General features: G+C 38.3%; 2 long non-coding RNA genes and 2 pseudogenes across 4 annotated transcripts; 3 read left to right on the top strand and 1 right to left on the bottom strand.

Moving 5' to 3' along the window:
- Positions 1 to 13,286: 13,286 nt before the first annotated feature.
- Positions 13,287 to 36,281, top strand: LOC147571182 (uncharacterized). The gene is made up of 2 exons (XR_015247663.1): positions 13,287 to 13,404; positions 35,932 to 36,281. It is a non-coding gene; the product is annotated as an uncharacterized LOC147571182 (long non-coding RNA).
- Positions 33,272 to 39,858, bottom strand: LOC147571181 (putative G protein-coupled receptor 160; annotated as a pseudogene).
- A 732-nt stretch (positions 39,859 to 40,590) lies between these two features.
- Positions 40,591 to 47,948, top strand: LOC147571180 (uncharacterized). 2 transcript variants are annotated; one of them, XR_015247650.1, is made up of 5 exons: positions 40,591 to 42,614; positions 42,690 to 42,776; positions 43,217 to 43,370; positions 44,074 to 44,572; positions 46,426 to 47,948. It is a non-coding gene; the product is annotated as an uncharacterized LOC147571180 (long non-coding RNA). The 2 variants fall into 2 exon arrangements; XR_015247649.1 differs by having other exon boundaries at positions 42,690 to 43,370.
- Positions 47,949 to 64,796: 16,848 nt separating this feature from the next.
- Positions 64,797 to 66,749, top strand: LOC147571179 (heat shock transcription factor, Y-linked-like; annotated as a pseudogene). The gene is made up of 2 exons (XR_015247651.1): positions 64,797 to 65,482; positions 65,948 to 66,749. The product of XR_015247651.1 is annotated as a heat shock transcription factor, Y-linked-like (transcript).
- Positions 66,750 to 72,089: the final 5,340 nt, after the last annotated feature.

Genomic DNA, 72,089 nt, shown 5'->3' with positions numbered 1-72,089 from the left:
AGGAGCCAATAGTGCCTGAGGCACTGAGGATGGTATAGGAACCACTTATGCAGGCTGCACCCAAGGTGGTGCAGAAACAGGAGGGGGCAGGGAAGGCAGAAAAGGTGAGGTGCCAGTAGGAGGCAGAGAAGGAAGCTTTCTGGTTCAGAAGAGCAGATGCCCTGTTTTGTGGGGGCTTTTTTCCCTTTTTTTTCCTCCCCCAAAGTATTAATATGGAGTCCATGTCAGGCCAGAGAAGACAGGGAATTTCACCTAAACAAAGGGAGCTTCGGCAGCTGCTTAGGGATATTCCTTAAAGTCCCCTTCCTGAGTAGACCAACCCCAGTTGCCTCCAATTATAGCTGTTAACCCAGGAAATGAATGACAGAGAAGCCCCCACATCTATTAGGAGGAATAGAGTAAAAGACTCATTGTCCCCTTTGTCCTCTTTGTCAGGATGGCCTGTGTTTCCTCCAGTGACTGAGTTCTATCAGGTGGGGAGGCCTGTTGAGACATCCAGTATTTTAGGAGGGAGTTTACTAGTCAAACACATTTCTTTGGGCAAACACACTCTGCAAGAGGCCTCTTTTTTTTTTTTTTTTTTTTTTTGGTCCAGGTCTTGATTTAGAGCTGTGAAGGCCTGGACCCAGGGTACCTCTGTCCATTTGCCCTGTTTCCTGCAGAAGACATCTAACTGTTAGATCTTACTAAGGCCATGCAGTGTTACAGGAGATCAGTCCTCTCCTAAATTTTACAAGTCAGATTGTTTCCAGTAGGTTAAAAAAAGCATCCCAAAGAGAGTCCTTGAGGACCAAAGAGAAGCTCCCAGCTCCTCCTAGAGAGACAAGTAGAAAGAGAGAAGTAAAGAAGGTCCATTACCCCTAGAATCCCCCTTCCCAGACTCCTGGGTGATGTCCCACATGCAGGATATGTCAGAGGTTCCTGGTGTCAAAGTGACCAAAGGAGTCCCTCAAATGAGGCCTCTGTGAGCATTGACCAGCTGACTAAGGACCCCTGAGGAGGGATGCTAGGGTTCCCCTTCTTCCCCAATGCATTCTAGACTGCAGATGGGTGCCTAGACTATGGACTGAGTTTGCCTTCCTGAGAAAGACCAGAAATCACCATTTTTAACCTATGGAAAACATGGGAAAAGTTTTACAAGGGGTAATTACCTAATTTTGTAATTTAAGTAGTAGTTAGTAGAGAACATTGGCTGAAAACAGTAAAGACAAATCCATCATGATTTCAGTGACATTGCAACACATACAGTCTGTACAGGCAACTTCCTAGGAATTGTCCCCGGTTGCATTTTAATTCAATTGGGTACTGGTTTTGGCCGGCTGTCAGTGGAGGTCCTGGGGCTAGAAGCAGCCAGACCACAGATGTGGAGTGGATCATGTTAGACGAATGAGGAGGAAACCTCACACAGAGTCTTAAGATTGGCAGCCATCTTGGTGACTTAGGTTGCTTGTCCTGTGCCCGAGACAGACAACTTTGTATAAGGACAGGACTAGAGGGCATCAACTTTCTGGGTCTTACTACGTTTTCAGCCAGGATACTAACTTCTAGCCAAAAGGCAGGCTTTCTCCTCCCTGTAGAGTAGCTTCGGGGTAGAGGATTGCAGCTGAGCAATCAACATGAAAATGTTGCAATAAGACCGTACTCCTGAAAAAGACCCTGAAATGACAGTAAAAGAGGAAAAGAGAAAGTACTCACCAAGTTTGCACCATGGCTCAGAGTTCAGATGAAAACACTCAAAGCCCAACATTCAGATGTCAAATAACGGGGTTTTGCAGTGATGGCGATTTGGAGCTGATGGCCAAAAAAGAATTCTGTACACATCTTTGGTGCAAAAGATGATTTTTATTAAAGCATGGGGACAGGACACATGGGCAGAAAGAGCTATGCACAATGACTAGTTATATATTGTGAAGTTGGGGGAGTTAAAGGCAAAATGGAGGCTTCCAGAGGGACTTTGATGTGCTAAAGAGGACTCCTAAGATATCTGAGGCCTTGCTATTGTCAAGCTAAGGTGATTTTCCCTGTAGTAAAGCATAAACATTAGGACTGTAGGGGTTTCCTGGAGGGATGTTATACTCTGTCTACCTCAAGTATCTGTCAATGGGCTTCCGGCTATCAGGAAATTTAATTTTATTTGCCATTTCCTTCTTGCCTTTGTTCCCCACATCACTATGGAGGGGATGGTGATGTGGGGCTCCAGAAAACTGAGTCTGTAGGTTTCTGGAAATTAGGCTATTGGTAAGATTGCTTTTATTTTGTCATTTTACTAAGACATGTGCATACTGATGGAGATTGCTGTCCTGCATGACCTTGATCTCTATCAGTTAACCATTTTTTGTTTTCCTTTCCTTTGCTCTTGGGCAGTCAGGAGTGCCTGAGGAATATCATAATGTCATAATACCCAACCAAGGCAAGAGGACCGTGGTGGTGGGGGGGTCTCAGCTTGCCTTATGGTCCCAAGTCTACTTCCAGAGGGGGTGCATAGTCACTGCAGAGACTGAAGGTAGCCAAGGCCATTCAGCAAAGCACAAAAAGACGGGGTGTGTAGTTTTAAAAAGGTGCACATGTTCTCTGTCGGAGGTGACCAGTTACAGCCACTGCTGGCACTGAAGCCTTGCAGAGCAGGCATTCAAGAGATACTTGGGATACCAAGGTTGAGCTCATGGAGAGGGGCCCTACAGCAGTAGGACCTGGCTGGAGGAGGTGGTGCACAGTGTAAGGAAGTTAGGTATTGAATGCTGGTGCCTAGCCTGTTCCTGCACGTAGCTGTTTGTTTATGATGGGGGCTGGGACAGAAATGGTACCTAGCAGCTCCTATGTTCCTAGTGAAGTCCCTCAGCAAGCTCTGATATTAGTAAATAAGTCTCACTCCCTTTAGCCCCAGGCAGTTTTCAAACTGCTGCTTCTAAGCTGTATCTCTGTGGGCTCTCTCTTTATGGGCAAGGACTCGGTTTCCTGTCTCTCCCAGAGCTGGGCCTACTGATTATTAGAATTCCAGGCTGTAAGTTCTGCTGGTTGTGAGGACTCATAAAATTTGGCCCTTCTGATTTTCAAAGTCAAATGCTATGGGGATTCCTTTTTTTCTTGTAGACTCCCTGCTGCGATAGTCTGTTTCTCACCTTCGTGCCATGCCTCTGGCTCCCTCCCTCAGGTGACCAGACCTGGGGGCTTTAGCTCCCCCAACAAATCTCTTGTTTTCCTACTCTCTTCAGTGCGGTCCTTTCTACATTTAATTGAATTCTACCAATGTTGGGTCATTTTCTGGGTTATTTACGTTGATGTGGGTGTTGTCTAGGTGTAGCTATGGAATGAGGTGAGCTTAGGATCCTACTTCATCATCTTTCCTGGAATTCTCCCAGAAAAAGTAGACTTTACAACAAAGATTGATACTGTGGCTGTTGCAGATGCAGGTCTGGGTGTCTGCACATCAATGCCGCTTTGTTAGGAAGAAGATTTCAAGAAATACACTCTTCACAGGGAGGAAGCTGCTCCAGAGAATGAAAGTGCTCCAGTTTTTATAAGGGTTATATACTTTTACATCTTGTGAAAGCTCAAAAAATTGTAGATTAGCATATAATCAGGAATCATGAGTTTTGTCTTAAAGGAATGCAGGCACTAGGAGCACAAACAGATACGTCCGTATAGATGGTTTTTCTTTAGGCTGCTCATTCACAAAGTACACAATGCATGCATGGTGGGCCAAAAGTCAGGCTTTGGTTTGAACCTAGTTTACATACAGCCATGCTGACTTAGAAATCTAAAATGGCTTTCTTTATATGTTAGGAGTGGAGAGAGTTTTTCTCACAAACGTTTAATTTTAGAATAAACTCATCTCTTGAAAAAAATCTTGGCTCGGATTTTGGAAGACTTTCACTAAATATATACACCAATCAGAGAGAACTGACATCTTAATATATTGAATCTTCAAATCCATGAACAAGTATGTCTTTGTTTATCTGACACTCTTTTGATTACTTTCACCAATGTTTTGTAGTTGTCAGCATATAGATCCTATACAAGGATCCCAGTAATAATTTACATCAACATATAATATTAATGTTTATCAAAATATTTAACTTTCTTTGGATTAATTGCAAATGGTATTTTTTCAGGGGTTTGGAGGAACCTTGCTGATTCTAAGGGTAGGAATATACTGGAGACTTGATTAGCTTCGACAGCCATTATCTGTTTAGTCCCCGTAAGACCGTATAGCGATAGGTCTAGCTTTCTATGTTTGTTTTGTTATTTCATTGTTTTTTAGTGGTAAGAGGAAAGAATGCTAAGTATAGCTCCAGAAGTGGAAGTCAAAATGCAAGGAGCTGTTTTAAGTATTGTGAGATCCAAATCTCATAAAGTAAAACATGGAAAAATGCAGTTACACAAAATGGCATGTGAATTATGGATAACAAAGTAATTGTATAAAATGAAAAAGCCGTAAGTCAAATAAAACACAAGAAAATTTCATCATATAACTGTTTGTAAGATATATGTAAAAGCAATGTTTATAACATAAACAATATCTATAGGTCAGTTTTAGTCATGAGGACAAAGTTGACCGTTCTCAGAAGAGCTATAAGCAAAATGATGTCCTTTAGTTACAAACTTTCTTAACTGTGGAATGGATATAACTATAAATATAATAGTAAGAATGATATAATATCCTCATTAAGGTTTGATTCATTATCAGTAAGTAGAAATTAAGTAATAAATTAAAATAATAAATTAATAGAAACTAGCACACTAGAAATTAGGCAGTTATTTAATTCTCCTAAGCAAAGTGAATAGATGCAAAAGCACACTTAATTGTGGCTAGAGACTAAAAAGGAAAGATAAAATCCTTCTTAGGAATCAAACTAATTTAAATAAAGGCGAAACCTCTTACGTGTTTGACCCAGGCCTGAGATCAAACCCAGTGTGGTATATTGGAATAGTAAATTGGTGAGGGTTTGTATTCCTAGTAAAATAATTCACTTCTATTTATGGTGGAGCTGCCTGCCAAAATAATTGATCAAAGAAGTGCTGTTCAGAAATTTAGCTGGAATTTAGGACCACCATAGAAAATTATCCCTCATAGGTACCAAGATCAACACAGAAAGAGGTTTTCATTCAAAGCTTTGAGAAGAAAGTTTAGCTGGTGCAATATTCACATCAGGGACCAAAATAATTTCTCACATTATCTAAAAGATACAGAAATCTCCAAACCAGAAATCAACATAAAAATGCTAGTTTGAACCAACAGGTTTTGAAAAATGTTAGGAATATCAACTATGAACCCATGCCATGAGAATGACTGCACATCCCAAACAGACTGGAGCTCACTTTGCCACCTCACAGATGACATTATTATGCCCTAAAGAAAAGCCTGTACCTGAGGAGATACCCAAGAAGGCACACTTAACGCTGAATAAGATTCATTAAAAGGGTCTTGAAAATGAATACAGGTAGGGGTACGTGGGTGGCTCAGAAGATTAAGCATCCAGCTCTTGATTTTGGCTTGCATCATGATCTCACAGTTTCATAGGATCAGGCCCCACATCAGGCTCTACATTGACAGCATGAGCCTGCTTGAGATTCTCACTCTTTGTCTCTCTCCACTCACCCACTCATATGTGTGCATGTACATGTGCGTTGTCTCTCTTTCTCTCTCAAAATAAATGAAAACTTAAAAAGAAAGTGGAGTTGAGACAACTGGATGTTCACAATCAAGAGAATGAAGTAGGATTTCTATCTCAAATTTTATACAAAAAAAAAAAATCTCAAAATAGATTAATGATCTAAAGCTAAGACTTAAACTATAAATCTGTTAGAAAGAAATATAGACATGTATATTTGTGACCATGGATTAAGCAGTGGTTTCTTAGATGTCACAAAAGGTAAAAACCGTGAAAAAAAAATTAATTAAATTGAACTTCATCAAAATCAAACTTTTGTGCTTCAAAGGAAACCATCCAGAAAATGAAAAGACAATTCACACTGTGGTAGAAAAATATTTGTACATCACATATTTGATGAGACTTTTATCTGGAATAAATAAGGAACTCTTATAACTCAGTAATAAAAAAAATATATATCAAACAAAATATGAGCGAAGGTGGTAAGTCCCATGTGTCCAAAGATAATCTTATGAAAAATGTCAATATCATTTGACATTAGAGAAGGAGATCAAAACCAACAATTCACACTGTATAGGTCAGATAAAATAATAATTTTTAAAATAATAGCAAATGTTGGTAAATACATGGGAAAACTGCAACCCTCATACATTGCTAGTGGGAATGTAAATGGAGGAGGTTCTTTGAAAACAGTCTGGTAGTTCCTCCAAAAGTTAAACAGAATTACCACATGCACCATAATTCTACTCTTAAACAAATGCAAACATGTATAGATGCAAAATTTATGTATGATTGTTTATAGCAGCATTAATCACCATAATCAAAAGTAGGAAAAAAAAACAAATGTCCGTTAACTGATGAACAAACAAACAAATAGTATGCCCCTACAATAGTATACTCCTAACAATAGACAGTTAGTTGGCCATTAAAAACAGATAGTAAAAGGGCAACTTGGTGGCTCGATTTTTAAGGGTCCTACTGTTGATTTTGGTTCAGGTGATGATCTCATGGTTTTTGACATTGAACTCCATGGTGGGCTCTGGGCTGATAACACAGAGCCTGCTTGCTATTCTCTCTCCCTCTCTCTAGGCCCCTCCCCACACTCATGTGCAGGTGCATGCTCTCTTTCTCTCTCAAAATAAATAAATCAACTTTAAAAAAGAAAGAATGGTATGCTGATACAGGATACGATATGGATGAGCCTTGAAGAGATTATGCTGTTTGAAAGAAGTGAGTTATGCAAGACCACATATTATGTTATTCTATTTAAATGAAGTATTCAGAATAAGTCATTGAATAGAAATAGAAATTGCATTTGTAGTTGCATAGGGCTAGGAGGGTTGGGGGGAAAGTGGGATGATTGCTAATGGGTAAAGGGTTTCTTTCTGGTGTGGTGAGTTCTTGAAAGTGACTGTGTTGAAGGTTGCATAACTGAATATGCTAAAACCACTAACTTCTACAACTTTCATCAGGTGAATATATGGTATGCGAATTTTATCTCAGTAAAGGTATTACCAAAAACATTGCGGACATATAGAGAAATAAAAACATTGGTTGTATTCAATAATTGTGGTGAGAAGAAAACATCACTTTCAGATTCATTAAATTCTATAATAGTAGGTAAAAAATGCATGAATTTTCTGACAAAAATTTTATTTTTGAAAAGAAATATTTTAAATATAAATTTGAGCCTTGATCACCTCTGGTTTAAAACGTTAACATGCCTACTATGCTATGTAAAATATATAAGAGAAAGTCAAGCTTCTTTAAATTCACATTGAGTGTACATATCTTCCTCTTGTTTTTTCAGTGTTATTTTTCTCCCAAGGATTAATTTCAGTGATCTTCTCCAATTCTTTGTTTACATCATCCTTTTGCAGTGTGTTTTGCCAACAAATATTTGAGAGCTAGATGATTTTATAGAGCACATTACTTTTGAAAAGGAGTTGTGAAAGGAAGTAAAAAATTTAATAAGAATTCTCATTTTTAGGTTTGAGTGGAAGTTTTAAATTACTTGTGGTAAGAAAAGTGAAGGTAATAGAATTTTCTAGTTGGATTAAATGTTCATCTAATATTCATAGCTGTTGGTTTATAGTGCTATCATTGATTTTGGTAATTTTCTGGAGACTGTATAAACAGTTGAGATATAATTGTTATGAAATTAAGAATTCAAGAGACAGAAGAATTGTGGTTGATGTGTACCAAGCGCTTTGAAGGATTTAATACAGCACAGTCAGGAGCTTAAGATTCATGTTTCTATCAGGAGCCCTTGTGGGGCACCTGGGTGGCTCAGTCAGTTAAGCTTCCAGCTTCAGCTCAGGTCATGAATCTCACAGTTCATGAGTTCGAGCCCCATGTTGGACTCTGTGCTGACAGCTCAGAGCCTGGAGTCTGCTTCAGATTCTGTGCCCCCCTTGCTCTCTGCCCCTCCCTGCTTGTTTTCTCTCTTTCTCTCTCTCAAAAGTAAGTAAATAAACATTAAGAAAAATACAAGAGCACTTGGGAGCAATCTCTGTGTGGGTGTAAGCAGACATTGCATGTACACTGGACTTGTATTGCTGTTGAGCAATCCCAAGCTTAGGAAAACTGGTATTTTATTTATTTATTTTTTACAATTTCATTATGAATTTTTTTTAATGTTTTACTTATTTTTAAGACAGAGAGAGACAGAGCATGAGTGCAGATGGGGCAGAGAGAGAGGGGGGACACAGAATCTGAAGCAGGCTCCAGGCTCTGAGCTGTCAGCACAGAGCCCCGCGTGGGGCTCAAAATCACGAACCGTGAGATCATGACCTGAGCCGAAGTCGGTTGCTCAACTGACCGAGCCCCGTGGGCTCCCCGGAAAACTGGTCTTTTAAAGGCAGCTAAGGACAAATCTGCTCAACTTCTGCCCCAGAAGAATATATTCTTTAACTTTCATGGCTGTTTGTTGTACGAATCATCTTTTAAAATAATCCAGAAGAGGGACGGACGCCTGGGTGGCTCCTTGAGTTAAGCGGCCGACTTTATGGCTCAGGCCGTGATCGCACAGTTTGGGAGTTTGAGCCCTGCATCAGGCTCTGGGCTGACAGCTTAGAGCCTGCTTCAGATTCTGTGTCTCCCTCTTCTCTCTGCCCTCCCCTGCTCTCTATCTTTCCTCTCTCTCTCAACAGTAAGCATTAAAATAAGCAATAAAGTAAAATAATCCAAAAGAAAAGGCTATCAACAATGTGCTACTTATTGTATGTTTCTGTTTATAGAAATATACAGAAATATAGAAAACACCAAATAGATTGGTGGTTGCCAAGATCTGGGAAAAAGGGAGATGGAGATTGACTGCTGTTGGGCACAGAGTTTCTTTTTGAGAACAGCAAGAATGTTTTATGTTTATAGTGATGGTGATTATACAAGTTTGTAGATATCCTGAAAATCAGGAAATATACACTTCCAAACGGTGAACCTTATAGTATGTGAATTTTACCTGATTAAGAAACAATATCTTTGTTGAAGTTCTGATACCTATAAGCAGTAAAGGAGTATATATGCACGTTGAACACAAAAAGAGTATTTAATAGGTCACACCTACATAAATTGGCAGGGAATTGTATAGCTGAAAAAGAATGTGAACTAAATTCAAAATTGACATTCAGGATGAAGGAATGTTCTTCGGGTTAGGTAGAAAAAATTGGGGAGATGATAAGATGGTCAGGTAATATTCCATTTACAACAAATATATATATATATATATACATATATATATACACACACATATATATATATACATATATATACACATATATATATGCCCCAAATATTATGACATTTAAATAATAAATAGATGTTGAGAATCTAGAATTAAGTTGATACTTTATAAATCATTCAGTTTATACATGAAGAATTTAAATTATTTTTTAGTTCATAATTATTCATAACTATAAATAAAGAGAATTATATATTATATAACAATATAATATATATAATATAATTATATATTGTATATGCATAATAAAATATGCATGTAAAAAATGTTGACAAATCACTTAACCTTGTCTTGCCTTGGTGACCTTAGCTTGATAACAGCTTAATAACAGGATAAATAGATTGTTATCAAGGTAAGTGAAGCATGCTTCCAGGATAATTTAAACATCACAGTGGAGCTTCATTCATAAGCTTTATGAAGCGCATTTTTACCTAGAAAGTGTTTATTTATTTGTGGAGGATAGGTTTAGGAAAAAAAATGAAATCAAGAAAAATAAATTTTGTTTCTTTTCGTTTTTTAATTAATTCAGGATTTTTATTAAGATATTACAACATAACGGGTGTTATTTTTGGCAATTCAGAGAAGAAAACAAATTCACGTGTGTAGAACTTGCATTCTAGCTGTCATGAGGAATACTGTGAACTTTTTAAAATAAGAATGATCATGGTTGTGGATTGGAGTATATAGAGGGTGCTTAGTGTAAACTTAAATGACTCACAGTTTGAGCAAACCTTTCAAAGAATCACTGTAGCAAAACATGTAAGGTTGGAGTGTGTCTGGAATACTAAATATCTTTCTGCAAGAAAGAAAATGATAGGAATAAAGGTCTCAAGGACAAGTGGAATATGATACGTGGCCCTGTATATGTTAAGGACCTCGGCTTTAGCTTAATGAGAGAGGAAGGAAGGAGATCACTGAAGAAACCGTTTTTGAAAGGCTGATTTTAATTTTCTTTATTTATTATTAAATATTTTTTAATTTAAATTTCAGGTAGTAAACATTCAGTGCAATATTGGTTTCAGGAGTAGAACCAGTGATTCATCACTTACATACAACACCCAGTGCTCATCACGAGTGCTCTCTTTAACGACCCATTACCCACCTAGCGCCTTTCCCACCCACCCTCCCTCCTATTAAATACGCACACAGAGATAAGCAATAGTGTCTTCAATATAAGATTTGTGTTTTGGAGAGCTGGGCTAGAGATAAAAATTTGGGAGTCATTCTGTTTATAAAGCCTTTGGATAGGAAGAGACAGCCAGAGGTTTCAGAGTATTTGGATCAGGCAGAATTTAAGTAAGATAAAGAAGATTAAGAAATAATTATTGAATTTGGCAAAAAATACATTGATAATATTGAATAGAGAACTTTTGGGACTGTTGGGAAGAAAGCCATATGATCAATAGTGTAAAATTTTCAAATGAATAGAAAGAAGTTAGATAGAAGAATATTTCAAACCTAGGAATTAATCGCTGGAAGCCTTTGAGAAAGAAGCGTAATAAGTATTTTGGGAATAAATCTTAGGAAGAAACAAGAATTGATGCAATGCATATAATAAGAACAAAGTGTAGAAATCTTGCAACTAAAGGAGAGGACAAGGCCAATATCTTAAGATACAAGTTTGCCTTTGGATCGTGCCTTTTCTTAAATGATTTACAGGCCAATAAAAGCAATGAGAAGAGGAATGAAGTAAATAATACAAGACAGGAAAAGAGTACTTAAATTGACTGGTTGTATCCTAGAGGACAAAGGAAAAGAAATAGTCATAAAGGAATAAATAAGTATAAATAAAGGTTTGATTTAGATCAGAGTAACAAAGAAGAGAAACCAGGGAATTATGTATTCTATAGCATAATCTGAAGGATTGGAGTGAAATGTATTTGTAATAATTTATGGGAATAAGGGCAATGCAAAAAAGTTTAAGAAATGGCAACAATTCCAAATAATTTTTCATAAAGATATTTAAAAAAACATAGTATGATACTACTGAATACTTGGAAGAATATCTAGATTCCAAAGAGAAAAGTATACTAAACTTCGTGTTGAAGATCTGAAGAAGGAATAATTTACTCGTCTTACAATTAAAAGGTAAGGAGAACAGGCTAATGTAACAGCAAACTAATATTTGCTACGGAAAATAATATTAGAAGACAAAAGCCATATTATAATAGTTTCTCTTAGGGAAAGTTCCTTGTATAATTTAATTGTAAACACATTCTAGGACAAAATTCTGAGAATTTTCCTTCTAAGTTTTTTTTTTAATGTTTATTTATTCTCGAGAGAGAGACAGACAGAGAAAGAATGTAAAGTGGGGGAGGGTCAGAATGAGAGGGAGACATAGAATCTGAAGCAGGCTCCAGGCTCTGAGCTGTCAGCACAGAGCCTGACATGGGGCTCAAACTCACAAACTGTGAGGTCATGACCTGAGCCAAAGTTGGACATTTAACCACCTAGGTTAAGTGAGCCATCTAGGCACCCTGTGAACTTTCTTTCTAAAGGATAATAAAAGTTTTGCCAAGTTAAAGTAAAATAGATAACACTTCTTTTCTTCCCATTTCTCTTATTAATACTTTCAGTTTTCTTTTGTTTTCTTCTTCCAGCTTCAGTTTTCTTATTATTTATTTTAACAAACAAGCAACAGCCTCTATGTGATAAAAATCGTCTCTGTAGAGACTTGCACTGAGTTTTAAAATTCAATCTGTGGGTTCTCATTTCATTAGTAATAATTTTTAATTAGAAACAATGTTCCATTATAAAATGTCTCTTCTAATATTTACTTTGATTTATTACCTTTCATTTTATTCTTTTTCACTTTTTTATATCTCTTCTGAAAGAGTTGATGTTAATTCTCCTTCACAGTATATCAGTATTATTTCTCTTAGAATTTGTTCAAATACAATTTAAAATAAACTTTTCACTTTCCAGAAAGAGAGTTGAGACTTAGTATTGCCGTGAAAGCTCTGGGTTTTACTATTTTAAATTGTAACATGAATTGATAATTTTCCAAATATTTAATTAATCTTAAAATACCAATTATTATATAAATCTTAGGGTTAATTTTAAAATTAAAATTCTTGATTTCCATAGAGTTGAACCAAACAAAGAAATAGGATTTCAAGTGGAAAATGACCAAAGTCTAAAGTAAATGAACTAAAAGGGCTTACCATTTTGTGTCTCCTTGATCAGGAATATCTGTTGGATAGTTTTCTTAGTGTTATTATGAGTGGATTCAGGATAGATCTGTGCCGTTTATTTTGGGGGGATGTCTTCAGTTTTAGGCATTGGCTGAAAGGCACAAAAAAGAAAAAAAGTCATGAGAAATGAATTGCTCTTGCATACTTCTTAGAGGTAAGAGTATCATACGGATGTTAACAGGTGATTTTATGACTCATAGAAGTGTGATTGACTATTTGTGTATACATTGTTTTCTGAAGAATAATATTCTGAATAATATTCTGAATAATAATAAATAATAATAATAATAATAATAATAAATTCAACTCAGTTCAACATTTCTTAAACCAAATAAATAATTCTCTTATGATCAGTGATGCGTTTACATCTTGCACATTTTCTGTGAATATTGAATTGTACAGCATCTATTTGGATTGGATACTAAACTATACTGGATTAACTTAGAGGAAGAGTTTTGACTGCCAGAACCTTCAGAATGGAGACAGTGTTTGAAAGGCCTGATGAAGAAAGAGCAGGTGAAATTCCATCTTTGGGAGAAGGAATGGTCCTTGGCCACAGCCCTCATATAAACTTTGCATTTGGCATTCTCTTCTCAACTGTTCTGTACTGTGGTGAGGCTGCTTCTGCCTTGTATATGTGTGATATTTATTGAAAGAATAATGACAAATTCGGGATGTCATTTACCATTGGCTTCATTATTGTGGGAGCAGTTTTGGATCAAGTTACCCTTATGTTTGGCTTCATTATTGTGGGAGCAGTTTTGGATCAAGTTACCCTTATGTTTTTCAAGAAGGATTTGACCAGGAATATGGCTGCATTACTTTTGGGGCATCTTCCGCTTTTAGGACCTATAGTGAGGTAAGTGATAGTAAATATTTTTTGTCCACTGTTTCAGATAAGCAAATTGAATGTGAATATTATATAAACAAGTTTAAGGATGTATTAATTATTATTCCTTTAGTGAGAATTTTCCCCTTTTAGTTTTGCTTAGTTTTCATACACTTGAAATTATTAGTATGTGGTAGCCATCAATTTTAAGTTAATGATAGTTTTGAAAAAATACAGATAGGAACAAGTCAGTTGTTTCTTCTGTTTTTTAAATGCACTTAATCACATTTTGGTCTTTATCATTTTTTTAAAAGTCATCCATTAGGATTTTTATTTTAAATAATTATGAGTAAATATAACCTTACCTAACGGATAGAATAATGGAATGAGAAATGGTGACAGAGCACACAGAAACATCATGAAAAACAACATTGTAAATTCGCCACGTATTTTGATGACATCTAATATTTAATTGTAGATTCTTAAGACATCTTTGAAATGTAGCTGAAACTGGCATACTAATATACAATTAGGCAGTCAATTTCCAAATCACTTTTGTTTACTATGATGATTTGCATGAAAATTATCATTTTTATGGAATTAATTTTAGCCAGCTTTACAGTTTGGGTTTTCAAATGTACTAAAAAAGACCCCATTGTCAAGATGTTAATCAGGCAACAATACTAAGTGATGTGGGGGCATTCATTTATTTGAGCTGATTTAGGTTTGGTTGACCATATCACTTAAAAAAAAAAGGGCCATGCATAAACAACAAAAAATAAAAACATATTCACCATAAAACTCTACAAACATTGAAAAACTATAGTAACAATAAAAGGTAGCATCTATTAGGGGCTTAATATATATTTCATAAACATATCTCATTTTTCTCAAATTTTTCTTTAAATTTATTTTTTTATTTAAATTCTTGTTAGTTAATCTATAGTACAACACAATAATACGATGTAATATTGGTTTAAGGAGTAGAATTTAGTGATTCATCACTAAACTCAGTGCTCATCACAACAGATGCCCTCCGTAATAGTCATCATCCAGCTAGCCCACCCCACCGCCTCCCTCCATCAACCCTCAGGTTGTTCTCTATCTTTAGGAGTCACTTATGGTTTGCTTCCCCGCCTCTCTCTTTCCTGCCTCTTCCCATACGGTCATTGGTTTTGTTTCCTAAATTCCACGTATGGATGAAATCACGTGGTATTTGTCTTTCTCTGAATGACTTATTTTGCTTAGCCTAATATACTCTGGCTCCATCCACATCATTGCAAATCCAAGATTTCATTCATTCTAAAAAATTTTTTTCAACATTTTATTTTTCAGAGACAGAGGGCAACAGAGTGTGAGCATGGGAGGGGCAGAGAATGAGGGAGACACAGAATCCAAAGTAGGCCCCAGGCTCTTAGCTGTTAGCACAGAGCCTGATGCAGGGTTCGAACCCACGAACCCTGAGATCATGACCTGACCAGAGTCGGATGCTCAACTGACTGAGCCACCCAGGTGCCCCTAAGATTTCATTCTTTCTGATACAGACTTCTTTATCCGTTTCTTTATTCTTTATCCACTTCTTTATCTTCTTTATCCATTCATCAGTCGATAGACACTTGGGCTCTCTCCATAGTTTGGCTAATGTTGATAATGCTATAGACAATGGGAGCATGTACCCGTTCGAATCAGCATTTTGTATCCTTTGGGTAAATACCTAGTAGTGCAATTGCTGGATTGTAGGGTAATTCTATTTTTAACTTTTTGTGGACCCTGATACTATTGTCTAGAGTGGCTGTAGCAATTTGCTTTTCTACCAACAGCGTAAGGAGGGTTCTCCCTTTCTTTGAAACCTTGTCACATCTATTGTTTCCTCTGTTGTTCATTTTAGCCACTCGAACAGGTGTGAAGAGGTATCTCATTGTGGTTTTGACTTGTATTTTCCTATGATGAGTGATGTTGAGCATCTTTTCATGTGTCTGTTGCGCATCTGGATGTCTTCGTTGGAAAAGTGTCTACTCATGTCTTTTTCCCATTTCTTAACCGGATTATTTGTTTGTTGACTTTACTAAAGTTCTTTATAGATTCAATAAAGTTCTTTATAGATTTTGGATACCAACTCTTTATCCAACATCTTCTCCCATTTGTAAATATCTTCTCCCATTCCATCAGTTGCCTTTTAGTTTTGTTGACTGTTTCCTTCGCTGTGCAGAAACTTTTTATGTTGATCAGGTAACAATAGTTCATTTTTGCTTTTGTTTCCCTTGCCTCTGGCAATGTGTCTAATAAGAACTTGCTTAGGTTGAGATCAAAGAGGTTGCTGCTTGTGTACTCCACTAGGATTTTTAAATTATTATTATTTAAAAAACAATTTTTTTAGTGTTTATTTATTTTTGAGGCGGGGAGGTGGGGGGTGCAGAGAGAGAAGGAGACACAGAATCCGAAGCAGGCTCGAGACTCTGAGCTGTCAGCACAGAGCCTGACGTGGGGCCCGAACTCATGAACCACGAGACAATGACCTCAGCCAAAGTCAGACTCCCAACTGACTGAGCCACCCAGGCGCCCCTCCACTAGGATTTTAATAGTTTCCTGAATTTATCTTTATAGATGGTGTAAGAAAGTTGGTCTAGTTTTGCTCTTCATGTCACTGTCCAATTTTGCCAGCGCCATTTCCTAAAGAGATTGTGTTTTTGGCACTGGATATGTTTTATCGAAGATGCACTGACCATTAAGTTGTGGGTCCACTTCTGGGTTTTCTATTTTATGCCCGTATCATAGTGTCTTGATGACTACAACTTTGTAATATATCTTGAAATCCAGACTTGTATGCCTCCCACTTTGTCTGTCTTTTCCAGGATTGCTTTGGCTGTTTGGGGCTTTTTGTGGTAACATTTTTTTTGTTCTAACTCTGTGAAAAATGCTGCTGGTGTTTTGATAGAGTTCGCATGAAATTTCTAGATTTCTGTGTGTAGTATAGACATATGAACAATGTTTGTTTTTCCACATCACCAACCATAGAATTTCCCCCCATTTCCTTGGGTCCTCTTCACTTCTTTCAGAGGTGTTCTGTAACTTTACCCTTTGGTTAGGTTTACTCCTAGGTATCTTATTGTTTTGGTGAAATTATAAATGGGATAGATTCTTTTATTTCTTTTTCTGCTGTTTCATTATTGTATAGAAATGCAGCTGCAGAGTCTGGGGGGCTCAGTTAATTAAGTGCTGGACTTCAACTCAGGTCATGATCTCACTATTGGTGAGTTCAAGCTCCGCATTGGGCTGTGCACTGACAGGGCGGAGACTGCTTGGGATTCTCTCCCTCTCCCTCTCTCTCTATTACCAGAACACACTGGAAATCTTCCTAAAGCATAATTTTACATAAAGTCTAGAGAAAAGTCAATTAAGTGAATAAAAATAAGCAGCTGATAATTTACCATCACTTCTGGACTCAGACTGGGTATTTTTCATTTAAGAGGGTATGGTATTCATTAAGAAATGGACTGCCATAGAAAAATGAGGAAACATACTAAATGTGACCTTTATTAAGATACTCCCAATGATCAGCCATAGTATATGGCATAGTATATTCTTTCTATAAAGGCAAAGCTTGTAAGCTGTTGCTAATAAAATTGATTTTTCTTCTGTGACTCTATAGTACTTTGAATGCTATCGGTATGTTCAAGGAAGTACAAATGTTTATCTTCTCAACTCTACTTACAGAATTAGCACACCAAAGTAAAAAATCCTACTATGTCCGAGACATAGTAGGGCAAATAAACATCTGTTTTCATCTACTATGTCTTTAGAACATGTGTCTTTAATTAGGGCAAGAGTGTTTACAACCTAGCAAATTGTTCTTTGTGAACATTAACCCTTCAAAACTGGTATTAAAACAGGTTTCACTTTGTATTGTTTTTAAGATAAGAACAACCAGAAAGAGACACCTTATTTGTGAGGATATTACTTATATTAGTTCAAGGTAGCTAGCTGATGGTCTTCAGCTATACCAAAAAGAACTTTATCAAAAGAGCAGTACTATATTGAATGTCTTAAAACATGAAAAGAAAAGGTCGTGTCCGAATGAATTAAGATAAAAATAGGCTTGCCGTAATGTACATTGAACATTAGTGAAACTTATATATCCTTTTGACTGCTTTGTTTCCTTTATTCTTGGGAAAGCAATAGCTTTTGGGATCAAGAACTCTAAAGATTAATGTGATTTGAAAATCCAGTAATTTATATGTTCTCTACCAAAAAATGGAGACAATAAGCTCTTTTTCTTCTCTATTTTAATTTTTCCTGGCTTTACCGAAATACACATATAACATTGTGTGACTTTAAAGTATTAAAAGTGATGATTGGATACACCTGTATGTTACAAAATGATTAGCATGGTTAGGTTATTTAATACCTTCACCACCTCAGATAATCACAGTTTTTGCAATATGTGCTGTAAGATCTACTCTTTTAATAACTTCCAAGTATATGATACAGCATTGTCAACTATGGACATGCTGAATGTTAGATCCCCAGAACTTACTCCTCTATAACTAGATGAATATCTTTGATGAATATCTCCTCACTTCTCTCAGCCCTCAGCCAGTGGCAACCAAATTCTGTTCTGCAGCTGTGTATCTGCTGTTTTTCTTTTTTAGATTGCACATAAATATGAGGTCACCCAATGTTTATTTTTACCTGTATGACTTATTTTACCTAATATGATGCCCTCAAGTTTCATCTGTGTTGCAAATGGCAGGATTGTCTTCTCTCTTATGACTGACTCACATACAATTTTTTTTTATCCATTCATCCATCAGTGAAAATGGAGGTCCAAATACCTTTTAGAGTCTGTTTTTGTTTCCTTCAGATAAATAGCCAAAGGAGATTTTCTGGATCATACAATAGTTCCACTCAAAAATATCTGAGGAACTTCTATACTGTTTTCTCACCAATTTACATTCCCACCCACAGCGCATAAGTGTTCTGTTTTCCTTGCCAACACTTGTTAGCTCTTGTGTTTTTGATAATGGCCAGTCAAACCAGTATGATGTAATAGCTCATTGTGGCTTTGATTTATATTTCCCTGATGACTAATAATGTTGAGCAGTTTTCCCTGTATCCATTGGCTAAATTTTTCTTTGGAGAAATGTCTACTCAGTTCCTTTGACCATTTCTTTATTGGGTTATTGGCATTTTTGCTGTTGAGTTTTTGGAGTTCCTTATATACTGGGTGTTAGCCTTTTATCACCTATATGCCTTGCAAATATATCATCCTGTAGGTTGCCTTTTCATTTTGTTAATTGTGCCATTTACTATGCAGAAGATTGTCAGTTTAACTTCAACTTATTTTTTATTTTGTTACGTGATCTTTTGATATCATAATTAAGAAATCATTCCCAAGGTGAATATCAAGCAGCTTGTTCCCTGTTTTCTCAAGGAGTTTGACAGTTTCAGTTCTTACACCAAAGTCTCTAATGCATTTCCCCATTTTTATTAAGATATAATTGACATATAACATTGTGTAGGTTTAAGGTGCACAATGTAATGATTTTATATACATATATATTAAGATGATTACCACTGGTTAGTTAATATGTCCATTACCTCTCATAATTACCAATTTTGTGTGTGTACAGTGAAAACATAGAAGATTTCCTGTCTGAGCAACTTCGAAGTATGCAACACATACTGCTAACTGTATTATTAAGTTATGTTACACTAGACTGTTATGTCGCTATTCTGTACATTAGATCCCTGGAATTCATACATCCTATAATGGGAAGTTTGCACTCTTTCACCAACATTTACACCCTTTTCCCATCCCCTACACTTGTCAACCATGAATCTAATTTCTTTTCTATGGCATTTTTAGATTTCGTGTATAAATGAAATCATACATTATCTTTCTCTCTCCGACTTACTGCGCTTAATGTAATGCCCACAAGCTTATTCCATGTTGTCACAAATTGCAGGAATACCTTTTTTATGACTCAGTAATATCCATTGTCTGTGTATATATATATCACATTTCTTACTCTGTTTAACCACGAATGAACTTAGGTAGTTTCATTCATTGCCTATTGAGAATAATAATGGAATGAACATGGTGGGGGTGGGGCAGATATCCCTTTAAGATAGTGATTTAATTGCCTTTATATATATGTCCTGAAGTGGGACTCGTAGATTATATGATTTTTTTTTTTTTTTTTTTTTTTTTGAGAAATCTCTATGACGTTTTCCCACAATGGGAAACAGTTCTACCAAGCTACATTCCCACCAGCAGTCCTCATGGGTTCCTTTTTATCCACATTGTTTGTCAAGACTTGTTATCTCTTTTTGGTAACTGATATTCTAACATGTGCAAGGTAATATCTCCCTGTGGTTTTGACTTGTATTTGATGATTAGCTGTATTGAATATCTGTTCATGTACCTGCTGGCCATTTATCTATCTTCTACAGAAAAAAAATCTAATAAGGTCTTTGGCCCACTTTTTAATCAGATTAATTGATTTTTTTGCTGTTGAGTTGTGTAGGTTCTTTGTATGTTTGGGATATTAACCCTGGATCTGATATATGGTTGGCTACCATTTTCTCTCATTCTCATTATTTTTCACTCTGTTGAAGTCTGTGTGCAGAAGCTTTTTAGTGTGATATAGCCTCACCTGTTCATGTTTGCTTTTGTTGCTTGTGTTTCTGGTATCATATCCAAAAAAAAAAAAAAAATAGTTGCCAAATCTGTAAACCTTTTTTGAAGAATAATTAACACACAGGGCTCATCAGAAAGTTTGATCTGTCAAACAAACACTTCTGCATTCCACTTGTGTGTGTGTCAATTTTATGCATTTATAATATTAAACTGCCTTTGCATTCCAAGGAGCTGTCCCATTTGATTACTGTGTATGATCCCTTTAATGTGCTGTTGAGTTAGGTTTGGTTAAATTTGTTGAGAATCATTGTGTCTGTATTTTCAGGGTAATTATTAGCCTGTAGTTTTCTTTTCTGGTTGTATCTTTACCTGACTTTGGTATCAGGTTATGCTGGCCTTATAACACTTGGAAGCGTTCACTCCTCTTCACTTTTTTGAGAAGAGTTTATTAAAGATTGGTGGTAATTCTTTTTTCAGGGTTTGATAGAGTTCACCAGTGAAACCATCTGTTTTAGGACTTTTTTAAAGGGAAGGTTTTGAGTACTGCTTCAGTCTCTTAAGGTGGTATTGATCTTCTCATGTATTTTGTTTCTTCATGACTTGGTCTTGGTTGGTTATGTATTTGGGGGGATTTTTTTAGTTTCTTAAGTCACACAATTTGTTAGGGTATAATTATTCATAGTTGTCTCTATATGATAACTTGTGTTGGCCTGGTTTCAGTTGCGGTTTTTCTTCTTTAACTTAAAATCTTATGTGTTGAATTTATTTTTTTCATGGTTGTCTAGCTATATGTTTGTCAATTTTATTATTTTTCCCCCAAACAAACTCTTGGACCTGTATTTTGTAATTGTTTTTGTAGTCTCTATTTAATTGTTACTGCTCTAATCATTCTTTTCTTCCTTCTACTCTGTGGGCTTAAAAATTTCCCCCTGGTCTTTGAGGTATAAAGATATGTTGTTTATTTGACATTTTTTTTTCTTTATATAGGCATTTATTGCCCCCCAAATTCTCTTTTGGAGCTACTTTTGCTATATTCTAAAAATTGTGACATGTTCTATTTTCATTTCTGTTTATCCAAGGATACTTTCAGATGGCTCTTTGGACTTCTTTGATCCACTGTTCAGTGGTATGTTTAATTTTATGTATTAGGACATTTTCAGTTTTACTCATTATTGATTTCAAGTTTCAGAACATTGTGGTTAGTAAAGGTAGTACATGCAATTTACTCTTGTAAATTTGTTACGGCTTGCACTGCGGCCCAACATGTGATCTATCCTGGGAATGTTCTGTAAGCACTTGAGGAGAATATTAGCTCATCTTTATTTCTGAAGGACAGTTTTGCTGAGTAGATTATTTTTGTTTGTCAGTGTTAATTCTTTTAGCACTTTGAGTGTCTCCCACTTTGGCCTGGCCTACTATTTTGTTCCAGACAAAACCCACTGATAGTCTGATCAGTATGTAATGACTCGTGTTTTCCTTGCTGCTTTCAAAATTACTTCCCATGAGTCAATATTTTGATAATTATGTGTTCAACAGTAATCTTCTTTAGGGTCCTTCGAGCTTCCTATATCTATTTCAAGATTTGGGAAATTTTCAGGTATTGTCTTGAAGTGAGTTTCCATCCCTTTCTTATCGTCTTCTCCTTCTGAATCCCATGATGTGATGGGTTTGTTTACTCTACGGCGTCCCATAATTCAAGTAGGTTTTCTTCACTCTTTTAACTTGTTTCCACTTTTGAGATTTTTCACACAGTCTTTGTTTCATTTTGCTGATTTCTTCCGCATGTTCTACTCTTCTGTGAAGCCCTAATGAATTTTTCAGTTTTGTGATTGTATTGTTCAGTTCCAGGATTTCTGTGGGCTGCTTTTTAAAAAATGGTTTCTATTTATTAAGAAACAAGGGCTTTTAATGATCTTTATAATAATTTTATTATAAAATACAATACTTCTCATTTTTTTATGTATTGTTTTCCTGATTTCATTTAGTTTTCTGCCTGTTGGATTTCATTCTGTTTCTTAAAAGTTGATTATTTGAATTATTTGACAGGAAAGTATATACCTCCATTTCTTTGAGTTCAGTAAATGGAGATTTATTACTTTCTTTTGTCTTATGTGACTGGGATATTTGTGATCCATGTAGCCTTTTACTGGTATGTATACATGTGAAAGAGTAGATACCTCTTACAACCTTCCTAGACTGGTATTAGGAGGTAAGAACTTTTGCCTGTCCTGTCCCCAACTGATGGGATTTCTTCTGAAATTGTAGTTGTTCTGCACTGGAGCCAGTTAAGGCTATTGCAAGGTCAGCACTGGGTTCATGGTTGGCAGGCTTGCTGTGAGGGGTTAAGATGAGCTTGGACCCATTATGATGCATGAGTGGATGACATACATCAAGTATGTTGTTCAGTGGCATGGTGCTGGGAAAGGGTCCACTCAGGGTCCACAGTTAGGACTTCAAACAGTGGGCCTACAACCAGGTATGCAGATGAGTATGGCTCTCACCAGGCTTCTGGGAGGTCTGCTCCCTGGTTAGTGCATGTTCTTGGCAGGACGGGATTGGTTTTAGACCATGGCTGGGAGGGACTGGATCTGAACCAAAGGGCTATCTCAAGTTCTACAGCACAGCTTGCAGTGTGTAGATCTTTGCTGGAAGGACAGATGGTGTGTCCTCTGCCATGTCACTGGGTGGGCTGAAGTAATCCCTGACCAAGATTAGAGGGTCTGGAGCTGCAAGTAGTGTCCTTTCAGGATCTCTAGGGATGCAGATGGGAATGTCTCTTTCTAGGTTCCTGTAACAGCAAGAGTGTTTACAGACTGACTGGGACATGCTTTAACCCAGCCATTGGACCCTTTCACAAAAACAGTCTGACTGAGTTGGGTGGACGTAGCTCCAGTACGTCCCAGACATGGCCAACATGGCCTGGCGCTGGTTCATAGGCTATTTCTATGTCTACAACCAGGACCAAAGTCTGTATGTCAATTACCTGATGCATAGGTGGGCTGACTCCTCTTGGAACCCTTGGCATAAGGTGTTGGTGACAGGACCAGAACAAAACACAATTGTAACTGAATCCTCCAGGGAAGAGAGCTTCTGGGGGTCATAGCCAGGACAGCAATCAGCAAATCAGCCATCCAGATGCAAACCTGCTTTCTCAAAAATGCTTTTCCCATCCTTGGGCTCTTCTCAGTCACTCCTTCGGTGTAATAATTTCTTACTTGAATCCAGAAGTTCTTATGAGGATGTTTTTGTCTGTGGATGGACGCCAAATTGTTAACGTTGAGGGCTTTCTTATTTGGCATATTGCTGACATCACTGACAACTTCCTAATTCATAATTCTTTTGTTTCTGTTTTCCTGAGAAATCACCACCAAAACTGTACGTCTTCTGCATTTGTAAATAGTCTTTCTACTTCTGTCTAAAGCTTATTCCCTTCAGGTTTGCTTCAAATTTAATAGCTTAAGATCTTTATTTGCTTACTTATTATTTGCTCGCTGCATCAGTTTTTTTTTCTACCTACGGGATTATTTTCTCTATTTTTTTTATGCATGCTTACTCAGTCCTAGATATCCCACTTGCACTTATTTCTTCATTTGCCTGAATAACACGATTTCAATGCATTGAGCCTTTTAAGGTATTTTCTTTCTTTTTTTTTTTCTTTGTAACTCTTCCTTATTCAAGCTTTTGCCCTATTGGTTGGTACCTGATGTCATACCTCCTTGTTGCTAAATTTCGTTTTCACTTGCCACACATTGCCAAACCTATTAGGTGCATTTTGTAAAACTGACTCCATCATCCATTCTGAAATATTATTTAACTTTGGGTTATGCCATTCCACTTTTATTTGATTTTTCTACTAACATATCAGTATCGTTTGTTCTTATCCTATAGACCTCTAGTTGTTAGAGTACTCAGTGATTCAGACAGAGGTCCCTTTTCTTTCTTCATGTATCATTCCAAAGTGATCAGTCAAATCTATTCACCATTAGGTCCCTGAACTACATATCAAATGTCTGCTATCCTTTTTTTCCTCTTGAGTTTCTTTTTCTTTTTTTTTTTTTTTTTTTAAATGAGATGTAGTTGGCATACAACATTATATTAGATTCAGGTGTACATATAATGATTACATATTTGTATATACTGCAAAATATATTAAATTTATATAACAAGCACAATAAATTTAGTTAACATCTGTGAGTACTCACCTCATGAGCTTCTTAAGATACAGAGAAAGTAGGAAGTTCCAATGAACATCACTATACTCCTCAAATTCATCCCTTTGCTACCATTCTCCTATAAGTTCTTATATTATCTATCTAAAACATTCTTTCCTCATTTCTTTTACGTTTCGGCTGTTACCAATTTGTGTTATTAATTTTTCTCCATTTCTGTTTCTCCATTTTAGTTGATGCCATTATCCCATGCTTCTGAATGAAACTATCAACATTTTAATTATTTTCTACTTCTGTGTTACCTTTTTAAATTCTGAAAGTGCCCAGGATTTTTTTTTTTTTTAAATAATCTAAGACATTTTTGCTTTGTTAATTTCTCTCCTTAACTATAGCTTTGTTAAAAGAGGAACAATTTGAATCTTAGTTACTGGTATATACACAATTTATAACTAAGCTTCTAAGAGACAGTAAGTTTTCAATAAATATTTAACAAAAAGTATAATTTTGGCATTGCGTTTCTAACTACTAATTTTGTAGAATATTTATAAAAAAAGATTTTGGTTGAGTTTCAGATGAATTCATATTAGATGTTTATTTAATCCTGCAGTTTTTTATTCAAGCTTCTTGTAAGATATTTAAGGGTGTATTCTTATCCCTTCTAAACTTGAGTTGGGTGAAATAGTATAAAAACTAATATTAATAATGATTTTTAGGAATAATTCTTTTTTTACGTAGTGCGGAAATTTTTAAAGTTTGCAAGTGTTTGTTATGATCTTTTAATTGATATAATAACTTAATTCTATTATTTACCAATAATAGTGGTGGAATAGAAATATATTTTTTCGCTGCACTAATGGTCGTTAGTACTAATTTCCATTTTGAGACTGCAAGACAGATTAGTCTCTAATGAAATTGTAGTTGAGAGCCACATATATGTCTCAAAATGTTTGTGTATATAAAACATGAATATTTTATATCTTATATATATATTGAAATCTGTGTGTGTATATATTTTAAAGTATAAAAGGCAATTTGGGAGGATATGATATTCAGTTTGCAGAATCTACTGTAACTAGGAATTTATCTTTGTATATTTTAAACACTATTTCTATAAAGTGCAGAAATACTGGATTTTATTTGCAGACAGCAAATGAAATGTTATAACTATCTTATAAATATCCTACCCAATAAGCAAGTAGACTGATTGTACTTCTTTTTTTTTTTTTTTTTTTTTTTTTTTTTTTTTAGTAAAAGGAAAAATACAACCAGGGTATTTCAGATTTCTATTTTCCTGTATGTCCCCTGTATTAAGTGACTGAGTTTTAAATAATGAAAAAAATCTGTCCAATATATATTAGACTTTGGGTTAAAATTACTAATTTCTATGCTATAAAAATTTTGAATTAAATTTATAGTTATCAGCATTTTAATATAAAATCTGCAATTCAAGAGGGGACATAATAATTAATTTGTTACAAAAACTACATCTTGTATTCTACTTTCCACCAGTGTAATATGAAAATTCCTCAAGGTCATTAACATTTCTTTGAAAATAAGTAAAGTTCATTGGCATACCCTAATAATATTTTTAAAGTAAAACCATAATAAGTAAGGAGGACTAACTTCATAAATCTGTATTCCTTATGTTTCTATAGAAGGGATTTCTGCTGCATTCTCTTGAGTTCTGTTGCAGGAAAACTTTTGGTCTATCTCTTAGACACTCCTCTCCAAGGCTTAGGAATAGTTACTATAATTGTAAAGAGCCTAATATCCATTTGGCTGGCTAACATTAATTCTAGATGGACTTTTTTTTGCTGCAGAAATAGAAACTACCTAGTATTTCCCCTTAATCTACCACCTTTACCATAAGAATGGCTTTTTGGGTTCTCTGTTCTCATCTGTAATTAAGAAAGCAGTTCCTAGGGGCGCCTGGGTGGCGCAGTCGGTTAAGCGTCCGACTTCAGCCAGGTCACGATCTCGCGGTCCGTGAGTCCGAGCCCCGCGTCGGGCTCTGGGCTGATGGCTCAGAGCCTGGAGCCTGTTTCCGATTCCGTGTCTCCCTCTCTCTGCCCCTCCGCCGCTCATGCTCTGTCTCTCTCTGTCCCAAAAATAAATAAACGTTGAAAAAAAAATTTTTTTTTTAAATAAAAAAAAAAAAAAGAAAGAAAGCAGTTCCTAGTCGTCTTTGTAATCCTCACAGCATGTACATTTATAGTCAATTATTTTGATAAAATAGTGCAGAATAAGATAAAAAACAGTGTAGAATAAAACCTTGCTAGACAAAAATAAATTTCAAAAAGTGTCTGTAACATCAGTAAAATTCACTGACTAGGTTAAATAAAAAATTCATTAGGTTGTTAAGGAGACATATAACCAAATAGCATGGGGTAGGGCATTCCCAAATTCCACACTTCCAATAAAGCAGTAATTGAACTGGAAAAGAAAAACCATCAGAATTGGGTTTTATGTAGCCTGAATCTAATAAAAACCCCAAAATACCATAGAACTTTAAATGAATAAAAGAGCAATTGATTTTTGGTAAGAAAGCACGTGACTTTTTAACTTACCTGTCTACAGTCATCCAATCTACAGTGTAGTGGCAGCAATGGAGATAAAATTCCTGTTGCAAGTTCTGGTGCAAACGAGAAATATGGGTCTTAGTGTTAAAGAACTGTCCTTTCATGTTTTGACTTGTTTGTGGATCCCCTTAGGGATCAGCTCAAGGGTCTCCTTACCTTTGTTTTGCCCATCTAAGAGTAGGGCAGGGTACACTGTGAGGTGGCATTTGTTGAAAGCACCTAAAGACAAAGATACTCGCAACCTGCATCTCAGGCAAAAGATAGTAGAGCATAGAACAACAACAACAAAATAACTAGGAAAACCTGGAAAGTGAAATCTAATGCAGAGTCATGGGCAGCCTGGCGAAGCAGTTCCTCAAAGAATCAACAACCCTGAATAAGCAGCAACAACAACAAAAAAAAACCCTGCAGAGGGCAGAGAATCTGTTTCTATTACATTCACATTATCATATTTACAATATCCAGTTTTTAACAAAAAATAAACCTGCTGTACAAAGAAACAAAAATTATGTCATACAAAAAAGGGATGCAAACTACAGGAAGCTCAGACACTGGAATTTCTAGAGAAAGATTTTAAGTCAACTATGTTCTCAAAGAGATAAATGAAAATAGCAAAACAATACTATGATAAATTACGAATGCCAGTAAAGATACATAAATTACAAAAAGAAACCAAAAAGATGTCACGCTGGTAAAAAGGGCATAAACTGAAAAGTACACGTAAGCAGCTTGTTATCACATTTGAATAAGCAGTATAGAGAATCAGTGAACTTGGAGGTAGGTCCCTTGCTATTAGCTAGTCTGAAAAATGGAAGAAAATAAAAAATGAACTAAAGTAAAGTAGCCAAGGGACTACATCAATATGCAAAATAGAAGTCCCAGAAGAAGAGGAAAGAGAAAGAGACAGAAACAATATTTGAATAAATAATAGCTGAGAACTTTTAATAAAATATATGGATGTGTACAGCTGCATATTTTCTTTCAGTACAATTTTGAAACTCCAAACACATCTCTTCACTTTGTACTTCTTTTCCTTTCAGTGCTTGCTGGTGATATGTCTCCTATAGTACACTTTTCAAAATGCCATTTAAGTAGACATGTAAATAAGTAAAATCAGAAATGTTATTTTGCAAAATGAAGTGTGAACGAAAATGAAACATGCTCTGTTGACAGGTTGTATTAGTCTACTCTGGCTGTGATAACAAAATAACAGACTAGATGGCTTAAATAACAGACATTTATTTTCTCACAGGGCAGGAGGCTGCAAGTAAGTCCATGACCATGGTGTCAGCTGTATTGTTTTGTGGTGAGGCCTCTCTAGCTTGTAGATGACTGCCTTTTCACTATGATCTCACATGGCTTTTCATTGGTATATGAAGAAGCAGAGAGAGTGAGTGAGCTCTCTGGTGCATCTTTTTTCTTTTGGGTTTACTGAGCGATAACTGATAAATAAGCCTAAGGTATACAATATGGTGTTTTCATATACATACACATTGTGAAATAATTACCACATTCAAGCTAATTAACACCACCCACATAGTTAATTAACTTTTGTGTGTGTTAAAGAGAGAACAACTAAGATCTACACTCAGCAAATTTTAGGTATACAAACCAATACATAGCATATCAAGTATGAAATACGGTATTATCTGTAGTCATCCTGTTGCACATTAGATATCCCGAACTTATTTATCCTGTGAAGACAGAATCTTGTATCCTTTCACCAACATGTTTTCCTTTCCCCTGTCCCCTGTTTCCTGGTAAAAACAATTATACTCTCTGCCTGTTAACATTTGGTTTTTAGAATTTCACTTATAAATGAGATCACACAGCATTTATTTTTCAGTCTTTGACATATCACTTGCATAATGTCCTCCAGTTTCATCCATGTTGTCTCAAAGGATAACACTGCCTTCTTTTCTAAGGCTGACTAATATTCCAAATATATATATACCACATTTTCTTTATCTACTTATTCATCGGTAGATACTTAGGTTGTGTTCGTTGTGTGACTATTGTGAATAATACTGCAGTGATATAGGAGTCAGGTATCTCCTCCAGGAGTGCAGATGATGATTTCATTTCCTCTAGAAATATACTCAGAAGAAATTTCTGAGTGTTTCCTACGATAGTTGCTTTTTGAGTTACCTTCAGTGTTTTCATAGTGGCTGTACAAATCTACATTGCCATTAATAGTGCACAAAGGTACTCTTTGCCTTACATCTTTGTCAATAGTTACCTTTTTCACAGTGGCCCAATCTAACAATGGTAGGTGAAAATATGTTGATTTCATGCTTTGTCAAAGATTAGTTGACCATACATTTGTGGGCCCAGTTCTGGGGTCTCTCTTCCATTCCATTGGTTTATGTGTCTGTTTCTGTACGGAAACCAATTTGACAATAAATTATGTTTAAAATATTGTTTTTATTTGCATTTCCATGATGGTTGGTGATGTTGAAAACCTTTTCACATTATTGTTGGCCATTGTGTGTCTTTGGAAAATGTCTATTCAGATCCTTTATCCATTATTTCTACTTGGGTTATTTTCTTGCTGATGAGTTGTTTGAGTTCTTTCTATATTTTGGATATTAACTCCTTACCACATATATGCTTAGCATGTATTTTCCCATTCTGAAGGCTGTCTCTTTGTTTCCTTTACTAAGGAGAGTTTTTAGTTTGAGAAAATCCTTTTTTTTTTTTTTTTTAATTTATTTTGCTTTCGTTGCTTTTGCTATTTTGTCATATCCAAAAAAAACCACTGCCGGTCTTAAGAAGCATTTTTCTGTTACAGTTTCAAATAATTTTTAAATTCCTTAAAATTTAATGTTTAAATTGCAGTCAGTTAACATACAGTGTTATATTCGTTTCAGGTATACTATCTAATGATTCAACAATTCTACACACAACTCAGTGCTCATCACACCAAGTGCACTCCTTAATCCCCATCATCTTTTTCACTCATTCCCCACACTCCTCCCGTCTGGTAATCATCAGTTTGTTCTTTAGAGTTAAGAGTCTGATTCTTGGTTTGCCTCTCTCTTTCAGTCTCTTCCTTGCTGTGTTCATTTGTTTTGTTTCTCAAATTCCACATAGGACTGACACCATACAGTATTCGTTTTTCTCTGACTGACTTATTTTGCTTAGCATAATAGTCTATAGCTCTATTCACATTGTTACAAGTGGCAAGATTCATTCTTTTTTTAATGACTGAGTAATATTTCATTGTATATGTATACCATATCTTCTTTATCCATTTATCAGTCAATGGACATTGGGCTCTTTCCATAATTTAGTTATTGTAGATAATGTTGCTATAAATTTCAGGTTGCATGTGTCCCTTCAAATCAGTATTTTTGTATTCTTTGGATAAATACCTAGTAGTGCAGTTTCTAGGTCATAGGGTCATTCTATTTTTAACTTTTTGAGGAACCTTGATACTATTTTCCAGAGTGTCTACACCAGTTTGCGTTCCCACCAGCAGTGCAAGAGGGTTCCCCTTTCTCCACATGCTCACCAGCATCTGTTTCCTGGATTGTTAACTTTAATGGTGATATGTCATCATGGTTTTGAGTTGAAGTTCCCTGATGATGAGTGATGTTGAGCATCTTCACATATTTCTATATATTGCCATCTATAATGTAGTCTTCACAAAAATTTCTATTTAGATTCCTTGCCTATTTTTAATTGGACTGTTACTTTTTCTGAGGTCATATTTATAAGTCCTTTATATGTTTGGATATTAACCTTTTATTGCATATGTTTTGTTAAATATATTCTCCCATTCAGTAGGTTACCTTTTTCTTCATGGACACTTTCTTTAACTGTGTAAAACATTTTTACTTTGGTGTAATCCCAATAGCTTAATTTTGCTTTTGTTTCCCTTGCTAAAGGAGACATACCTCGAAAAAAATATTTCTATGGCTAATGTCAAAGACATTACTACCTATGTTTTCTTATAGGAACTTTACGGTTTCAGATCTCACATTTAGATCTTAATTCATTTAGAGTTTTGTTTTTTTCTGTATGGTATAAGAAAGTGGTCTAGTTTCTTCTTTCTTTTTTGTGCATGTTCCTATCCACTGTATCCAACCCCATTTAAAAAAAAAAAAAGAGAGAAAGAAAGAAAGAAAGAAAGAAAGAAAGAAAGAAAGAAAGAAAGAAAGAAAGAAAGAAAGAAAGAAAGAAAGAAAGAAAGAAAGAAAGAAAGAAAGAAAGAAGAAAGAAAGAAAGAAAAGATTTTATTTTTAAGTAATCTCTGCACCCAAAGTTGCATGCTGTATCAACTGAGCCAGCAAGGTGCACCCCCCAACACCACTTGTTGAAGAGACTGTCCTTTTCCTATTGTATATTCTTGCCTCCTTTGTCATAGGTTACATTGGCCCTAAAAGCATGGATTTATTTCCCGAGTTTCTATTCTTTTCCATTGATCTATGCATCTGTTTTGTGCCATTACCACACTATTTTGATTACTGTAACTTTGTAGTGTATCTTGAAATCTAGGATTCCGATACCTTCAGTTTATTCTTCTTTTCAAGACTGTTTTGGTTATTTGGGTCTTTTGTGGTTCAGTACAAACTTTAGGGTTAGTTGCTTTAGTTCTGTTGGTACTTTGATAGGGATTGTTTTAGATCTGTAGATTGCTTTGGATAGCATAGACCTTTTAACCACATTGGTTTTCTACTCTGTAAACATGGAATATCTTTACATTTGTTTGTGATTCCTTCAGTTTCTTTTCACCAATACGTTATAGTTTTGGGAGTACTGGTCTTTTACCTCTTCTTTATTCCTAGATATTTTATTATTCTTGGTGCCTTGTAGATGTGACTGTTTTCTTATTTTCTTTTTCCACTGCTTCATTATTAGTGTATAGTATGCAACAGATGTCTGTATATCAATTTGTATTCTGTGACTTTGCTGAATTCATTTACCAGTTTTAATGGGGTTTTTTTTTGGGGGGGGGGGAATATTTAGGGTTTTCTGTGTCATCACATCGTGTCATCTGCAAATAGGGAAAGTTACTTCTTCCTTACCAACTTACATGCCTTTATCTCATTTTCTTGCCCAATTGCTTTGGTTAGTATTTTCAGTACTTTGTTGGATAAAAGTGGTGAGATTGGACATCCTGATCTTTTTACTGACTTTACAAAATGACGACAACAACAATAACAACAGCAGCAACAACAAAAACAACAAAACCCTCAGTGTCTCCTGGCTGAGTATGATGTTAGCTTTTGAGTATGACTCAGGATTTCTGTTTCCTTCAGTTTTATGTTCCCTTTCTCTCTCTTTTCCTTCTGGGATCCCATACGGCAAATGTTGTTATGTGTGATGGTGTCCCTGAGTTCCCTTAGCCTATTCTTCTTCTTCCTGTCTTTGATTTGTGTCCAGCTTGGTTGCTTTCTGTGTTGCTTTACTGTCTTTCAGCTTGTGAATCCATCTTCTGCCTCCTGTAATTTGCCATCGATTTCCTCTAGTTTATTTATTTTTCTTTATTTCACTGAGTTCTTATCTCTGATGGGTTATTTTTTTTCTATGTTCTCTGTCTTTGTTGGAGCTCTGACTAGTGTCCTCCACTCTTTTCTCAAATCCATTGGGTATCTTTCTTACCATTACTTTGAATTCTCTGTGAGGCATATTCTCATTTCTGGGCCAGCTAGCACTTTTACTATGGTTTTGTCCTATTGTTTCATTTGGATCGTATTCCTCTGTCTCCTCATTTTGTCTCACTCTTTGTGTCTGTTTCTCTGTGTTAGGAAAGTCAGCTCCGTCTCCTACTCTTGAAAGTAGGGGTCTTATGAAGAACAGGTCCTGTAGTGCCCTGCAGTTTGATGCGCCCTGATCACCCTGGCACTACAGGGGGTGCCTTCTGTGTTTGTTGCATGCACCCTACTCCTGTAGCTGAGCTGTATTTGCCTTCGGCCTACTCATATGCAGTGGCTCCCTTTGTGGCAGTCAGACCAGATGTCTGCCTGTGAGTCCTCTATTGGGGCTGTCATAGAACCGAACCATGCCTGGTTAGCTTTACCTCTCCCCAAGGCAGGAGTGACTTTGGAGTAGTGGTCACTCTTGGAGCTGCCTGCTGTCAGGCACCACTGTGAAGGGCCTCATGTGGAATGGGGCATGTTCTGAGATTAGCAAACAAATTTTCCCACGTACCCCAGGAACTTTTGAAACTGCTGCTTCTATGCTGTGTCTCAACAGTGTTGTTTGTTTTGCTGTCTTTTTCTGGGTAGGGATTCCAGTCACCCTCCAGTTCTCTAAGAGCCAAGTGCACTGAGTTTTAAAGTATCTGGAGTTAAGTCACCGTGCTTGTAAAAACTCAAGCAGTTAAGCCCTACTGGTTTTCAAAGCCAAATATTATGTACTGGTCTTCTGACTGCAGGTTACTCAAGTCTTGGGGGCTTTGAGTGAGGTCCCTTCCTTTCCCGTCTCTGTGCTTCTGTTATCCTTATTTGCAATTAGTCTTGACAGAGATTTGGTTCCTAATGAGGTATCTGACCCTCCTACTGTTTTCTGATATGGCCTCCTCTGCAATTAACTGGAAAGACTGTTCTGGGGCTTTGAGTCATTTTCTGGGTTAGATGTATGAGGGGGATGAGGTGAGCTTAGGATCCTCACACTCTGCCATTGTCTCAGGCTCCCAGCGGCACAGCTTTACTCTAAATACTGCTTTTGCCGTATCCAATAAATTTTGGTTTCTTGTGTTTTCATTTTCATTTGCTCAAGACATTTTTTTTGTTTGTTTGTTTTCCCCATTGATTTCTTACTGACTCATTGATTGTTTAGGAATCCGTTGCTTACTTTCCACATGTTTATGAATTTTCCGGTTTTATTATGATGGATTTCCAGTTTCATACCATTGCAGTCAAAAAGATATTGGATATGGGCTTTAATTTTCTTAAATTTTCAAAATTTGCTTTATGTCCTAACATATGACCTGTTTTGTGTATGATTGAGAAGAATATGTATTCTGCTACTATTTTTTAAATGTTTATTTTTGAGCGATAAAGAGTGTGAACCAGGGAGGGGCAGAGAAAGAGGAAGACACAGAATCCAAAGCAGGCTCCAGGCTCTGAGCTGTCAGCACAGAGCCCCACACGGGGCTCAAACCCACAAACGTTGAGATCATGACCTGAGCCAAAGTCAGACGCTTAACCAACTGAGCCACCCAGTCACCCCTGCATTCTGCTACTACTTGACAGACTCTTTGGCATATGTCTTTTGGGTCCATTTGGTCTATTGTGTTTTTCAAGTCCAGTCTTTATTTTCTGTCTGGAGGATCTATCCATTGTTAAAAAGTGGCTACTAACATACCTACTACTATTACATTGCTTTCTAATTCTTCCTTCAGATATATTATTTGCTTTACATATTTCGTTGCTCCAGTGTTGGAAATATACATATTTATAGTTATAATCTCACAAGGAATCAATCCCCTTATCATTTTTAATGACCTTTTTTCTCTTTACAAATTTTTACGTATTTTATGTAAGAATGGTCACTCCTGCTCTTTTTCGGTTATATTTTTGTGGACTATTATTTTCCACCACTTTACTTTCAGATGTGTTTGTTTAAAGCTAAAATCAGTCTCTTGTTGACAGCAGATAGTTGAATATTAGTATTGATTTTTTTTTCTTGCTTTGAATTTAATAAGAATGTTTAAGTTTATATATTATTGGCAATGAATCTCAGACTTAAGTAACAATCTGCATCCAGTAGTTTTTTGGGTAACATGGAATTGGTATAGCCAGATCTTAAGTCATTTTAATTTTGTGTTAAATTAATATTTATAACACATGGTGTTCCTGAATGCACATAAAACATTTTCCTGGAATTATTTTGTTTTTAATACCATCACCCCTTTTAACAAATTTTGAAAAGGTATGAAAGTTGGGCCTAGGGAGGGGAACTTCAGTTCAGTTCAATCTTTATATGTCATGAGTCGTCATTCTTTCTCATTTGATAATTATGATTCTGACTGTAGTTGTCATTTTTAGTTAGTTTTAACATGACAAAATTAACAAATTACTATTGATATAGGCTTCTCACCGTGCACAGATTATGAATTGTAAGTGAAATGAAGGAGCATTTCTAGTTGGCAAACGGATCCACAGGTAATACAATGTCTTTAAATTAAACTTGTGACAATTAAACCAATAAACATAGCAATGAATACAAAGTACAATGTCTACATTGTACAATGTAGCATTGTACAATGCTACATTTGTAGCAATGTCTACAAAGTACAACCATGGAATGTTCATTCAATATATGCTGGAATCTGTCCTTTAAGGAAAAGAGTAAAATTACTTGAAGTAGAACAAATGGTAACCAGTTATCAAGAAAACAGGTAACAGACTTGGGCAAGAGGGATTTTTTTAGAGTGCTTAGTATAACTGGAGTGGATGAAAACGGAAAATATAAGATAGTCTCATTTATATAGGAAGTCATCCTAACAGCTTGTACCAACGTAGTCACTTCTGACCAAAGCTTATAAAAGCCATAAATAAAATAATCACCATGGAAGATGACAGCCAGTAACTCTGAATACCAATAAATAAAGGACATTGACTAAAATAAACACTCAGTTCTGGTAGATGGCTGGGTCTCCCAAACATAAGCAAGGACTGAAATCCAAATTAAAATTACTGTGAAGAAGTAAAATAGAATGGTTTTGGCATGTAAATACAAGCTTGGTGGGTTTAGAGAAATTCAGATAATAATCTGTACAAGCTATCAGGAAAACTGGATAAAGCAAAAAGCCATAAGTCAAAGAAATAATTGGAGTAAATAGGCAGATGTGATATTTAGTAAATGTAATACCCAAAAGTACAAAAGCCCTGAAGTAGGAAGGATATAATTGGAAATGTTTAGTAAAAGATCAGTGAATGCTGATGAAATGCAAAAATACTTCATAAAATTTTGATAGGTGTTTTTTCTTCTCATCCCTAGTGTGAGGATATTTAGTAATATTTTCCCAAGTGTAATCAAGGATAGAAGACACTTACCGTATAGGGGATGACTTCCTTGATTTAACTGATACTGCATGACCAATTCTCTGTAGAAAGAGCAATTAATGTTTTTTTAGTCGAATATCAGAAGGCCTGCCGAAATACATATGATAAAACACTGCTTCATTTTATCTACTATCCTGTGCTTTCTCCAATAGGTCTTTCGTGGCTGATGACCTTCCAGTTTCAATTCTACTGCCTTGAGTTATCTTACTTTTGGTACCAGGCATACTCAACTGCTATGTGACTAAATTCTGAGGCACCAGACTCTCGGCTTACCCACTAAGACCCTGGCACTGGGTGCCAGACCAGACACCTGCTGTGCCCAGCCCCACGGGACCACAGAGAGACGGGCAACTCCCTAAGCACTTTTTGTTTTGTTTTTTTTTTAATCTGACTTACCACACTATGTCTTTTGTTTGAGGATTTAATCCACTTACATCAAGGTAACGTTTGATATTAAGGTAACTTTTGATATTAAGATAATATAGTAATGTTATTAATTATAGTATTCTTTATCAGTACTCTGGGTATAACATTCAACTTCACTGGCAGAGAAATCCTCTGACAGTCTTTTGGGGGCTGCTTTGTTATGTCATAGTTGCTTTTCCCTTGGTAATTTAAAAAATTGGGGTGGTGTTTTGTTTGCTTGTTTTGCTTTGTTTTGTTTTGGTCTTTGGCTTTTGATAATTTCATTATAAGATGTCTCAATGTAGATTTTTTACACTCAATCTACTTGGGGTTCTTTGGACTTCACAGTTATGCACCCCCAGATTTGAGAACTTCCCCCCATTATTTATTTAGATAGATATTCTGCCCCTTCTCATCTCCCTCCTTCTGGGACTTTAGGGACTCCAGAATACTGGTTAGTGTATCTTGCTTAGCTTGGTGGGATCCTCAGGTCCGTTTGGTTTCCCTTCCTCCCTCCCTCTCTCCTCTCCCTCTCTCACTCCCTCTCTCCTTCTGTCTCCCCTTCCTTCCTCCCTCCTTTCTTTCCTTCCTCCCTCCTGCTCCCCCTCCCTCCCTTCTCCTTTTCCTCCCCCCTCCCTCCCTCCCCCTCTTCCTCCCCCTTCCGTCCCTCCCTCCCTCCCTCCCTCTCTCCCTCCCTCTCTCCCTCCCTCCGTCCGTCCCTTCCTTCCTTCCTCTTCTTCCTCTTTCTCTTCCCCTTTCCCTTTCTCTTTGTCTTCTTTCCTGCCTTCCTTTCTTCCTTCCTTTCTTTTCTTGTCAGTCATCCGACTGGATAAATTCAAGTGAGCTGTTCTCAAGCTCACTGATTGTTTCTTTTGCTTGACCAATCTAGTTTTGAACCTCTCTAGTGAAATTTTCACTTACTGTTACATTCTTCTTGTCCAGCATTTCTGTTTTTGTTTGTTTGTTTTTTTGTGTGCTTGTTTGTGTGTTTGTTTTGTTTTGTTTTGTTTTGCTGAGCTTCTCATTTTGTTTATATATTATCTTCATTTAGTTGTCTATGTTTTCTTATAATACACTGAGCTACTTAATATAATTATTTTGAATTCTTTATCAGGCAGTTAGCACATTTCTGCTTCTCTTGTGTTAGATATTGGAAATGTGTTTTCTTCCCTTAGCTGTGTCATTTCTTTTTATTCTTCACATTCCTTGTAGATTTCTTTTTCTTTTTTTTTTTTTCTTTTTTTTTTTTTTTTTTTTTTTGGCCTATATACTGGCTTTGTTCTTTGAGGAATCCGTTACCATTTCTTCTGGTCTTTACAAATTGGTTTTAAATGGCAGAGTCTTTCCTGGTTATCTGTGTTCAATATGAAATGAGATGGACCCTAGGAGAGTGTGCTGTAAGGGTGGGTAAAGCCTTTACTATAAAGTTCTTTATAGATTTTGGATGCTCACCCTTTGTCTGATATGTCATTTGCAAATATCTTTTCCCATTCTGTCTGTTGCGTTTTAGTTTTTGTTTTTTCCTTTGCAATGCAGCAGATTTTAATCCTGATGAGGTCCCAAAAATTCATTTTTGCTTTCAGTTCTCTTGCCTTTGTAGATGTGTTGAGCAAGCTGTTACTGTGGCTGAGGTCAAAGAGGTTGTTGCCTGCTTTCTCCTCTAGGGTTTTGATGGTTTCCTGTCTCACATTTAGATCTTTCATCCATTTTGAGTTTATTTTTGTGTAGGTGTAGGAAAGTGGTCTAGTTTCATTCTCCTGTGCACTGCTGTCCAGTTCTCCCAGCACCATTTGCTGAAGAGACTGTCTTTTTTCCATTGGATGTTGTTTCCTGCTTTTTCAAAGATTAGTTGGCCATACATTTGTGGGTCCAATTCTGGGTTCTCTATTCTATTACATTGGTCTGTGTGTGTCTGTTGCTGTGCCAGTACCATGCTGTCTTGATGATTCCAGCTTTGTAGTAGAAGCTAAAGTGTGGGATTAAGATGCCCCCCATTTGGGTTTTCTTCTTCAATATTACTTTGGCTATTTGGGGTCTTTTGTGTTTCCACACAAATTTTAGGATTGTTGTTCTAGCTTTGAGAAGAATGCCAGTGCAATTTTGAGTGGGATTGCATTGAATGCGTAGATTGCTTTGGGTAGTATTGACATTTTTAACAATATTTATTCTTCCTATCCATAAGCACTTCACACCAGTGAGAGTGGCTAAAATGAACAAATCAGGAAACTACAGATCCTGGTGAGGATGTGGAGAAATGGGAACCTTATTGCACTGTTGATGGGAACGCAAACTGGTGCAGCCACTCTGGAAAACAGTGTGGAGTTTCCACAAAAAATTAAAAATAGAACTATCCTATGACCCAGCAATAGCACTGCTAGGAACCTACCCAAGGGATACAGGAGTGGTGATGCATAGGGGCATAGGATGCATGGGGAACAAAACTTGTACCCCAATGTTTATAGCAGCACCTTCAACAATAGCCAAATTATGGTAAGAGTCTAAATGTACATCAACTGATGAATGGATAAAGAAGATGTGGTGTGTGTGTGTGTGTGTGTGTGTGTGTGTGTGTGTGTGTGTGTCTGTGTGTGTGTGTATACACAATGGCAAAGAGAGAATGGAATCATGCCATGTGCAACAACATGGATGGAACTGGAAGGTATTATGCTGAGTGAAATAAGTCAGTCAGAGAAAGACAGATATCATATGTTTTCACTCATACGTGGATGTTGAGAAACTTAACAGGAGACCGTGGGGGAAGGAAAGGGGAAAAAATAGTTGCAAACAGAGAGGGAGGGAGGCACACCATAAGAGACAAATACAGGGTTGATGGGAGGATGGGGAAGAGGGGGAAATGGGTGATGGGCACTGAGGAATGCACTTGTTGGGATGAGCACTGGGTGTTTTCTGTAAGCCAATTTGACAATAAATTTATTTAAAAAATAAAACGTTTTGATGAGGCTTATTTAGATTTCTAGCAAATATATAAGAAGTAGAGAAGTCAAAGTTTGTCTATAAGATGGTAGATGAAAATTTAAGACATTTATCCAAACGGATAACAACATATATTTTAACTGTATTTTCTGAGAATTTAGATGATGAAGGCTAATAAATAAAATCTCCAACTTTTAATGATTGTGGGCCCTGTTCATGGGCTCTCAACGAATCCGTACTTCAACGTTTACCATGTTCAGAATGACTTGGCCAAACTTCAAAGCATGGGCTTTGTTTCTGCGTCGAGTATAAATTATACATCTGCCTCATGGACAAATAACCTAAAAAAAAAAAAAAATGTTTTTTCAAACATGAAATAAACCTCCCTAAATTCCTATGAAACTAAAGCCATACAGGCTTGCACATAGTAAAAGCTTAAGATAAAGTCTGTAACTTTCTGGAATGTCTTCCATCATGATGATCTGTAACTGTTTGTGTAAAACACATATAGAACGTTACACAAAATCTTCCTTCGCTGGAGAACTCTCTTTGTGAAAATTATATATCCTGAGGAGCTGTCTTGTGCACATATGGGAAAGTAACCTTAATCTTAAGAGATAAGGTGTTGTCTCTATATAATAATTTAGGAATTTTCTAAAGACTCTGCACACAATAATTATATAGTTATACATTGAGTTAACCCAGAGACAGCAAGATATGCACAATGGTTGAATTTAGAGATAGAGTATATCTATTTTTTAATTATATTTTATTTTTTCATAATTGATAACATTTCACCAACTAAGTCATTTTAAGAACAGTGACTTTAAACACTACTACATTAAAAATCATTTATATGGGGCGCCTGGGTGGCGCAGTCGGTTGAGCGTCCGACTTCAGCCAGGTCACGATCTCGCGGTCCGTGAGTTCGAGCCCCGCGTCGGGCTCTGGGCTGATGGCTCGGAGCCTGGAGCCTGTTTCCGATTCTGTGTCTCCCTCTCTCTCTGCCCCTCCCCCGTTCATGCTCTGTCTCTCTCTGTCCCCAAAAGAAATAAACGTTGAAAAAAAAATAAATAAAAATAAAAATCGTTTATATACCAACTCTGAGTAATAAACATTTTTTTCAGTTTTCATTTTTGTTGCTGTTAATAAACTGAAATTACCACTCTTGAATTTTCAGCTGAAGATATGCAAAAGGAAATGTAAGGGACAAGATTAGTAAATCTGTATTTTTGTCTCAGATATCAGACGTATATAACTTAAATCTACGTAAGGTAAGATATCAAATGTAAACATTCTAGGGTTTTCAAAGATTAAGTACTTGGCATTAATGTCTGCTAAATGCCACCTCTTCATATTTACCAAGAGAGAAGGGAAGACAACTCATATGGTACTTTTTAGAGTTGAGATTCTTTAGAATGGAATTTTAATGATTTGGCCTAGGAACATTTTTTTAGAAATTGATACTTTTAATATGAAATCTCAGGCACCTGGATGCCTCGATTGTTCAAGCATCTGACTTTGACTCAGGTATGATCTCACGGTTTGTGAGTTTGAGTCCCTCATTGGATGAGGTCTATTCCCACTTTGCGTGAGCATGAACCCTGCTCCAGGTTAGCATGAGCCTGCTCTGTGTGAGTACCAGCCCTTGAGCTACACTCTGGGTGACTTCAAACCTGCTCTGGGTGAACTCGAGCCCTGATCTGGGGTGAGCTTCAGTCTTGCTCTGAATGATCTCTAGCTCACTCCTGGTAAACACAAGCCCTGCTCTATGTGATCTTGTGCCCTGCTGCATGTGACCTCGTGCCCTGCTCCTAGTGACCTCGAGCCCCGCTCTGGGTGAACACAAGTTCTGCTGCAGGTAAGTTCCTGTCCTGTTCTCAGTGACCTTGTGCCCTGCTCCAGGTGACCTCAAGCCCAGCTCCAGGTGAGCTGAAGCACTATTCCAAATAACTGAAGTCCCATATCTAATGGGCTTGTGTCCTAATTCAGGTGAGCTCATAACCTGCTCTGTATGAGCTCAGACTCCATTAAGGTAAGTTTCTGCTCTACTCCGGTTGAGTCATGCCCCACTGCTTGTGACGTCACGCCCTACATTGTGTGACCTTGTGCCCTGCTCTGGGTCACTGATAAACCTGCTCTGGGTGACTTCTATCCTGGTCCAGTTAAACTTGTGACCTGCTCAGGGTGAGCACAAACCCCTCTCAGGGTAAGCACAAGCCCAGTTATGGGTGGGCATGAGCCCCACACTGAGTTAGAGTGGGCCTACAAAAGCTAAATATGAGCCCTGGTTCAGGTGACCTCATGCCCTGGTATGTTTGAACTCATGTCCTTTGATTCATTGTCTTTTGAGCTCAAGTCCCGCTCCCAGTGAGCATGAGTCCTGCTCCTGGTGGGCTTGAGTCCTGCTCTGGATGAGCTCAATCCCCATTCTGAGTGAGCGCCAGCAGCCCTCCGGCTAAATACAGACCGTGCTCCGTGTGACCTCATACCACCCTCAGGGTGGCCATGAGCTCCACTTAGGGTGAGTTCATGCTCCACTCCAGGTGAGCACCAGCCCCGCTCGGCGTGTCAACATGCTCCACTCTGGGCAATCTCAAGCCCCTTTTTGCTTAAGCATGGATACTTTTCCCAGTGAGCTGGAGCCCCTCTCCAGTTGAGCACGAGAACTTCTCTGGTGACTTTGTCTTGCTCCAGGTGACCTCAGGCCCTGCTCAGATTTTGCACCAGTCCCACTTCTCGTGAGCACGTGCCCTCTTCTGTGTGACCTTGTGCCCCACTCAGCAGAACCTCCAGACCAATACTAGGTGATCTCTAGCTCAGCTCCTAATGAATGATCTTGTGTCCCACTGCAGTTGAGCAAAGCCTAGTTTGGGGTGACCTTGAATCCCGCTCCCAGTGAACTTGTTTTTAGCTCCACATGACCTCGTGCTTCACTCCAGGTGCACTCGAGCCATGCTTGAGTTCAGCCCATGTTCTGGGTGACCTTGTGCCTGTCTCCAATTGAAATGAGCCCTGCTTGATATGCCTTCTTCCCTGCTCTGGGTGACCTTGACCCCCACACCTGGTGAGCTCATGCCACACTTTGGGTGTACTAAAGCCTTTCTCAGAGTGAGAGGTAGCCATCCCCAGGTGAGTGTGAGCCCAGTTTTGATGAGCCTGTGTTATGCTCTGGGTGACCTCATGCCAGGTGATCTCAAGACTCTGTCTTGGTGAGCTTGTCTCACTCTCTATGTGGCCTCAGACCCCACTCGGGTTTTGCCCCAGCCCCACTTCTGCTGAGCACGTGTCCCTTTCTGTGTGAGCTAGAGCCACTGTCCAGGTGAGCTCCAGGTGCCCTGCAAGTGAGCTTGAGTCTTCTTCACATTACCAAGGGCCCCTCTCTTTATGATTCTGTGCTCTGCTGCAGGGACCTTCAAGTGCCGCTTCCTGTGACCTCGTGTCCCTCTGCAGGTAGCTCAAGTCATGTTCCAAAGGACATGGAGTCCTGCTCCTGGTGAGTTCAAGCCCTGCTCCAGGGGATCGGTAAGCCCACTCCAGCTAACCCCGTGCCCCTCTCTTCCCTTCTCAGTGAGACCTTGCCCCACACCAGGGGGAACTCAAGTCCTGATACACATGGCTGGTGCCCCACTTCTAGTGAATGCCTCTGAAGCTCTGGGTGAGTTCGTGCCAACTGTTGTGTGTCCTTGTGCCCCTCTGCTGGGGTGATCTGGGGCCCCAGTCAGTTTGACCTGGAGCTCTGCTCTGGAGGACCTGTTCCCTGCTCTGTATGAGGTTCTGACCAGCTCCAGATGACTTCCGGCCCCACTGAGTATGAACTGGAGCTGCAGTCCAGGGGACCTGAGGCCCTGCTCCAAGTGGCCTGGAGCCCAGCTGCTGATACGCTCATGCCACATGAGCCCTTTGATATGTCTTCAAAGTGTACACACTGGTGCACTTGAGAGCCACGTCCGGTGGGCGTGGGGGTGCACGTCTAGTCATGCCCCAGGTCAGCACCTGCCCTGTTGTGTGTGAGCTAGTGCCACACTCCAGGTGTGCTCAAGCCCTGATTCGGGTGACATGAGCCCTTGTTCCTTAGGATTTTGTGCTCCACTCCAGGTGTCTAGAAGCCTGACTCCCTGTGACCTGGTGACCCAGCCCAGAGGAGCGCAAACTCTCCTGAGGGTGAGCTCGAGCTCCTCTCCAGTTGAGAAGAAGCCTTTGTCTCATTGAGGACACGGCTTGATCCTGATGACCTCGAGTCCCACTCCAGGTTAGCAGTGTCCCACTTTGAGTGACCTCAAGTCCCGCTCCTAGTGAACCTGTGCCCTGCTAAGGTGACCTTGAGCCCCATTCCTGGTGAGCTTTGCTCTGATTCATGTGTACATAGTTGTGCAGGTGACCTTGAGACCCACATCTGGTTGGGGGGGAGTCAATGAGCCCCCCTCCGGTGTCATCTGAGCTGGTGACCTGCTTCATGACCTCATGACCTGCCCCAAGTGACCTCCAGCCCGGCTCCAGCGCTCCAGAGTCATGTTCTGGGTTAGCCCCAGCCCCTATGCAGTTGAGCTCTGCTCCCTGTGACTTCCTGCTTAGCTCCAGGTGACATCGAGCCCCACTCAGGTGGGTTGGTGCCTAGCTCCATGCGAGCTCGAGGCTCGCTCCACTTGACCTCAAGACCTGTTCTGTATGAGATCAAGCCCTGCTCCAGGTGGCCAGAGCCCAGCTCCTAGAGGGCTCAGGCCCTGATTCAAGTGTACACAGTTGTGAGTGTGGCCTTGAGATCCGCCCCTGCTGTGGTGACTTCGAGCCGTGCTTCAGTGACCTGATGCTCCATTCTGTGTGAGCTAGTGCCACACTCTAGGCGAACTGAAGCCCTGACCAGGGCAAACACGGGCCCTCCCTCCCTGTTGTTTTGTGCTCCACTCCCGATGCACGAAGCCTCACTCCCTGTGACCTGGTGACCCTCCCTGTAGGAACTCCAGTCATGCCAAGGGTGACCTGGAGCCCCTCTCCAGTGGAGCATGAGATTTGCTTTGGGTGAGCACGTGCCCTGATCTGGGTGACCTCGAGTCCTGCTCCAGTTGAACAGATCCACACTTTGGGTGACCTTGAGTCCTGCTCCAAGTGAACTCACACTCTCTCTCCATGACTGCGCGTCCTGCTTCAGATCACCTGAAGACCCGCTCGCTAGAACCTCCAGACCCTCACTGGGTGAACTCATGCCTGCCCCTTGGGGACCTCCTGACCCACTCAGCCGTACAGCCTGACCCACCGCTGACCCTGAGAGGAACTGACAATGAATTTGGGTCCTGCTCCAACGGACCTGGAACCTTGCTCCCAGTGAGCTCCTGGAACCCTCTGGGTGACCTCAATCCCTGCTCAGGGTGACCTTGACCCGTCTCCAGGTGGAGCAGGAACCCCGCTCCATAAGATTTGGTGCTCTACTCCAGGTGACCTGGATCCCCACTCCAGGTGAGCTGGATTTACTCTTTGTGGTAATCCCCCACCCTTTCTGCACAAGCTCATGCCTTGCTCCCCGTGACCTAGAGTGCCTCACCTGCACAGTTCCCTTCCCAGCTGACGTGGACCAGGACCTTTATTGCGGCATCTCCAGTCATGCACTAGGTAAACTCCTGCCCTGCTCTAGGTGACCTTCTAGCTCAGGTCGTGGGGAACTGGTGTTCCTCTGGACTTTGGCAAGACTTTTCCAGATGACCTCGAATCCACCTCCTGGTGACCTTAAGCCTTGCTCCTGAGGACCTCAAACTGCCCCTCATGATGTGTTCTGTGCTGTGGGACCTAGATCCCCACTCAGCTTAGTCCTAAAACTGTGTCCATGTAAAAAGGACACCCTTGCAAATACTGATTAATTTACCAAGGCTTTAGCTGGAATGTCATAACGGAGAGACAGACATAGACACAGATATGACCACACACACTAAGGACCTAAGGTTGACTTAACGAAACATGGAGCCATAAAGCCCCTTAGAAATGTTGGCCTGATACCTTGCTTACAGAGTTCCCAGAACCCTTACCAGGTAAGTAAAAAATGTCACTTCCTGGCAGATGCAGGAACCTCAGGGTATCTTGGGGAACTCTTGAAGAGGAATACACCCAAATCTAAACGTATTGCAGGCATGTCTGATGTAAGTGCTTGGTTTGGCTTTTGGCCTGCAGAGGCTACTAAAACTTCAGTCTGGAGATTCCTTATAAAAGGTTCCAGCAAAGCAAATTACAAGAGATCTACATGATCAATCACTATTCTTTTTTTTTTTTTTTTTTTGCTTTGTTATGAAGTCTGTACCTTGCGGGGGGGGGGGGGGTGTGAGCAAAGACTAGTTGGCATAGGGTCTCTTTTTTAAATTTTTAAATATTTGTTTATTTTTGAGGGGGGGGAGGTGCAGAGAGAGAGAATCCCGAGCAGGCTGTATACTGACAGCACAGGCACAGGGCTTGAACCCGCAAACCGTGAGATCATGATCTGATCCAAAGTCGGTTGCTTAACCAACTGAGCCTCAGAATCACCCCTGATCAGTCACTATTCTTGCTGAGCTTATGTAAATAATTAGGCTCAGTTTGTTAAAACTGGACTTGTTTTATAAACGAATTAGTCTCGATTTGGCTACCTCTGGAAATCAGGGTTATTAGAGTAAAAAACTATGTTTCAATAACACATCCTTACGGATGTTAAATTCTAGTTCTGACTGTCTTTAAATGTTGTTTTCCTAAACTAGGCAACATGAGGTAAACTTCAGAAGAACTGTCACAGAAACACAGCTATGGACATTCACTGTGCTTGTTTTTCTATGGGGATAATGACAGGATACTATGGACATAAGATTATTTAAATAACTGGAAAAATGGGATGGATTCCGCCAACAATTGTATATAAAAAGTCTTTTCTCACTGCAAACCTATCAACAGATAAAGACTATGGTGTTTTATTAAATTATTCACTTGAGGCTAGATTAATTTATAAATCTCTAAGTGAATATGCAAACCATATCCTCCCTAATCCTGATCTGATAGTTACTGAAAACACACCCCATATAAGCCCAGGAGACCTAGCTGAAAGTGTAATACAGCAGGAGAGTTAACTCCAAAGTGGAAGGGCCCTTACCACGTCATATTACGTATTCCCACTGAAGTGAAGTTAGAGGAGCACTCTTCATAGGCTCCTATATGTAAAATAAAATATGGACCCCCTTCACAGGAAGACACTAATGTGTCTTCTCATTGCTGTTAACCTGTGGAAGACCTGCAACTTCTCTTATGATGGTTTTACCTTTCTTTTTCATTCTCCTTTCCCCAATTTCTACTAACAGTTCCTTCTGACAATGCTTATTCCAAAGGATCACCATAGACATCTGAATTACAAACCAGAAAAGCCCATCTGATTCCTGCTGCCTGTTACCGCTCCAGCTGAGGATTTTTCAAGCCTGACATCTAAAAAACTTCTCACTGGCAGCGCAGGCAGACAATGGATTTGTAATTTGCTCTAACCATTAACCCACATTTTTCTTGCTTCATAAAAGTGTCTTATTTATTACCTACTTGCTTACTAAAAAAAAAAAAAAAAAAAAAAGGGAATCTATATAATGGCTAAATACCACCTGTTACACACTTAGGGCCTTCTATGACTCTCAATAACATTATATTATTAAATACTAAAACAAATACATAAGACAGTACTACAAAATAGAATGGCATTAGATGTTTTAAATGCTGGAACTTGTGGTCTTGTAAAAACAAAATGCAGTGTGTACTTCCCAGATTACCCCAAAAATTTCTCACACGAATACTCAAATTGGCGCTTTCAACAATCCCTCTCTTTCCTTTAATGGTTGATTAAACATCTAGACTGGAGGATTTTGTCAACTATCTTTTATTTGGGCTTCTCTTTCTTATCATTCTAATTATGTTTTGCTGTTTTCTCCCATGTCTCTCTGCCTGATGCCAAGACTCCAAAAGTACAATACCTTTAAGACAATAAATAATCCTTTCTATTCATGGAGGTTCACACATGTCCACACAGGATTCAGCTGCCTCCAGTCTTTGTAACTCCCCTATAAGTTCCCCAACAGACCAATATGGACCCATAGCTAGGGACATCTCTACACCCCTACTCAGCTGGAAGAGGCTACCAAAGATAAGGCCTTCCACATCAACAACCTTAATGATTTAATGGTCAAAACTGTACACGGGGGTTATGATGAGGAAACATAAGGCAGGCTGAGGGCAAGGCACAAGCTAGCATAACTTCACCCCCACACCCGGTAGAATATGTGTGATATTCCTCAGGCACTCCTGACTGCCCAAGAACAAAGCAAAGGGAAAAAAACCAAATGATTAACTGACAGAGATCACTGTCATGCAGGACAGGAATCTCCATAAGTTTACAAATGTCTTAGTAAATTCAAGGAAAAAGGCAACCTTATCAATAGCCTAGACTCGAGTCACCTGGAGCTCAAACTTCACCGTCCCCTCCATACTGATGTGGAGAACAAATCCAAGCAGGAAATGACCGGTAAAATTAAATTTCTCTATAACCTGCAGCCCATCAACAAACGTTCCAGGCCAATACAGAGTAGAGCACCCCTCCAGGAACCCCCTACAGTCCTAATGTTAATGCCTTACTAGAGGGAAAACCACCTTAGCTTGACAACAGAAAGACGTCTGGTATCTTAGGAATCCTCTTTAGCACATTAAAGTTTTCTGGAGGTCTCCGTTTGCCTTTACTTCCCCAACTTCGTAGTATATAACCAGTCACTCTTCACAACCCCAGTGCAGCTCTCCCTGCCCACAGGTCCTGTCCCTCTGCTTTAATAAAATCACTTTTTACACCAAAGATGTCTCAAGAATTCTTTCTTGGCCATCAGCTCCAGACCCCCACCACTTCAAAACCTCATGAGGCTGGCACACACAACTTGTTTGACAGCTTACGCTACCTGCACATGATTTTCCAAGGGTCTCAGCACAGCCCAGATCCCCACAGCAGCTCTAAGTCCACTATAGAGGACCGCTGCCACCTTCAGTGTGTGCCCTGCACAGTACTTCCCAAGAGGAAGAAAAGTAGACTTTCCTAACACACAGAAACAGACACAGAGAAGTAGACAAAGCAAAGAGACAGAGAAATATCTCCCAAATGAAAGAATAGAAGAAAATAATAGAAAAAAAAAAATGAAATGAAAGTGATATGAGTAATATGCCTCATATAGAACTTAAAGTAACGGTCATAAAGATACTAGATAGACCTGAGAGAAAAGTGGAACACGTCGGTGAGACCCTTATCACAGAAATAAAAAAGAACCACTTAGAGATGAAAAACACAATAAGTTGAAATTAGAAACAAACTAGATGAAATAAATAGCAAGCTAGAAGAAATAGAATGAGTCAGTGCCCAGGAGGACAAGAAAGGAAAAGAAATCAAGCTGAGCAAGTGAGAGAGAAAAAAGCCTATACAAAACAAAATGGAGAACTCAGTGATTCCATCAAGCGTAATTAATATTTGCATTATAAGGTGCTCTAAAGAAGAAAAGAGAGGAAAAGACGCAGAAAATTTACTTGAAGAAATAATAGCTGAAAATTTCCCTAATATTTGCAAAGAAAAAAAGACATCCAGATGAAAGAGACACAAAAATCCTCCAACAAAGTCATGTCTACACCCCCCAATGATGTCTACACCAAAACACACAGTAACTAAAATGAATTCCAAATGCAGCAAGACAAAAGAAAACAGTTACATAACAAAGGAAACCCCATAAGGTTTTCAGTGGGTTGTTCAGCAGAAACCTTGCAGACAAGAAGGGAGTGCCATGATATATTCAAAGTGCTGAAGGGGAAAAATCTGCAGCCAAAAATACTTTATCCACCAGACTATCATTCAGAATAGTAGGAGAGATAAGAAGGAGTTTCCCAAGCAAAATCCAAAGGAGTTCATGACCAACAATGAGCCCTACAAGAAACGTCACAGGGTAAAAGACACAGGGTAATGTCTTTAAGGGTAAAAGCAAGATCATGAGTAACATGAAGCACAAAGGGAGTAAAAATAAATATGTGTAAATATCAGTGTGACACCATATACCTAGCACATGGGGAGAAGAGGAGTAAAGTGTGAGCTCAAACTTAAGCAACCATCAACTTAATACACACTGCTATATGCAGAAGATGTTATATAGAAACCGAAAGGGAAGCACAAATTAAAAACCAGTAATAAAGGGGTGCCTGGGTGACTCAAATGGTTAAGTGCCGACGTTGGCTCAGACTATGATCTCACAGTTTGTGCGTTCAAGCCGCCCATCATGCTCTGAGCTGACAGCTCAGAGGCTGGAACTTGTTTAGGATTCTGTGCCCTCCTTTTTCTCTGCCTCTTCCCCTCTCATGCAGCCTCTCTCTCTCTCTCACTCTCTCTTTCTTTCTTTCTCTCAAAACTAAACACTAATTTTTGTTTTAAACCCAGGGATATAAAAAAAATAAATAAATAAAGAGTAAAGAATCCAAGCATATCATTACAGAAAACAAACATCACTAGAGAAGACTGCAAGGAAAGAAACAGATCCAAAAAAACAAACAAAACAAATAGCAAAACAGCAATAACTAAATATCTCTCAATGATTTCCTTGAATGTAAATTGACTAAATGCTACAATCAAAAGATACAACATGACAAAATGTGTTAAAAAATAATAAGACCAACCTACATGTTGCCTACTAGAGACATACTTCAGACGTAAAGACATCTGCAGACTGAGAGTGAGGGGTGGAGAAATATTTATCATATAGACGGATGTCAAGAGAAAGCTTGGATAGCAATAATTATATCAAACAAAACTGACCTTAAAATGAAGACTGGGGGAAAGACCAAGATGGTGGGACAGCATGGGAGGTTTTTTTTTTTTTTGCTTCTCTCGTACCCAAAATGCAGTCAGATCAACACTAAACCATCCTGCACATCTAGAAAACTGACTTGAGGATTAACACATCAATCTGCACAACCTGAACCACAAAACTCAGCAGGTACGTGGCATGGAGAGGTGAACTGGGAGGGAGAGAAGCCACGGAGTGCAGGGAGCTGATTCTGCTTGAGGAGAGAGGGTGGAGATGGGGGGCGGGGGGCGGGGGAGTATGGTAAAAGCACCACCCTGCAAAAGCAGCAGGACAAAAAAAAAAAAAAAAAGGAAGAGTGGACACAGCCACAGGGACTGAACAAAAAAGGGAGAAAAGAGAAAGGAGAGGGTTTCATTTCCATTAGGACTCTGTAAACAGGGGGAGCACAGAGTCTGAACCTCCACAGCTCAATACCTGACGGAGCTCCGGTGGGAAAGGCGAACCCCTGGGAGCAGAGAGTGGAGCCCTGAGAGGCCACAGGGGGAAAGGCATTTCCCTGTTGGGAGGACATTTCATAGAGGCCTCCCCACAGGTAAAGGTCCCAGTGGATCTCAGAGAATGGCCACATTCACTGGTACTGGAGCAAGGATTTTAAGGGTGAAGCCTGGTGCCAGATGTGTGCTCTGATCTGCCACAATCCCTGAAATGCTGCTGCTACAATGATCACAGAACTTCTTCTGGGACGGGCTGGTGCCCAGCTGCAGTCTCTGGGCATCAGCAGCAGCACAGTCTCCCAAACATTCCTGGGGGCAGAGGGGCACCCACCATTGCTCAGCGAGACCCTCCACAGAAAGTCCAAACAGGTCAAAGCCACAGGCCCTCAGAAGTGACAATGGGGAAACATCCCCATCTGAGATACAACTCAGGAGGGAGGTGCTGCTTGACAGCATGACCGCGTGGTCATGGAGAGTGTAGGAGTGGGGAATGGATGGAAACTGGAGACAAAGGAGGGGTGCATGATTGCCAGTTGGGGAGAGCACAGAGTTCTGATACTAGAGACTGGGTAGCTGGGTGAGGCCATTTTCACTCCTCCCACACATTGCGCATACATGCCTATACATGCCACAACAATCCACCCCAGTAAGCTAAGCAGCACCGTCTAGTGGAGAACAAACCGTCACACTAAGCCCTGCCCAACCACGCCAACCAAGCTCTTGAGGAACACCACCGGTCTCTCGCCTGCTTAGTTTGCAGACTATAAAGTGGTTCATGGTTTGACTTCTAGGGGAAACCGAATGTAATCTCAGTCATATTTGATTCTGTTCACTGGTCCACCTACTCATTTCTTTTTCTTTTCATTTTCTTTTCTTATTCTTGAATACAGAAAGAGAAAAAAAATATTTTTATATTCCGTTTTTATTAAAATGATTTTTCTTTAATTTTTTTCTGCTACATTTTTACTTTTGTTGTGAATTTTTTATATTGTATTTTACTTCAATCATTTCATTTAATCTATTTTATTGTATGCATTTTTTAATTGTTCAAACGTCTCCTTCCCCCGGCCCCTCCCGCCTTTTTTTCTTTTCTTATCTTCCCTTTTTAATCTCTCAAGTGTCTTTCAACAAACAGACCAAAACACACGTAGGATCTAGTATCCTTTATCTGATTTTTTAGGTTTTTTAAAAATGGGTTAATTTCTATTTTTGGAACTTTATTAATTCCTTTTCTTCCTTCAAAAAGACAAAAGAGAGAAATTCACCCCAAAGAAAGAACAGGAAAAAAATGACAGCCAGTGATTTCAGCAACATTCATACAAGCAAGATGACTGAACAGAATTTAGAATCATAATGAAAAGAATAGTAGTGGGGGTTGAATAGATTAGAATTCCTTTCTGTGGAGATAAAAGAAGTAAAAGCTAATCAGGATGAAATAAAAAAAATGCTCTAACTGAGCTGCAGTCTTGAAAGGATGCCACAGTGGCAAAGATGAATAAAGCAGAGCAGCGAGTCAGCTATACAGAGAAGAAATTTATGGAGGACAATGAAGCAGAAAAAAAGAGGGAGACTAAGGCAAAAGAGCATGATATAAGAATAAGAGAACTCAGTGACTCATTAAAAAGGAAGAACATAAGAATCATAGGATTCCCAGAAGATGAAGAGAGAAAAAGGGGTAGAAGGTTTATGTGAGCAAGTCATAGTGGAAAACTTCCTTAACCTGGGGAAAGACACAGACATCAAAATTCAGGAAGCACAGAGAACTCCCATTAGATTCCACAAAAACTGACCATCAACAAAGCCTAACATAACCAAATTCACAAAACACTCTGGCAAGGAAACAACCATGAAAGCAGTAAAGGGGAATAAAAGTCCTTGACATACAAGGGAAGTCAGACCAAGTTCACAGCAGACCTATCCACAGAAATTTGGCAGGCCAGAAAGGAGAGGCAGGATATATTCAATGTGCTGAACCAGAAAAACATGCAGCCAAAAATTCTTTATCCATCAAGGCTGTCGTTCAAAATAGAAGAGAGATAAAAAGCTTCCCAGACACACAAAAATTAAAGGATTTTGTGACCACTAAACCAGCAGTGCAAGAAATTTTAAGGGGTCTTTCTAAGGAGTGAAAGGATGGAAAAAAGAAAAAAAAAAAAAAAAAAAAAAAAAAGACCGAAAGCAGCAAAGACTACAAAGGAACAGAGAACACCACCAGAAATGCCAACTCTACAAGCAACATAATGGCAATAAATTCAAATCTTTCAGTACTCACTCAAAATGTCAATGGACTAAATGCTCCAATCGAAAGACAATGGGTAAGAAAGGAATGGGTAAGAAAAGAAGATCCATCTATGCTGTTTACAAGAGACCCACTTTAGACCTAAAGACACCTTCAGATTGCAAATAAGGGGATGGAGACTCCTCTATCATGCTAATGGTTGACAAAAGAAAGCTGGAGTAGCCATACTTATATCAGACAGTCTAGACTTTGAAATAAAGACTGTAACAAGAGATGAAGAAGGGCATCATATCATAATTAGGGGGTCTATCCACCAAGAAGACCTAACAATTGTAAACACTTATGCTCCAAATGTGGAAGAACCTACATATCAATTAATCAATTAATCAAAAACATAAAGAAACTCATTGATAGTATACCATAATAGTAGGGGACTTCAACATCCACTTACAGCAATGGACAGATCATCTAAACAGAAAATCCGTAAGGAAACTGGCTTTGAATGACACATTGGACCAGAAACACTTAACAGATATATGCAGAACATTTCATCCTAAAGCAACGGAATACACATTCTCCTCCAGTGGACATGGAACATTCTCCAGAGCAGACCACATACTGGGACACAAATCAGCCCTCAAGAAGTACAAAAAGATCAAGATCATGCCGTGTATATTTTCAGACCACAACACCACGACACTTGAAATCAACGATAAGAAAAAATATGGAAAGACAACGAATACTTGGAGACTAAAGAACATCCTACTAAAGGATGAATGGGTAATCAAGAAGTTAAAGAGGAAATTAAAAAGTACACGGAAGCCAATGAAAATGATAACATCACAGCCCCTAACCTCTGGACACAGCAAAGGCAGTCATAAGAGGGAAGTATACAGCAATCCAGGCCTTCATAAAGAAGAAAGGTCTCGGATACAAAACGTAACCTTACACCTGATGGAGTTGGAAGAAGAACAGCAACTAAATCCCCCACACAAGCGGAAGACAGGAAATAAGAAAGATTAGAGCAGACATCAATGCTCTGGAAACTGAAAGCACAGTAGAATAGATCAGTGAAACCAGAAGCTGGTTCTTTGAAAGAATTAACAAAATTGGTAAACACCTAACCAGTTTGATCAAAAAGAAAAAGCAAGGGACCCAAATGAAATCAAGAATGAAAGACGAGAGATCACAACCAACACAGCAGAAATACAAACAATAATAAGAGAATATTATGAGCAATTATACGCCAATAAAATGGGCAATCTCAAAACAATGGACAAATTCCTAGAAATGTATAACCTACCAAAATTGAAACAGGAAGAAATAGAAAATTTGAACAGACCCATAACCACTAAAGACATTGAATTAGTAATAAAAAAAAAAATGCCCCAAAACACAAGAGTCGAGGGCCAGATGGCTTTCAGGGGAATTCTAGCAAACATTAAGGAAGAATTAACACCTATTCTTTTGAAGCTGTTCCAAAAAATAGAAATGGAGGGAAAACTTCCAAATTCATACCATGGAGCCAGTATTGCCTTGATTCCAAAACGAGACAAAGACCTCACTATAGAGGAGAACAACAGACCAATTTCCCTGATGAACATGGATGCAGAAATCCTCAACGAGATTTAGCCAACTGGATCCAACCGTACATTAACAGAATTATTCACCACGACCAAGTGGGATTTAAACCTGGAATGCAGGGCTGGTTCAACATCTGCAAAACACTCAATGTGATTCATCTTTGCACATGACATGATACCTTATAAGGAAAACCCAAAAGATCCCACCGAAAAGCTTCTAGTACTATCCATGAATTCAGCAAAGTCACAGGATATAAAATCAATGCACAGAAATTGGTTGCATTCGTATACACCAACAATGAAGCAACACAAAGAGAACTCAAGGAATCGATACCATTTATAATTGCACCAGAAACCGAATACCTAGGAATAAATCTAACCAAAGAGGTGAAAAGTCTATACACTGAAAACTATAGGAAGCTTATGAAAGAAATTGAAAAACACACACACAAAAATATGGAAAAACATCCCATGCTCCTGGATAGGAAGAACAAATATTGTTAAAATGTCAATAAAACCCAAAGCAATCTGTAATTCAGTGCAATCCCTATCAAAATAGCACCAGAGTTCTTCATAGAACTACAATAAACAATCCTAAAATTTGTATGGAACCAGAAAAGGCCCCAAATATCCAAAGAATATTGAAAAAGAAAACCAAAGCTGAAGGCATCACAATCCCGGGCTTCAAGAGCATTACAAAGCTGTAATCATCAAGATTGTATGAGATTGGCACAAAAACTGAGCATAGAACAATGGAACAGAATACAGATCTCAGAAGCGGACCCAATCTTATGGCCAACTAATCTTGGTCAAAGAAGGAGAGAAATCCAATGGAATAAAGACACTCTCTTCACCAAGCGGTGCTGGGAAAACTGGAGGGTGACATGCAGAAAAATGAGCCTGGACCACTTTCTTACACCATACATAAAGATAAAATCAAAATAGATGAAAGACCAAAATAGATGTAAGACGGGAAGCCATCAAAATCCTCAAGGAGAAAGTAGGTAAAAACCTCTTTGACCTCGGCTGCAGCAACTTCTTACTCAACACCTCTCCAGAGGCAAGGGAAACAAAAGCAAAAATGAACTAATGGGACCTCATCAAAATAAAAACCTTCTGCACAGCAAAAGAAACAATAAAAAAACAACAACACTAAAAGGCAACTGATGGAATGGGAGAAGATATTTGGCACATGGCATATTGGATAAAGGGTTAGTATCCAAAATCTATAAAGAACTTATCAAAGTCAACATCCAAACAACAAATTATCCAGTGAAGAAATGAGCAAAAGACACGAATAGACCCTTCTCCAAAGAAGACAACCGATTGTGGTTGAAAAAATACTCAACATCACTCATCATCAGGGAAATACAAATCAAAACCACAATGAGATACCACGTCACACCTGTCAGAATGGCTAACATTAACAACTCAGGCAACAATAGATGATGGCGAGGATGTGGAGAAAGAGGATCTCTTTTGTACTGCTGATAGTAATGCAAACTCGTGCAGCCAGTCTGGAAAAAATTAAAAATAGAACCACCCTACGACCCAGCACCAGTGCACTACCAGGTATTTATCCAAGGGATACAGGTGTGCTGGTTCAAAGGGGCACATGCACCCCAATGTTCATAGCAGTGCTGTCAACAATAGCCAAAGTGTGGAAAGAGCATAAATGTCCATTGGATGAATGTCCGATGGATTGGATGAATGGATACAGAAGATGTGGTATATATATTCAATGGAGTATTACCCGGCAATCAAAAAGAATGAAACCTTGCCGTTTGCAACTACGTGGATGGAACTAGAGGGTATTATGCTAAGTGAAATTAGTCTGTCAGAGAAAGACAAATATCATATGACTTCATTCATAGCCTGCTTGGGATTTCTTTCACCCCTCTCTCTCTGCCCCTCCCCGACATGTGCTCTTTCTCTCTCTCTCTCTCTCTCTCTCTCTCTCTCTCTCTCTTTTTCAAAACAAATAAATAAACATTAAAAAATAATAATAAAGTGTAAAGCTAAAGAAAAGAGTCACAGAGCAGGAGTTAGGTATGATAAGTACACTTGTTTATTTTCACATAGTCTGTGCCCCCAGAACATCTGAATAACAAAATACAGTTCATTTGTGCTACTCTGGTTGAGATTTAGCTTTAAAAATTAAACAGTTCATCCTTCTACTAACTGTTAACTCCAGTGCTGTTTAACCATTTCCAACCCCAGTGCTCACTACCATTTCTTCTTTTCTCGATTTCAAAATAAGCTCTAGCCTCAAGTCTCCAGAAAACCAAACCCGGAAGCCACCAGATTTATGGCAGATGTCGTTATTACAAAATATTTGGGTTTAGGCAGAGAATGGGAGAAGTAGAAACAGCTGAAAAGCAGTGTTGGAGCTGCTCCTAATTTGCTGCTCTATGGTTTTAGATTATGTTCAAAGTAACTGATTTTATTTTCAACCTGAAATCTCTAAGCACTCTTACTGAAATAAGGGACTTTAACTCACCTACCTTGAACTAGACCATTACCGTCTCTTATTTCATTTTGCAAGCTTACTCTTCTCTCATCTTCTGTTCCTTTTCATTTAGTCTGCAGGTTAAACATAACACATAATAGAGGAACATAATTAAAAACAAAATCTCCAATCTAGGAAACCTCTTCCCAAGACAAAAGAAAAGAACAATAAACATTAACTAGGCAGATATAAGGTACATGATATGCTATCCAAAATAAAGCGTTTGCGGCGGCGAAGTAGGGGGGCCTAAAATTCCCTCATTCCTTAAACACACCAGTGTTGAGGCCAGAGGACTTTGAATCTTTGAATTCCAAGAGCCTGGACTACAGAGTGAGAGAGACGTTCCCACAGGGACACCCTGGCGGGCCATAGGTGCGTGATTGTGAACTCGGAGAGAAAAGAGGTGGTGTAGGCACGGAGGGGAAGGATCCCGTTCTGTGGAGAGACAAAGGGAAGAGAAAGAGAGGCTGTGGAAATGTAGGATTGAATTTGGACAAGAGAAAACCCCAAATGGGAATCAGACAAAACCAGAAAAAATCAAATTTCTAACTGCGGGGCTTTCTCCACACTGGGGCTGGTTGCCCTGTTTGTGCACCCACGGAGCCAGCCCTGGGCTCAGTAACTAGCTCAGAGGTGCAGTCCGTAGTCAGAGAAAGCCGTCTCCTCCCTGAGAGCTGTGGAAAGAAGGTCTACAGCCATTGCAAGGACAAAGATCCCTGCCTGCACCCGCTGGCCAGAGGCCCCTTATCAGCAGGGCGGAGCAGCACCTCCCCATTACTGGGGAGCACAGAGGCGGATGCTTTAAGACATCAGGGTTTGAATCCCAGCCAAGCACCCAGGAGGCAGAGGAGTCAGTAGAGCGGGACAAACAACCTCATTCATGCCCACACGGCACTGTCAGGAACCAGATCACTGAGCAGGATCCTTTAAGACATCGGGGTTTGAATCCCGGACAAGGGTCTGGGATGCGCAGGAGACTGGAGCAAAAAAAAAAAAAATAATAAAAATAAAAAAATAATAATAATAATGGTCCTCTCATGCCTGTGCAGCACATTGAGGACACCATGATCACAGTGGTTTGGGATACCTGGTCCAGAGAGGAGACGGGTGTCACCATTTTTCTCCCCGTCACGAACAAAGTGGGGCTTCATGGAAGGGACAAAGGGCCACAGCGGAGGCGGGACCCACCTACCCCAAATCAGGCCCCTCTGCACCTGGTAACTGCCTATGTAACAGAGCAAGATTGACACTGACTGAGCCAGACAGTCGCTCCCCCAGACTAGCACTGGTTCCAAGGCACCCAGTGGTTTTGCATTTTCTGATTTAATTTTTGGACAATTCTTATTTTATGTGTATATATACACATACATAAATATATATATATATAATATATATATATATTATATATATATACACACACACACACACACATATGCACACACACACACACACACACACACACACATGTATATATATGTATATGTTTTTTCTTCCTTTCTTCTTCTTATTTCTTCCCTTCTCTAGTCTGGTTATTCTGGTTATTGGCTTGTTTATGCAAACATATTTAATCTGTTCTCTTTACGCCTGTTTTATCTCCTTCTTTTTTATTTTCCTCTCTATGGTCCCTAGATAGGCCATATAGTTCTCTGCCTAGTCAATTTTATTTTCTTTCCTTTTCCTCTGCCCCTGTCATTGCTTTGTATGGGACAAGACCTCTTCCACCATCACTGTGCCCTTTCTGCCTCCTTTTCCCCCCAGGGCGACTTCAGTGAAGAAGTCAAAGCACACCTGATGTAGGGTCCAAACCTTCATTCTGCGTAGGGAGACAAAGCAACCAGAGTCACAACAACAGAGAGCACATAGCACACACCAAAACACCTCCTGAAGGGCCAGGCCCTGGACAGTGTATGACCCCTTTTTAACATAATAGTTAGTGCTCAAGGGTGCAAGACACATAACAAGCTTCTAAAACACATTAGAGGCAGAAAACTAGCCAAAATGATGAAATGGAAGAATTCTCCTCAAAGAAATTCCAGGGAGATATGACAGCTAAAGAACTGATCAAAACAGATAAAAACAATATATCTAATCAATAGTTTAGAATAACAGTCACAAGATTCATTGCTGGACTTGAAAAAGGCACAGAAGACAGCAGAGAATCTATTACTGCAGAGACCAAGGAACTAAGAAACAGTCATGAAGAATTTAAAAATGCTGTAAATGAGGTGAAACATTATCTAGATACAGTGAGAGTGAGGATTGAAGGGGCAGAGGGGAGATTAAGTGAAGTGTAAGATAAGTTAGGGAAAAAGATGAAGCTGAGGAAAATAGAGCTAAAAAAATACTAGACCATGAAGGGAGCGTTAGAGAATTAGAGAACTAACTAACTAACTAACTAACTAACTGACTGACTGACTGACTGACTGACTGACTGACTAACTAACTAACTAACTAAGTGATTCAATGAAATGTAATAATATCTGTGTCATAGGAGTTCCAGAAAAAGAACAGAAAGACAAAGGGGCAGAAGGTTTACTTGAACAAACCATAGCTCAGAACTTCACCAATCTGGGGAAGGAAACATTGAAATCCAGGAGGCACAGAGAACTCCCTTCGGCCCTAAAAGGGATCGATCTTCTCCATGACATACCATAGTGAGGCTGGCAAAATACAAAGACAAAGAGAGAATTCGGAAAGCAGCTAGCGACAAATGGGTCTTAACCTACAAGGGTAGAACATAACAGTAGTAGCAGACCTATCTACTGAAACTTGGCAAGCCAGAGGGAATGGCAGGAAATATTCAATGTGCTGAATAGGAAAAATATGCAGCCAAGAATCCTTTATCCAGCAAGCCTCTCACTCAGAATAGAAGGAGAGATAAAGGTTTCCTAGACAAACAAAAACTGAAGGAATTCATCACCACCTAACCAGCCCTGCAGGCGATCCTAAGGGGGACTCTGTGAGTGGAATGTTGCAAAGATCACAAAGGACCAGAGACATCACTATAAGCATGAAATCTCCAGGCATCACAATGACACTAAATCCGTATCTTTGAGTAATAATGCTGAATGTAAATGGACTAAATGCTCCAATCAAAAGATACAGGATATCAGAATGGATTAAAAAAAATCCATCTATAAACTGTCTACAAGAGACCATTTTAGACCTGAGGACACTTTCAGATTGAAAGCAAGGGGATGGAGAACAATCTATCATGCTACTCGATGTCAAAGGAAAGCTAGAGGAACCATACATATATCAGACAAATTAGATTTTAAACTAAAGGCTGTAATAAGAGATGAAGAAGGGCATTATATAATAATTATGGGGTCTACCCATCAAGAAGAGCTAACAATTATAAATGTTTATGCACGTAATTTGAAAACACCCAAATATATAAATTAATAAATCACAAACATAAGCAATCTTATTGACAAGAATATGGTAATTGCAGGTGACTTTAATACTCCGCTTACAACAATGGACAGATCATCTAGGCAGAAAACCACTAAAGAACGATAACCCTGAATGGTACACTGGACCTGATGGACTTGACAGATTTAGTCAGGACTTTTCACCCTAGAGCAGCAGAATATACATTCTTCTCGAGTGCACGTGAACATTTTCTAAGATAGATCACATATTGGGTCACAAAGCAGCCCTCCATAAGTATAAAAGAATTGAGATCATACCATGCACATTTTCAGATCGTAATGCTCTGAAACTTGAAATCAACCACAGGAAAAGGTTTGGAAAACCTCCAAATGCATGGGGTAAAAGAATATTCTACTCAAAAAATGAATGGGCCAACCAGGTAATTGGAGAAAAAATTTTAAAATATATGGAAGCAAATGAAAATGAAAACACCACACTCCAAACCCTTTGGGGTGCAACGAAGTCAGTCCTAAGAGGAAAATACATTGCAACCCAGGCCCCCAGGCCTATCTCAAGGAACAGGAAAAATCCCAAATACAAACTCCAAGAGCACTAGAAGCAGAACAACAAAGAAACTCCAAGGCCAGCAGAAGAGGAGAAATAATAAAGATTAGAGCAGAAATAAATGATCTAGAATCAAACAAGACAAAAACAGAAACAAAAACAAAACAGTAGAACATATCGGTGAAACTAACAGCTGGTTTTTTGAGAAGATAAAGAAAATTGTTAAAACCCTAGCCAGATTTCTCAAAACAAAAACAAAAACAAACAAACAAAGAAACAAACAAACACCAGAGGACCCTAATAGATAAAATCACAAATGATAATGGACATACCACAACCAATAAAAGCAATTATCACAGAATACTATGAAAAATTATATGCTAACATACTTGACAACCTGAAAGAAATGGACAAATTCCACCCTTGACACACACACTACCAAAACTCAAATGGGAAGAAATAGAAAACTTGAACAGACCCACAACTAGTGAAGAAATTGAATCAGTTATCAAAAATCTCCCAACAAATAAGAGTCATGGGTCAGATGGTTTCCCAGGGGAATTCTACCAGACATTTAAAGCAAAGCTAATACCTATCCTTCTCTACCTGTTCCAAAAAATAGAAATGGAAGGAAAGCTTCCAGACTCATTTATGAGACCAGCATTACCTTGATTCCAAAACTAGACAAAGACCCACTAAAAAAAAAAAAAAAAGAAAAAAAAAAAAGAAACGGAGAATTACAGGCCAATATCCCTGATGAACATGATGCAAAAAATTCTCAACAAGATACTAGCAAATCCAATTCAACAGCATATAAAAGGAATTGTTCACCATGATGAAATGGGATTCATTCCTGGGCTGCAGGACTGGTTCAATATTCAAAAATCAATCACTGTGGCACATCCTATAAATAAAAGAAATGATAAGACCCATAGGATCCTGACAATAGACGCAGAAAAAGGATCTGACGAAATATAGCATCTTTCTTAATAAAAATCCTCAAGAAAGTCGGGTTAGAAGGAACATAAAAACCATATAAGAAAAGCCCACAGCTAATACCATCCTCAACTGGGAAAAACTGAGAGCTTTCCCCCCGAGATCAGAAATACAACAGGGATGTCCACTCTCACCACTGTTGTTTAACATAGTGTTGGAAGTCCTAGCATCAGCAATCAGACGACAAAATGAAATGAAAAGGCATACAAATTGCAAAGAAGAAGCCAAACTTTCACTTTTCACAGATGACATGGCACCCTACATGGAAAACCTGAAAAACCCCACCGAAAAGCTGCTATAGCTCATACATGAATTCAGCAAAGTCACAGGATACAAAAATCAATGTATGGAAATAAGTTGCATTTGTATACACCAATAATGAAGTAACAGAAAGAGAAATCAAAAAGTCAATCTCATTAACTTGTACTAAGTTCTTGTATGGTTCTTGCGCTAAGAACCGTAAAATACCTAGGAATAAACACAGGCAAACATGTGAAAGACCTGTATGGTGAAAACTGTAGAAAACTAATGAAGGAAACTGGAGAAGACACAAAGTAATAGAAAAACATTCTATGCTAATGGATTGGAAGAATAAATATTGTTATGATGTCAATGCTACTCAAAGCAATCTACACATTCAATGCAATCCCAATCAAAATTGCACCTTCTCAAAGCTAGAACAAAGAATCCTAAAATTTGCATGGAACAACAAAAGACCCCAAATGGTCAAAGTAATACTGAAGAAGAAAACCAAAGTGGGAGGCATCACAATTCCAGACTTTAGCCTTTGATCATCAAGACAGCATGGTGTTGGCACAAAAACAGACGCACAGACCAATGGGATAGAATAGAAACCCCAGAACTAGACCCACAAACGTATGGCCAACTAATCTTTGACAAAGCAGGAAAGAGCATCCAATGGAAAAAGACAGTCTCTTTAACAACTGGTGCTGGGACTACTGGAGAGCAACATGCAGAAGGATGAAGCTAGACCACTTTCTTACACCATTCACAAAAATAAACTCAAATGGATAAAAGACCTAAATGTGAGACAGGAAACCATCAAAACCCTAGAGAGAAAACAGGCAACAACCTCTTTGAACACAGCTGCAGCAATTGCTTGCTCAACATATGACCAAAGGCAAGGGAACTAAAAGTAAAACTGAACCCTGGGACCTCGTCAAGATAAAAAGCACCTGCACTGGAAAGGAAATGATCAACAAAACTAAAGGCAACCAATGGAATGGGAAAAGATATTTTCAAATGACACATAGGATAAAGAGTTAGTATCCAAACTCTATAAAGAACTTACCAAACTCAACATCCAAAAAACAAACAAAAATGAATAAATGGGTAGAAGACATGAATACACACTGTTCCAAAGAAGACATCAGATGGCCAAGAGACACATGAAAAGATGCTCAACATCACTCATCATCAGGGAAATACAAATCAAAACCATATTAAGATAACACCTCACACTGGTCAGAGTGACTAAAATTAACAACTTAGGAAACCACAGATGCTGGAGAGGATGTGGAGAAACCCCGTTGCAGTGCTGGTGGGAATGCAAACTGGTGTTGCCGGTCTGGAAAACAATGTGGAGGTTCCTCAAAGAAATTAAAAATAGAACTACCTTACAACCCAGCAATGGCACTACTTGGAATTTATCCAAAGGATAGTAGAGTGCCGATTCATAGGGGCACATGTACCCCAATGTTTGGAGCAGCACTTTCCACAGTAGACAAAATTATGGAAAGAGCCTAAATGTCCATCAACTAATGAATGGAGAAAGAGAATGTGGTTTATATATACAACTGAATACTACTTGGCAATGAGAAAGAATGAAATCCTTGCAGCGACGTGGATGGAACTGGAAGGTATTATGCTAAGTGAAGTAAGTAAGTCAGGCAGAGAAACACAAATAGCTTATGTCTTCACTCATATGTGGATCTTGAGAAACTTATCAGAAGACCATGGGGGAGGGGAAGGAGGAAAAATAGTTACAGAGAGGGAGGAAGGCAAACCACAAGAAACTCTTAAATACAGAGAACAAACTGAGGGTTGATGGGGGGCGATGGGGGAGAGGGGAAAATGGACGATGGGCATCGAGCAGGGCACTTGTTGGGATGGGTGCGAGCACTGGGAGTTGTATGTAAGCCAGTTTGACCATGAATTATATTTTACAAAAACAAACATTTTTCCACATAACCTCTTTATTATAAATATTTTTGATATTGCAATAAGAGCAATATTGCCCTGAGACACACATACAAATTTATTTTACTTATAACAGTGTCTTGTTACTTTTCCTCTCCCACTTTTTAGGATCTCGTTGGTGCTAGATCTACTGCTCTCTGTTAAAGCCTTTTACTTCATGACTATCTCACAGGTACAGACATTCTAAATAAAATCATATGTATTCTACTAATATTACTATGGAAATGTATTTGATATTGTTTAACCCAGACTACTCACATAAGATGCACAGATAAGTTAACTTTATATTCAGAAACCGAATTCTGTTTTATTTTAATTAGTGATAAATTCATTGCACTGTTAAAAATTGAGGCAAAACACACATTATGTAAAAATAACCACTTAGAAAGATACAATTCAGGACTATTTGTATCTTTGTAATGTTGTACAATATCACCTGTCTAGTTATTAAACATTTTCATCAGCTTAAAAAGAAACCCTTCATATAGTATTTTCCATTCCCCTTTCACCTGGCCCATGGCAACCACTAACCTGTGGTCTTAAAGGTTATGCTATTTAAAAAAAAAAAAAAAAATACAGGTTTCACAGATTTAAGTTCCAAACGGACAGAGTTTTTAAAATCCTTTGTTTTATTCACATTTTACACTTTTCTTTTACCAGATTTTGTGCTACTGGCAGCAATCTAGAAAGAATATATTTACAAGGAAGGAAATCATTTTTAGTTCAGGGTCTAAATATAATTATGTATGTATTTATTTAAAAGATTCTGTAAGAATGAGGTTTTGCAGATCTCGTATTTTTGTCAATATCTCAGTTAACGTTATTTGGCCTGTTTTATTTTAACTGAATATATTTCACATAGTAAGAAGGAAACACTCTGTCTGAATGTTACACTTTAATTGCTAGGAGACCAGGCATCTTGTGATGTCACAACTACTGAGGTGGAGAACCATTGTGATGGTCTGGATACATTACCTGTGTAGGCAAGCCAAAGCAGCAGTTGAAGCTGCAGTGTTCAAAACCATGCAGATGACAAACCTAGCTGAAAGAAACCTTATTTGAGATGGCACATGTTTCTTCAGAAATTCAAGATGGTTCTCCTAAAGATGGATCGACTAATTCTGCAGCCTCTGTTAGATCTCCTTTGTGGGATCCCACATTGACTGGGGATTTGGACCTAAGGTCTATGATTGAAGAAAATGCTTTCCAGGCTTTGTCAGGAGGATCCTTAATAAAAAGGCCACGATACACATTTTGTGTCTCTGAACCAGACGAAGATAGTGACTTTCTGTCTCTGACTTTTCCCAGAAAACTTTGGAACATGGTTGAAAGTGATCAATTCAAATCAATTTGGTGGGATGAGAATGGGACTTCAATAGTGATTGATGAGGAACTCTTCAAGAAAGAAGTTCTGGAGAGAAAGGCCCCTTTCAGAATATTTGAAACTGGAAGTATGAAGACTTTAGTTCGCCAGCTTAACCTTTACGGATTTAGTAAAATGCGACAGAGTTTCCAAAGATCTGTTTCTCTGGCTGATTTTCTGGCAGAGGAAAAAGAAGTATCTGTTTTAAGCAAGGTATTCAAAAATGTTATTGCTTATATATGAAATATATAAAATTGTACTTCATACCTCAGTAAATATGTTCATAAATATAGACTGCAACTAGGTCTTTAAAGTTATATGAAAAAGTTTAAGAATGCTTATTAAAAATTAAGGATAGCTTAGGCATGGATCATTCAGCACTATAAGAAACTGTGCTAGCAACTTTGACCTTTATCAATAAACTCCTATCTAAATAAGCTACTGAAACCATTTAAAGTGGTATTCACTGTTACTTGTAAGTAACAGTTACATTTTCACAACCATAATTAAATGTTTATTTCCAGTAAGTTAATTTTTTTTTAAACACTAACAATGTACATGTATTACTGATGACTTTATGTGATGAAACTAAGTCAACATTTCATAAATTAAATCTGTTATCCTCTCTTATATCTTCACTGAAGAATGTCACTAAATAACATTCTCCTTTGGTTTTAGTTACAGTTCTATCATAATCCAAATTTTAAACGAGGCTGCCCTCAACTTTTAGTAAGAATGAAAAGAAGAGTCGGGATTAAAAATGCTTCCACAGTATCACTAGTTCAAGATTTCAACAAGAAACCATGCAGAGCTGAGGGTAATGTGCATAGTCCTAATTCTGGTTTTGTTGCTGAAACTAGTGGAGAAAGGGCATTGTCAACCTCCACAAATTTAAATGTGCCCCTGATAAGGAAGCGTCCTACTATCCAGAGAGTTGCTAATACAACTGCCCCCGTGACAAGTGATCTTTCTCCACCGTCATCAACGTCAGCTAGGCCGTCAGAACAAATGGTAATGGATCAGCATGCCATTTTAAACCAGTTGACCACTTTTCACACGCATTCACGTGACAGCTACACTCAAGCAAATGGCCACGCTGTGAACTTTGTTACAACTACAACTGCTACATCTCAGTATGGCATCATATCTCCCTTACAGAACAGTTATTTTGGAACAGTGGTGGAGCCTTGCACTTTTCCAACTAGATATCCTGCTGTGTCAGCCAGTGAGGTTCGTTTTTCTAACCCTCAACCACCAAGCAACCAATGGTTCTCAATGCCAATGATAGCTGATACCTCTGCTGCCTCACTTGCAATGTCAACTCATCAACCGTCTTCATCCTATGTACATCATCCTGATTACAAGTGATCTATCAAAGGACTACCAGATAATACAAGAAAACAAAGATTAAAATTTATTGGCAAATGACCAAATATGGAAATTCTCTTATTTGAACAATAAAATTACATGTTCACCTTTATGGTTTCATTTTGTTTATTTTTGAAATAATTTAGAGTAAAATCCTTTGTTATTTATTTATTGTACTTGTTGGCCATTTGATAGTACCACTCTGACATGCCTCCTAAGTAAATTAATACCTAATCAGCTTTTTAAAAAAGACATGAGGAGCAAGGAAAAGAAGCCAAAGTTATGTAGTTTCTGAAGCAGTCCACGATGAATCAAATAAAGCCATATATTAGGACGACAGGGAAGGGATACATGTAAGTGAGCTCTAGAAAAGGCAAACACAAAGAATTTAGTATTCTGTCAATTACATTCTCCCAGTCATGTAGAAGAGGCCTTGGATTTTAGTTGGTAAAGGTTGTCTTCATTAAAAAATGCGTTCATACTGGAAAGCATAGCATCTTCTCACTAGTGCAGCAACCACTATACATCACTGGAATAATAAAGATCACATCATGCAGTAATGAATTGCAGCAATCAAGGTGTTGTGTAATTTTGCAATTGGTATTATCTAGGACCTGTTTGTGGCTCTAGTGATCTCAAAACATTCCAGCTTGTTTGTGCCTTTATTTCCTTCTCGCATGTATTCATCTTTTATATCTTCTAATATAAACCTTTATGTTGTTTTCTTGTTCCATCCAAAGCCTATTCCATGCTTCATTCCTTATGCTGTTATTTAATGCCTTTTTGATTCTGAGCCCTGAAATTCAGCACAGGTAACAAATCTATTAAAGAGGTGACATCTGTTCACCTTAGTAGGTTCACATGTTTGTGTTCACTGTCCATTTTGAGCTATATTTAGACAATCTCTTTTTAGCTATGCCAATTCCCATCAGACAAATTTGGCACCAGCTCTTTCCTTGGTTAGAAGTCTCTCTCTTGAATTACTAGACTACTACTTTCATCAATCCAGCATATGCATCACCTCTTCCAAGTTGTTTCCTGTCAACTGCCTTTTCCTACTCAGTCGTGGACATCAGTACAGACTGATCACAGTGACTCCCATACAATATATTTTTACATGTATGTTTCTGAATGAATGGTGGTTTAAGCCAATCAAAATTATTTTTGTAACTCCTATGTCCTTCACTACTGCCATAATTCGTAATTTTCTCTTTACTCTCTACTGGAGAGTTTCGTTACTCTTTACTCTTCACTGGAAAGTTTCTTAAACGGTAGATCACAGTAGTGTACAACAGTATCTAGTACACTAGATAATAACTTTGACATAATGAAACTAGCATCACTCCATACACGGTTAGTTTCCTGTTATTTGACCGTTATGCAAACTTGATACTTTGGGTAATACCACTGTAAAGGACTTTTTCCTTTCTGTTTCACTGAAATATATGTATTATTTCTCTGCCTCTCTCACCATTTCTTCTCCAACTTCAGCTTTCACAAGTCTTTCCCTGAGAAAATTTGTGATACACTCACCAACTCTTTATGTATAGCAGTATCACAACAATTGCACTGAAGTGCATTGCTGACAAAATTCATCCACTTAGTCCTATGAGATAGCTGAGACTGCGATGGAGTACAGATCCGAACATCCAGAGGTCCCAGATGGCAACACATTTTTGTCATCGCACACCATATGCCTATATTTTCAAGTTGTGCCCACACAGGAAAAGTGTGGAACTATTGCTCCATATAGGAAATCCTGACTTCTTCCTGGAGTTTCATGACATGAAAAGGGTTATCTATGCCCATTAAGTCTTTAATCATTAGCTTTAGTTCTCAGATGTTTAATTATAGAGAATATCGTTCAACGACATGTTTAATGTACATGAATGTTTCAAGAAAAAATTGAGTCCTAAAATAGTAAAAAATGTAAAAAAAAAAGACTTAAGTGGCATAAATGGAGAACACATTGAGAGAACCAAAAGAAAAATAATGCGAGGATGGAGGAGATGGCTAGAATACGGAATTGAATACAGCGAGAGTAAATCCAGAATAAGGTGTCAGATAAAAAAAAAAAAAGAATGAAAAGTAAATGAGCAAATGCAGAAAACAGGTAAGCGTGACTTGAATATCCTTTTCCTACGTGCCCCAAGTCTTTCTACCCTCAAGTATAATACAACATGATTTCAATATAACCCTCAAGTCACAGAATATCTTAATTTACAACTTATTGTAAGGTGTCTTGAGATTCAGGACCAACTATATCTTTTAAACATTCTTCTTATTTAGGTTCTCACGAGTTTAAAATCACTCAACTGCAAAAATAACTTCCAACATTTGGCCCAAAAAGAATACTACAGCTGTTCTATGGAGGACACAAACATACTATTCCCTATGCATCCCATAAGTACAACTAAAATTCTTGGGTGTTACGTATAAAACAAATTTTGTAAAAAGACTCTGAAAAGTGGAGAAAACAAGTGTATTAAAGAGGAACTGAGAACGAGGGAATGATGAGATGGATTTGTGTTCCCTGGATTTGTGTGTGTGTGTGTGTGTGTGTGTGTGTGTGTGTGTGTGTGTGTGTGTATACAAGTATGTCTTTGTGCTTGTGTGTGCCTGTGAGAATGTATCTTTAAGTGTGTACCTAGATTTTCTTTTTGCCTTATGTATCACAGACTTGGTCCTAAAGAAACCCAGAAATGTGCCAAATAGGCACAGATCAAAAATACCCCTAATAAAGACTGCTTTCTCCATTCAAGGTTAGGCAAGGGGTGTCTTACAAAAACAGAAAACTGTTAGACAATAATACTATAGTTTATCCAACCACAAAACTCTGGACAAACTTCTCACCAAAGCCAGCAAAGCCTAAGACGGACCTTAGAATTCCGTTGCACCAAACAATAATAAGGGCCCCAACTCATCGCTGGGGTAGTACCAGAAAAGCCTGAGCAGAGAACTGGCATTTTCAATAGTTCCATGTATTAATAAGGCACCCCTCTTTTCTTGGGTACCAGTAAGGCCTGCAGGGAGTAGGCCACTGCTTACTCATCAATAATAGGTAGCTCTCTCCCCTCAAGCATCAAGAGTAGCCAATGAGGAAATCCGGAATTCCGTCCCCACATGGCAGCACATCAGTTTCCTGTTGGAGTGGTATCACATAGCCTAGCTACAAGAGAAGGACATTAGAACAACATCCAGAGTTTCAAAACATACCCTAAATTTCCAAGTTTCAAATAAAAAAAAATCACTCTTTGTGTCAAGAAACAGAAAGCTCTCAACCTGAAAGAAAATTTAGAAGTACCAACAGAGAAATACCAGAGGACCAGTATTATCTGACTAAGGCTTTAAAGCTGCCATCATAAAATAGCCTAAATGAGCAATTTTGAACATACTTGAAAGTAATGAAAAAGTAGAAAGCATAAGTATATTTAATTTCAGCAGAAAAAAAGAACCAATGGAAATTTTAGAATGCAATGTAATACAATTAAATTATATAACACTATCTGAGCTGGTGCTAAATGTATGTAAAGCAACCATTTAAGACAACTATAAACAGCAGAGTGCTAGGTGATTTAAAATAAGGTGTCTACATTTCACTCAACCTGGTAAAAAAAAAAAAAAAAAGTCCAGAAAACTACATAATGAAATACACACACACACACACACACACACACACACACACACACACACACACACACTGTGATAGCTAGAACAGCCACTAAAGAAGATATACAAAGAGAAACAACGAAAACAACACTCTAAGTATATAAGAAATTCATTTCAATATAAAAATACGTTTTAAAATTAAAAAATGGAAACACTATACTATGCAAACATTAATCAAAAGAAAGTAAAAGTAGATATACTGAGAACAGCTGACATAAACCAGAGAAAAGAAAATTACCAGAGATTAGAAAACAATATTACGTAATAATAAATGAATAACTCGTCATGAAAAACAACAGCAATCTGGAATGTTTATGAACCTAGAAACAGAGTAAATAAGTAAACCTTAAAAGAACTAAAAGAAATAGATAGTACAGCTGAAGACTTGAACATTACTCTCTGAATTCACAGAGCTAAGCAGAAAAGGAGCAAAAATGCAGAACTCAACAACACTATCAACCAGTGCAACATAATCCACTATTATTGAACACTCTCTCTAACAGACAATATTTTTTTTCAAGGGACCATGGGACATATTCATGATACCATAAAACAAACTTCAACAAATCTGAAATGCCTGAAACCAGGCAGTGTGTTGTCCAACTCCATTGGAGTCAAAGTAGAACACAGCAAGAGATAACAAGAAAATTTGTTACATACTTGGAAGCTAATCCATGGGTCCAGCAATAATCCTTAGGTAAGCTAAGGGTGAAAGAAGAAGCAACAGAGGAAATAAAATAATGCACTGAACTAAAAAAATAAAATAAAATGAAAGTACAACATATCAGATCAGATGCAGGCAAAGCAGTGGTAAGAAGAAAATTTATGACATTAACTGCAAACATTAGAAAGGAGGAAATGTTTCAGTTACTAAGCTCCCTCTTCAAGAAACTAGATTGAGAGGAAAATAATCCAAAACAAACAAACAAGGAGATAAAATAAGTTATCAATGAAACACAAGAGAGAAAAATAGGAAATAAAATGAAACAGAGCTTGTTCTTTAAAAAGAGAATCAGGGGCATCCGGGTGGCTCGGTCTGTTAAGCGTCTGACATTGGCCTAGGTCATATCTCATGGTTGGTGAGTTTGAGCCCCTGGTCGGGCTCTGTGTTGACACCTTGGAACCTGAAGCCTGCTTCAGATTCTGTGTCTCCCTCTCTCTCTGCACTTTCCCCCTTGTGCTCTCTCTCTCCCTAAAAACTAACATAAAACATTAAAAAATAATAATAACTAATTTACAAAAAAACACAATCAAATAGACAAACCTGTACCAAGACTGAAAAGAAAAAGAGGGGACTTTAGCAGTACAAACAATGAAATGGGATGGTACTACAGACCCTGCAGACATAAAAAAGATAAAAGAATTGCTCTGAACAATTGCACACATATAAATTTGACAAATTTGACAAACTTGACAGTACACCTCAGTTATCCAATATGAAATACATCCCTAAAATAGCCTGGTAACTTTTAAAAGAAATATCCAGACTTAGATAGTTACGCGGGAGATTTTAAGAATTAACGTGAAATCTACACAATCTTATAAAAAATATAAGAATCTACCAAACATTTTAATAATGAACATCAATTCTACACAAACTCTTTCAAAAGATAAAGGGAACCCATCCCAATTAATTCTATAAAGCCAATATTACCCTCAAGCCCAAACTAGACAGAGTGGAAAAAGAACACACTCAATAACCATCGTGACTAGAGAGGTAAAAATGTTAAAACAGTTATTTCTCAATATAGAAGTATAAATACACACCATGATCACAGGGGGT

The sequence above is a fragment of the Puma concolor genome, unplaced genomic scaffold (genome assembly GCF_028749965.1).
Source record: "Puma concolor isolate L17-30 unplaced genomic scaffold, mPumCon1.1.hap2 unalloc_scaffold_5, whole genome shotgun sequence".
In the NCBI taxonomy this organism is placed as follows: domain Eukaryota; kingdom Metazoa; phylum Chordata; class Mammalia; order Carnivora; family Felidae; genus Puma; species Puma concolor.
The sequence above is the reverse complement of the archived record's forward strand: the minus strand, read 5'-3'. Positions and strand labels throughout refer to the sequence as shown.